Genomic DNA, 72,089 nt, shown 5'->3' with positions numbered 1-72,089 from the left:
TGAGAGAAATACCAGGTCCGTATGAGAGTCTCTTGAAAAAATAGAAGGAAATGAGTAGAAATAACACACTCCGTTACCAACTGTATCACAAATGTCACCAATGCATATGAATCATTGCAATCATAATAAACAATGTAGATCACGGAGACATATCCAGAGGGTGTATCTTAAAGTCTGTGCATAATATGCAAACCTCCTGAAATTGTACCCATATAAAATTATTTCCAAGATGTTCCAAACTGCTCTTTGGTAATAAATAATAACAAACAACAAGAATCACAGCACAGTTCGAGAGGTGATCTTTTGCCATATAACGGTCAGGAATACATGCTGTAGTTCACAAATAATGTTAATGTCAGCAGCAATTTATAAACCATCAGGTGTTAGGTCACTATCAACCCTCAATTGGGAAAAATATATTATAGTCGACTGGTTAGTTAATTGAATCATTTCAACATGATCCAGATAAAGATTACTGTTGTAAATAATCAAAAAATTCTTAGCAACCCTTTGCTCACATAGTGTGAAACATCGAACAATGGCTACGCTATATAGATTATATTTTGATCATCTGGAATGGCAGTAAGGACGAATTCCTGGAATTTATTATGACTCTCAATACTAAGTCTTTCAATCTGAAACTGACTTGGGAAATCAGTCATGACTGTATCAACTTTCTACATTTGAAAGTTATGAGGAATGACAATGGAGACATTGTCACCGACTTACACAGGAAAAAGACAGCAACAAACAGTTTTTTACATAATTCCAGCTGCCATTTTCCACCTACCATCTTGAATTTACCCAAAGGGGAGTTTCTTCGCCTCAGGCGTAATTGTTCTGATGACCAAAAATTTGAAGTACGAAGCCTAGAATTAAGTAATAGGCTATGTAAGAGAGGCTACAGTAATCAGCTTATTAAAATATCCAAGTATCTGGCTGTCAAGTCCACAAGGGAAACAATGGTTTTTCCTCAGATGAAAGCACCTAAAAACACAGATGAGATCAGATTGGTAGCCAATTACTGTAGAGAGTGGAGAGATTTGAAGAAAATCATTCAAACTCAATGGCCGATTTTATAAACAGACCCTGTACTGGGACAATATATAGGAACACAAGTTTCTATGAGTTGGAGAAGGGCTAGGAACCTTAAGGACCATCTGGTTCATAGCCATTTTGAACTAAACCCTAAAAAAATCTTTAAACTCACGGGTACATACCCGTGTGGAAGTTGTAAGGCTTGTTCCTATATTCTCAAAACCAATACGGTAAAAGATAGACATGATAATCCAATCAAAATCAGGAGCTTTCTGAATTGTAAAGCCATTGGAGTTGTATATTGCCTACAATGCGACTGTGGTCAAAGGTATGTTGGACTGACCACTAGGGCATTTAAACTTCGTATACTAGAACATGTTGGCAATATCAAAAATGCCCGTTCAGATCTCACCAAAATGAAGAAGATCACCTCAGTCGCAAGGCATTTCTTGACAAAACACAATGGGAACCCGCATACTGCAAAAGCATTTGGTCTTGAGAGAATTAATATGGGTATAAGAGGTGGGGATGTGGGAAACAGTCTCCTTAGAAAAGAGACAGAATGGATCTTCTGACTTGGGACACTAACTCCTAATGGACTTAATGAATACAACAGTTATAGTCCTTTCTTGATTTAATACTACAATGGACATAGATGATTTATCATATACATCATTACATATATATATATATATATTTTTTATTATCAAGGAATATTATTATTAAATAGACTAATATATCTCTAATTTTTTATGCCTTTTATCAGATTTTATTACTATGATCAAATAATATCACAGATGTAGAGTTTGTATGTACTCTCATTTTAGAATTATTACTAATTAGGGTAGTTTACCAACCAATTATATTAGTTTACACTTTTTTGTTTGATTTATAACATAGTGTTTCCCACTTATATATTATATTGTCATAATTTCATTAAATGTATTCTTCTATTATATATTTTTTTTCTATATTATATACTATTTTTTTTTATTATATACTATTTTCTCTTTATATCACGTTCTCTCTCTTCTTCATTTATAACACCATTTGCATCACTTAGAGCCATTACACACTCTATTTTAGTAGACTATACATTCGTGTCTTGAGTTTATATGTGCTCCCTTTCATTAATTCATCCTCACAAATTCACCCATATGGATTCTATATTTTTCCACATTTTCCTTTTGAGTCACTATATATATATATATATATGTTACAATATGATATATTTAAAGATTAGATTATTTATTTATATAAAATATACATTTAATCTGTCTCCCTATTTCCTATTTTATTTTGGGATGCAACAATATTTCCTTACTGTATATAGACATGCACATTTATTTTGTCCACTTGTTTGTTGATATTCATCATTCTAATGTTTGCATCAACATTTTCACAGATTCTATGTTTCCACATTCTCCTTTTTGAGTCACTATATATAGTCATTAAGATATATCTGAAGATTAAATTATATTAAATTATTTTCTTTATATTTTTTATATATATATACATTTAATTTGTCTCCCCTTCTTACTTTATTTTTGGATGCAGCAGTATTTCTTTACTGTATATAAACATACACTTTTATCGTGTCCATGTGCTAGTAGATATTTATCATTCATATATTTGTATGAACACTTTCAGTCTGCAATCACAGCTGCTGGAGATGATGCAGTGTGCATCAGCTGTCAGGCTTTGATAATTTGTGTCTCTCCCCACCTATTAGTCATGATCACGTAGCTAGGGATTTCCCCTCTCCTTAGGTCCTCTCACCTCTCCTCCCCTTCCTTACACAATAGGCTGAGATAGATGCCTATTACCCAACACAGCTCTCCAATTGGATACATGAGCGTACATAGACCGGGCACACTGAGAGACACAGAGAGCTGGGTCCCCCGTGATCAAGCCCCCGTGGCGAAACGAGCGTCGGCACGGATCTAGGGTGTTCTCGCTACTGCGCAGAGAGAGACACCCCACCACCAGGTTATGTACTCTATCCTAGCATATTCCCAACACTTTGCTTGTTTTTGCACTGCAGGATAGAGCATATGGTTATGATCAGGATTCACCCTTTCACTACCTATATGGCTAATTGCTCTCCTAGGTACAATAGGGTTTTGTTTTGAAATAGAAACTGCCATCCATTTTTCAATTTGAATTGTAGTATTAATGGGTTCAATAAGTCCCATTAATAATCAGGATTTATGATATATGTTTTCACTGCCATAGATTTGGTATGAAGATCAGGATTTATCTTGACACTATATGACTGCCATTCTTAGTGAACAGTGCTGTATAATTTATTATGTGCTTAGTTATTATCAGCTGATTTACACATCCTTATAGAACCATCAGTACTTATCTCTTCTTTCACTGTTTAATATATTGACCTTTTTCTCCCTGACATAGTTTCACACTGTGAGCAAAGGGTTGCTAAGAATTTTTTGATTATTGACAACAGTAATCTTTTTCTGGATCATGTTGAAATGATTCAATTAACTAACCAGTCGACTATAATATATTTTTCCCAATTGAGGGTTGATAGTGACCTAACACCTGATGGTTTATAAATTGCTGCTGACATTAACATTATTTGTGAACTACAGCATGTATTCCTGACCATTATATGGCAAAAGATCACCTCTCGAACTGTGCTGTGATTCTTGTTGTTTGTGATTATTTATTACCAAAGAGCAGTTTGGAACATCTTGGAAATAATTTTATATGGGTTCAATTTCAGGAGGTTTGCATACTATGCACAGACTTTAAGATACACCCTCTGGATATGTCTCTGTGATCTATATTGTTATTATGATTGCAATGATTCATATGCATTGGTGACATTTGTGATACAGTTGGTAACGAAGTGTGTTATTTCTACTCATTTCTTTCTATTTTTTCAAGAGGCTCTCATACCGACCTGATAATTCTCTCATTTGTAGTCCTATGCCTTTTGGGTATGACCACCAACAGCAGAAATTGGGGTTGATGACGGGAGCCTCTTCTTATTTGCTTTCTCGGGACTACTACACCAGCAGATCTCTCACTCCTCCTCCTCTACAATTGTGTATGAGACTGAGCAGCAGAGCCTGATTGTGGAATCTTTAGCCCTACTATTTTTATATCTCTGTTTACCGACATTTCCTATATATTGACCTGGAATTATACCATGTCACTAGAGTCTTTCACTTCTATGACTGTGATATATCTAATTATATGATCACTTTTGTTTGAGATTCATCGTCTCTAGTTGATTACAACTCTATCTCTACAGCATTCTGTATCTTCCCACAGGTCCTTATTTCAACCGATAAATTCACTCATTTTCGGTCCATTACCATGGGCATGACAGCAAATAGCAGTAATTTGGTGTGAAGACCAGGACCACTGTTGACTATTGTTCTCAGGGGTTACAATGCCAGGAGATCTCTCACTCCTCTTCCTTCACTTTTTAGTGTGAAAGGAGCAGCAGAGCCTGGAATTGAATCTGATATCCCCCACTTTCTATTTTCCATATTTCTATTTCTGCTATTAATAACCCTCCTTGGGAATCATTAGAGTACATTGTTACGTTATTATTCAATTGGATACAATTTTTTTCATTTCTATTGACCTGGTGTTTTTTACTTTATTTTATCAATACATGTTTCATGTTGTATTGTCTAGTATTTGTTGTTCAATATTTCGCCTACTTTTATCTGGGTTATTGCTAACCTGAGATTAATCTATTCACTCTTGTCAGATATTCATGTTATCTGTGTATCTTTTTATTGAATTGTCATAGATATAATAAAAGTTATGTTTTATTACTACCATTTGATTTAGTAGAGTGCACCCATATAGAGTATTTTGGTTTAAGTTCTCTATGAACCTGAACCTTTTGTTTTTCGGAATCCTATATTAAGTCTAGGTAGCACCACCACCCTGAAATATTTATGGTACTGAGATACCCAGATTGACATCAGAGGTGGCTTTAGCATCCTTACACTATATTATTACTTAGATAGATCTATCAAGGATCAGTGCAGTGAATTTTTCCTTTTTTCCTCTTTCCCCTTCCCTCATTTATGATAATCTGTAACATGACAGTTAGGACCTGAGTTCATCTGCCCCAAAGGATTGTCCTGTCTGTCTTGTGTAATTTGTTATTCACTTAGATGGAGGGGAGAAGGAGAAGAGAGGACGTAGCACAAGCACAACTCCTGAGGACCCATCCCCAGTTGCACTTCCTAAAGGGAAGTTATGTCCAATTATTTGCTGACATTAAGTTTACATTTCAGCATACTTACCATTAACATGTTTGTTTGTTTGTTTGTTTGTTTGAGATGTGCGAATCTGTACTGTACATTTACTGTACTCTTTTTTTTTTGCTTTGCTTTGCTCAAAGCTCTGAAACTGCCCATTTCCCCTTCTTCATGCAGCATGGATGCTCAAGGCTCAATGCAATATTGAGCATCTTGAATTAAATATCACAAAGTTTTATGTAATGTAGACTAAGCACATGTGATCTAGAAATGGCCAATGATATTTGCTTCACAAGAATTAGACCTTGCAGTTAGACATACATTTGCAGCAGAATTACAATGATCTGCAGTTAGTATGCCTTGAAAAATCCATAGAAAGGAAGACTTATAACGCCTGTTATATTATGCTTTAGAAAAAGTACAATTTATATGGTAATATTTAGTTCACACAGTAATAACTTGTGATCACGTATTCATATGGTTATATTCCGACTCTATCTTAGTTAACCACTTGCCTGGCATAGTTGCATTTTTCCAACCACACCACGCAATAATCCGATCAGTCAGATACAGAGTGGGCACAGCTGCAGGAAGAGAATCTTCCTGCAGCTGCCGCTCTCAGAGGGATCTTCCTTCCCTGCACCCTCTCCCCCAGTGTCTGCTGTGCTGCCGATCAGCACAACAGGGGATGACAAGAGATGCTGATTCTTTCATTATTACACAGGAAGATAAAAATAGACAGTCCCCAAAGTGCACAGAAATCTACAGATACCTTTGTGCTGATCTTTCATTTTGGCTCGAGGTTGCCTTTATCATTCTGTTCCACTGCACTTACATGCTGTATTACAACCATGTGTAACTATATTGTGAACCTACATGTCTTATGGACCCCACAGTGTTATTATGCAATTTATTAAACCTCAAGATAATACTTTTAGAGCAGTGGTTCTCAAACTCTGTCCTCAGGACCCCACACAGGTCACGTTTTCCAGGTCACCCAGCAGGTGCACATGTGTACTCATTACTCCCTGAGACATTTTAAAGATCCACAGGTGGAGCTAATTATTTCAATTGTGATTCTGTGAGGAGACACGGAAAACATGTACTGTTTGGGGTCCTGAGGAAAGAGTTTGAGAACCATTGTTTTAGAATTTAGAGCATCTCTTATGCAGTGAAGATCAGTGTTTCCCAAACTAATTCCTCAGGAAGCACTAACAGTGCATTTTTTCCATGTCTCCTCACAGAACAACAAGTGAAATAATTAACTCCACCTGTGGATCTTTTAAAACGTGTCAGTGAGTAATAACTACACCTGTGCACCAACTAGGAAATATGGAAACCATGCACTGTTATGGGGCATACACACTAGAGCAGTGGTTCTCAAACTCGGTCCTCAGGACCCCACACAGGTCACATTTTCCAGGTCACCCAGCAGGTGCACAGGTGTACTCATTACTCACTGACACGATTTAAAAGATCCACAGGTGGAGCTAATATCTCACTTCTGATTCTGTGAAGGGACTTGGAAAATATGCTCTGTTCGGGCTCCTGAGGACTGAGTTTGACAACCTGTGCATTAGACGATAAAAGTGAATGATAACAAGATTGTTCAACGATATATTGTACATATCGTCCAGTGTATATGCACCAAGCGACCAAAGATGCACGCTCCCATGGGACGTTAACGTTGTGTGCTGTCGTGCAAACAAGCAGTCCAATCTGACGATATATCATCAGAAAGTGCCTGTTCAGGGATGTGGCAGGATGACGTCACTGAACGATATAGTTAATGATATCGCTCAGTGTGTACACCCAATATTTTTCACCAAAATCGCTCAGCGCATCGTCTAGTGAGTATGAGCCTTTAGTGCTCCCTGAAGAATGTTTGGGAAACACTGGTGTAGACGTTCATAACCCTTATATTTGCATCACACATGCTGAGGCTGGCGTGCCACCAGATCACTGATTTCTGACTACCCACTCTTTAAAGTTCCCAGTAGTGCTTGAATTGGTCCCAACTAGGAATAGTTTCTATTATGAGTCATTGGGGCCTATGTATCAAAGCTTAATGAGAGAGAAAATTGTGAGATATAAATCCCTAACCAATCAACATCTAACTTACATTTTATAGGCTGTGTCTGATAAGTGACAGTTAGGAGCGGATTGGTTAATACTTTTCTCTCACAATTTTATCTCTCATCAAGCTTTGATACATAGGCCTCATTATCACCTATAACTTTCAGGGTGTAGTGAATCCTAAAAAGAGAGAATGTGAGAAACTGCTATGTTCTAATTAGAATGCAAGATAATTAAGGAGGCGTCTCTTGTATTAGGTGACCGTAGGCCTGTTTATATGAGGTAAACATGAGTAGCTGCTTTGATAATAGAGAATTTACAAATCTTGTGACATGAATATAAAACTCACCCTCAGGCAGAACCACCATGTTATTTGAAAACACACAGTAAACTGCCAGAGTCATTGATTAATTGTATTACAAGATACACTGTACATTCAGTATATACCTTTGGGAGTTGAGTAATTTGTAACAGAACAGTATACACAAACATTGTAAATATTATTTTGTAGATATTGACTTATCAGTGTGTGATGTGTTATTATTAAAATGGCAATATTTGTATATTTATTATAGTAAGTATTGCAATCTAGCTAAATCAGAATTATATTTATAAGGATACACAACTATGAATGTTATATACTGTATTTTTTATTATATGTTATTAGTAAATATTGCATTTTCGATCGCACCCATTAATAAATAAATGTCCCTCTACATATCATACAGACATATAGGGCTCTATTCAGCAATAGTGATGATGTTGCCCTGAATATTATTGGGTAACATCGTCGCAATTTTTTACCAATTATTACATTTTATGGGGCATATGTAAAAATGCTTGATGTGAGATAAAATTGTGAGATATATATCACCAACCAATCAGCTCCTAATTATCAATTTTTAAACACAGCCTGCAAAACATAAGTTAGAATCTGATTGGTTGGTCGTATATATCTCACAACAAGCTTTGATACATATACCGCTAAGTCTGCTATTCAGCAATTTTATATGCTGGGACAGTGGTTGCGTTAACACAATGTCCCTGCGATGTTACAGAAGGCATTGTATTCGGGATTCTGTTTCTGCGCACGCGCAGTCATGCGCTCGGGAATAGTCCCCGTCCCTGCTTTGCGGTGACCGCTGAGGGCAAGTCCAACTAGACCCTGTCGAAACTGTCCAAATTGATTGAAATGTGTACACAGGCTTTATACTAGTGTGTATACATTTATATTTATGTGCTTTTATATTTATAATGTATATATACATTTTAAATATAAAAGCACAAATATAAATGTATGCAGACTAATATAAAGCCTGTGTACACATTTCAATCAATATGGACAGATTTAACAGGCTGGAGTTGTACTTACCCTCGGCGATCACCGCAAAGCAGGGACGGAGACTGGGCGGAGTTTCAAGATCCAGCAGGGGCTTGTGGGAAGCTTTTCCTTAGTCCCTGCAGTTTCTGGGATAATTAAGGACTTTCATCATATAACGCCATTCTGAGATGTCGTTATATAAAGTAAATATTTTTCGAGTAATTTAAACGTTTTTTTGCTTTGCTGAATAGCAAAAAAGCATTAAAGCACTATAGAGATCAATGTCTGATCCCTACAAAATGGTACTCTGTGATATGGGAATTCAATTTAGAAGATAATTGCGTTATCTTCTCTATTATCCCATTGCTGAATAGGGGATTTACATAAAAAATGGGGAAATGCTGAATAGACCCCATATTATAGTAGGTATTGTAGACATTGGATATACAATAACACACATAACATGTATATTTCCCATCCAGCCACTTACACACAGATTCTAGTTATCCATATATGCTTAGACACACATCATAGGGACAATGATATTTATAGCAATAAAGATATAATGCATACTTAGGGCTTCTATAAAGGCAATATGTATCCTTATTAACATAACAATAATCACATACATAATATAAATCAGTTTAGCATATGGGGTAACCATACATTAACAAGTTTCCTTTCATCTGAACTCTGTTTCAGAAAGGTGTTAATGTATTTTGCTCATGTATGTGTGTGCGGAATCGGTACAGCGGAAGCCCGACAGCGCTGGAAATCCCGATTGTCCCTAAGGTAAGTATAAACTAACCTAACCTAACCCCCTAACCATCCTTAGGGGTGCCTATCCCTAACCTCCCCCCCCAAGTGCCTAACCCTAACTCCACCCTCCCCGCTGCCTAAACCTAAGTCCCCCGGGGGTTGCCTAACCCTAACCTCCGCCCAGCGGTGCCTAACCCTTCCTCCCCCTAGCCCAACCCTCCTGGGGGGGTGCCTAACCCTAAGTCCCCCCCGGGTGCCCTAAACCTAAACATCCCCCCCGTGGCTGTCCGCTCGCGGCGCCCGGCATCCCTTCGATCGGGATGCTGGGCGCTGGTCTCCTGGCGTCGGGGAAATGTCAGGCGTCTACATGTAGACACCCGGCATTTCACCTTCGCCTGGATATGACAGTCGGGATGCCGGCTGTCGGTATTAAGGTAGCCAGTTTCCCGATTGTATACTGTGTGTGCAGGGGCATAGGAAAGGCGGCTCCAGTGGAGAGCAAGCTCCAGGCGCCTAAAAGATTAGGGGGCGCCGGCGCGCCACAGCCTGACTCCAGCACTTGTCACCTGGTCGCCCGCAGTTGTGTCAGTGACAGCCTGAGCCGCGTTACAGGTTTCTTCCTCCCTCTTCGCTCCCGGCCCCTAGACATGCGTGTGATGAAAGTGGGTGGGGACTGCACTGCACAGGAGAGGAGAATGGAAAGAGGAGCTGCCTGGGACTCACCAACCCACCGTGGAGGATGCCATCCAGGAGGGGCAAGTGAACAGAACTGTACACTGCCGGGCTGACACTGGGGATGGGGAATAGGAAGTGCGGTGGCATGCACTGCAGTGAGCACAGGAGGCATGCTACTTCGTGGAGGGGGGAGATACAGATAGAGGCACAGAGAGGAGTAGGGGTACAGATAGAGGCAGAAGGGTGCACATATTAAGACACATAGAGGAATATGTGGTACAGACAGGCTGAAGAGGGTACAGTTAGAGGCACAGAAAGAATACGGGTTACAGACAGAGGCAGAAGGGGGTACAGATAGAGACACAGGGACAGAAGGGAGCACAGATAGAGGCACAGAAGAATAGAGGCCCTGATTCAGAGCCGGTTGCTCTGACAGAGAGCTCGCTCTGAATCAGGGCCGGTCTTTTTTTTTTCTTTTTTAGAACGGCCTCCTGGCCGCTTGCATAGCTGTGGGTGACCACCCACAGCTATAGCGAGCGGCCAGGAAGATGGTCGCGATGGTCAAGACCATCGCGACCATCGGGCTTGCGACGAGACCCTTGTGGTAGGTTATATTTGCTTTTTTTGCCAACACAATGTCTCATGTATACCCTGTGCCCATTACAGTCACACAGCTGTGGGAAATGCATTAACTCTCAGATTGCCAGTAATTTATTTCATTGGCATAGATGAGGGCACCCAGGATTATGCCATTAATCATACACCATGAAATCTGTATCAGTATGTGACCAATGCTGGGACTCACATTTTCTTTCTTTGCCTCTAACTCACTGTAACTATATAGAATGTTATATTTCTTATCTGAATCTTCCCTGCAGGTCGAATTAAAGGAGAAAAGTTGATTGACATCAGTATCGGATCCATCGTTCATCATATTTTTGTTATGAGTGAATTTTTTAAAGAGATCTCTATCTTAAAATTAAAAGAGTCCTGTATTATGGAACTCAACAAATGGGTGAACACCAGCACTGGGGCTTTTGATTGGACCCATGCATCTAAGATTGTTACTGAGCTGGAAGGTGTCAGGTAAAATGTGATTCTAAACATAAAAGAACATAAAAGATGAGACTATTTAAAAAATAATAACAAAAATGTAACTTAAAAAAAATGACTGTTTTAGTTTTAAATGGAGATCAGGGAGATAGACGACAATAGTGAATATTTCCTAGTTGGTGCCCAAGAACACCTGAAAGGCTAGGCAAGTCTGGAACCAGCTGCCGCCGGCATGCAACCCCCGTGCCGCCCACACTCCCCCCGTGACCGCCCACTTACTGTATAGCACGGACAGACCTCAGCACCAACCGGGAGCTATGTGCAGCGTGAGCGGACCTCTGTGCTATCTGGGAGAGATGCACAGCGCGAGTGGACCTAAATGCTAGCCTGGACAGACACCAGAGAGGTAACAAAGTGGTTTTTAAGGACAGGATAGTGACGATATCTAAGTGGGTTGGGTGAAGCAGACATGTGATCTATGGTCTCTGGATAGTCCTGTGACCTCACTGAGATTAGTAAGGAAGCTCGTTCTGGCTCCAAAGATGTTAGCAGCACCGGCAACCAGGGTCGGACTGGCCCACAGGGGTATAGGGGAAATCCCCGGTGGGCCCCAATGCCTGAGTCCCCCACCCCCTCCTCTAGGGGTGGAGTAGGCTCATCGATGAACTTGGGTGCTTGATTTGCTTCTATAGAAACTACACTAAGATTAGCCCTCCTGCCAATCAAAGTGGGTGGTGCTCACAAACCCCTGCCATCTCTTTTGGGCCCTGTTCTTTGTATGCCCTCTCTAATGGTTGGCCAAGTCCATCTGTTGTGGCTGGCCACACCCCCTCTGGTGGATGGTCACAACACATAAGCTTGGGCCCCTACCACTGCATTCCCTGGTGGGCCCTTCATGCCCCAGTCCGACACCGCCGGCAACCCCTGCAATAAATCTGCAGATGTATTGTCCAAATGTGAAAATATGATCAATAGCAAATGTCTGTTAGTGGGAAAATGTGTTTCCCCGATATGATCATCAGTTTCTTCAGAAGGCAAATGAATTGCTATTCGCAATCTGTACAAGGAAGAAAGTTCAACATACACGACAGCTGCTTACTATACCCTCAGGGCCATGGAGAGATATTTTTGTGGACCTTATTCCTGATCTACTGTCTTCAAATAGGTTTACCACCATCCTAGTGTTCGTTGACTGCTTTGGCCCATATTATGCCATCTACCAAATTAACCACCACATCGCAGATGCCTCACTTATTCATCATAAACATCTACTGACTTCATGGATGTCCTGATACCATCACTTCTGACTGATATTCCCATATCATCGCCTGGATATGACCCACAAACAATTTAGCAAACTGTAGGTAAATCAATCTCTGGAGCAAATCTTACATATCTTTAGTAATGGGCAACAGGAAACTTGGTCACATTTCCCACCATTAGCAGAGTTATAACAATGCTCAGCATTCTATAGTGTTGTTTAGATCATCTTTTATTAATTAGGGATATCATCCTCTAACTCTTCCCATGTCCGATTGTTCGGAAAATGTACCAGCAGTCCTAGAATTGCATGCTGCATCAAAGGAAACATCGAAGCTGAACACCAACATGAGGTACAGAAGGTGATTCCAGCATTTTCCTTGTTTGGATGCTTTCTCCAAATAGGTGTCCTGGAAAATGTGGGAGAGAAAGTACAATATAGTGCATACAGTAATGGTAATCAAATGATCAAGGAGAATATGTGTAACCTCAACCTTGATGAATAGGAAGCAAACATTGGACAAACTCACACCCTTGTCCTATGGTGGTTGCATAAGCAACGTGGAACACTATGGGGTACATTAACTAGGGTCGATTTTGGTCTATTTTAAAATGTTGCGCAATTTGCTATCTAGTTTGCAATTCAGAGATTTACGAGAGTCAAAACTGACCAAAAAAATGACTATAGAACAGTTTAGAACATCAGACAAACAATCGATACTTTCACATAGACGACATTACAAACTGGAGATTTACAAACGGTTGGTTTGTATAGCAACCAAAAACGATATTGCCATTTTGGACCGATTGGAATGACATATCGTTTAAAAAGTGCCCCCAAAAGCACAACCAGTCCTGGGCTTTGGAGAACCAGTACTGGTTGTGCTAAATAGCGACATAAGCACAACCAACACCATGCTATTCAGAGCCAGCCCTGGTTGCCAAAATACAGGGGACAACATAGGGGCCCCTTGTATTTTAGTTACCTTTGCTGTACTCCCCATTGACTTTAATGGTGGGAACCGCTCATTGGCTGAAAGGCGGAAGACTCGCCTCTCTCAGTCAATGAACGTTCAGAACTGGGATTTCTATAGTGAAATTCTGCTACTGAGCCATCATTCGGGTTGTACCATCCTTAGAGGACAGTACTAATGTCCACTGGTTCAGGTTTTTTGTTTTGCCAAACCCGTGGATGCCTACATGGAAAGAAGAGATCATGTTCCACAAATAGGAAGAGGTGGATAACCAATTATTTTTGCAGGAAACTATGGATTCCTCTTTGGAGAGGTGGACATGAATGGCTTCAGGGATACTAGGTGAGTATGTGAGATAGTGAGTGCGAGTGTACATGCGAGTGTGCATGTATGTTTTATTAAACTTTTACTTTTCAAGGTGTGTGTGTACTGACTTTTTTTATTTTACAGTGGAACTACAGGTACCAGCGGGTCTGTAATGCCCCACATTGCTGGTACTTGTGGTTCTCCAAGTACAAGCATGTTGGGGAGGCTTTCTGGGACCTGTAGTTCCACTGCAAAAGACAATAATTTTAACTCTTTCATTTACACCACACTACACTATCAACCTGGCACCCACCGCTTCAGGGGTGCCGAAAATAGCCCCGGGCTATCAGCCCAGGCCTGAAGTGCCCTGGGGAATGAGACCCCTTTAAATAGGGGGGTCCCCAACTCCCCAGGGATCCCCAGCCTTGGATGACTAGTGGTCAGGGGTAATGCTTTGGCCGGGGGATCTGGTGAAAGGGTTCCCCTGTCTGTGGCATTACCTCCTCGCTAGAAATAGCCGGGTGCTGGTTATGGATAATACAGGGGACCTCTATGCATTTTGTCCCCTGTATATCCACAACAAGGCCGGCTCAGAGCCCAATGCTTGTTGCGCTAAATACAGGGGACCCCTACATCATTTGTCCCCTGTATTTCGTACAACCAGTACTGTGTCTCCAAAGCCTTGAGCTGTTTGTGCTTTTTTGGGGGGTGGGGGGGGGGGGGGCGCATGCCATTATTTTTTTATATTTGCCCCTGTTTTACTTTATTTAACACAGAAGCACAGATGGATCAATGTGTCCGATTTTTACACACAGATACATGCACCCCGGGTCTCCCTGATCCATGCGTGCATCTGTGTCAGCCATGACATCGCTCATCAGGCATACACATGGAATGATGTGTGACATATCGTGAAAGATAGGTCAGTGATCTTTCTGCATGTTGAAGAAATCACCGACCAACGACCACCTAGAGCGCATCGGCATCGTTATTGTACCTACACACGGCACTTTTTAAATTATATGTCATTCCAATCGGTCAAAAACGGCAATATCATTTTCAAAAATTGTACTGTCTGTGTGGTCTTTAACTGTAAAACAGGAGCTAATGTCATGACCGATAATGTAGGGGGAGAAAGGTATTTTTAATTTAAAGACAAATATCTAATGGGTCTTTTCAAGCTAACTTATACCCCTTTCACACTGCCAGCAATTACCCGGGTTAGTGCACGTGAACATGTAGCAACCCGAGTTATTGCTCAGTGTGATAGGACCAGGTTGAAATAACCCAGCATTTAATCCCAGGTAACGAGCAGGTAACACGTGTTCAACCCGGCTTGCGGTGCAATGTGAACGGGTAACCTGGGTCGATTCGGAAGAGCCGGCACTTGGAGGTAATCTCATCTCCAAGCGCTGGCTCAGCAAGTGATAACAGTGATGTCATGGACGTGGAAATTATCCGGGTCGGGCAACCAGTATGAAAGGGATCTCACCCAGGAAGAACCCGTGTTCAAAATTCTGGGTGGGATCTAGGAGAGCGGTGTAAAAGGGGTATAAGATGGAGTGTAGAGGGTTAGTCATAATCATAAACAAAATACTGTTAATTCAATATACATTGTAGCGTTGTAGCATTATCACCTGGTTAGGTCAAATATTTACTTATCATAATAATTGTCATAAGATCTCTGCACATAGTCAGCTGTGTATAATGAGAGTAAATAACTATAGGATTCTTCTGTATATAAAGAGAACAGCCATATATATTACTATAAGGCTACAAATACAGATCAGAGACTCATCCCGTCCTGTGTGACAGAAGACAAGAGAATGGAAGCCAGACCCAAGTTGAAGCATTATCATGTGCATGGGATGGATTCCAGGGAGCACCTTAAATGTTATTTTGATTCAGAAAGTGCATTCAGAGATGAGACAGTGGTGTTTATTATGGAGAAGCTGCACAACGCATTAGTGACAGGTGTGTATTCAGGATAAATTGCTGCTTTAGCTATATAATATGGTTATTCTGAGCACCAGAAGAATTAAATGGGTGACCTTATAGTGTACAGACAGGGGTGTAGTGTGGGCAGAACCGGTGGAGCTCATGCACAGGTGCTGGCTACGGCAGGGGACACTAAGGGCGGTGGATCAGCAGTGTTTTGTTTTTTTTTAAACATTTAATAAATAGACTGACATAATTGCCTGGAATGTAATTAATTTACCTCTGCACGGAATGGCGGCGGTCAAACATTGTCACCGGAATCCCGACATCATTTGAGATGCTGATACTGGAATACTGACAGCTGGCATACCGAACGTAAGTATAGTAAGCCAGGTTAGCTTTTACCCACAGGTTATGTTTAGGCACCATTGTAGGCTGCGGACAGGGGGGGGTTAGGGTTAGGCTCAACTGGGGGGAGGGGTTAGGGTTAGGCACTAAAGGGGGAGGGTTAGGTGTAAGCACTAAACAAGAGAGTTATGGTTAGGGTGCACGGGGAGGTTAAATACTGAGCATCGGGATGCCGCTGTCTGTGACGGCCAGCATCCAAACTGCCAGTCTCCCATACCCAACCCATTTCCCAGTCCCCTGGTCCCAAATGGAACTGCAGATGCAGAGAAATAAAGCTGGCACTGTGCTCAGGGCCACGGAAGCTCACACTCTGCCAATGGTCTGACACTGCACCACTGGAGGAGTCCAGTAACCAGCCACACGGATGCAACACTGAGGAAAGGAAGACATAAAGGAGTGGAGCAGAGCTGGTAAGAGCTGTAGAAAAGACAGAATAAGGAGACTGGGCGGAGAGGGAGAGGTAGGTGTGTGTGTGGGATTCGGTGTGATACAGCGCCAGCCTGACATGAAAGGAAATCCCGATCGTCTAGAAGGTAAGTATATACTACCCTAACTCTACCCCCTAACCCTAACCCTCCTTTAGGGGTGCATAACCCTAAAACCCCCTTCTAAGTGCCTAAACCTAACCCCCCCTTTCCCCGCCACCTAAACCTAGGTCCCCCGGGGGGGTGCCTAACCCTAACCTTCCCCCGGGGGTGCCTAACCCTCCCTCCCCCTAGCCTAAACCTAACATCCCGATTGGAATGCCGGGCGCCGGTCTCCCGGCGTAGGTTAGTTAACCCTCGCTGGGATTCTGTAGTCTAGATGCCAGCGGTCGGCATTATGACAGCCGGCATCATAAACGTATACCTGTGTGTGTGTAGTAGGGTTTGAATTTTTCATGCGGGACAAACGCGGACCTTCTCGCACATTTAAAGGTCCGATTTTGTCCACAACTCACCAAATCTGATAACTTGCGAGCATGAGTTTGCAGGCTATCTTGTATTTTGTATAGTCTTTCTTGCGGAGGAAGGGCATTTACTCATACCCTTCCTCCGTGCGAACGACCGAGACCCACGTGAGGTTTGTCATTACAGGAACCACCAGCCAATCAGCGTGCACCTTCGTAGGAGCTGCACGCTGATTGGCTCTTAGCAGTCAGCCTGTATGTCACACTTTTCCCCATAGACTTGATTGGTGGGAAAGCGCCATTGAAGTCTATGGTGGAAACCACTACATTGCTGCCTATTATGGGAACCGCAAGGTTAATAGAGGTGGCGCCGACTGATTGGCTGCTGGCTCCTGTAATGACAGTACTCACGTGGGTCCCGGTCATTCATGTGGAGGAAGGGTATGTGTAATCCCTTTCTGACCTGGTTTCTGGTGTGCTTTTTTCTTGTTTTTAACCCCATGAATGCCTACTTGGAACTAAGAGGATATAATCTACACTAGGAGTTGGTGAGTATTAAGTTTTTTTTTACAGGTGTTGTGGATTCTACTGGACAAGTGGATGTGAATGACTACAGGGATTCTAGATAAGTATGTGTGAATGTTTGCTTTAATAATAATGTGAGTGTGAATGTTTGCTTTAATAAAAAGCTTGGTCTTGGTTCTTAAAATACAGGGGACCACTATGCATTTTCCCCTCTATATTTTAAGAACCAGGACAGGCTCAACAGAGCCCGGGGCTGGTTATGCTTGTAGTGGGGGAGGGACACACATTACAGTTTACTTTTTTTTTTTACACACAGAAACATGCATGGATTTCACGGATCAGTGCATCTTTCTGTGTTAATCGGACCTGCTGAGGATAGACTCAGTAGCCTGAAACCGGTCTGTTTTCTCTCAAGTTTTCAGGCAGTGATAGTGTACATTGCCCAACTTGTATGCTCACAATGGCAAAACATCTGGATGCGGGTTTTGCCATTGTGAGTTGCATGGGGTTTGAGAAACATGCAAGTTTGCATGTTCACCCACCCTAGCAGACCAAGGGACATACACTAACCACCCACCCCCACCCACAAGCACATAAACTATCCTCCCTACCATCCCAGTGCCAGGCACATACACTATCCATCCTGTCCTCTCATCCCCAGGAGCCTACACTAGCCACCCTACCCCCAGGCCCATACATTATCCAACCTATAACCCTCGATCCAGGGACAAACACTACTTACCCAACCCTCAGACCCTGAAACATATAGTACCCCCATCCCTTATGTCCAGGTCATACATTAAAACTCCCTGTCCCCCTTTCCCCCGAAAACCTTCATGGCTTCTATATGGTTTTGTATTGATCATGTTCTATTTTAATTTATAAATACAATGCATTGTGTTTGCTTGTTTGAGAATATAATTAAATTAAAAAAATTACTCCATAATAGGTGCTGCCCATCCTGTACACTAGCTGCATATCACCCCCATGTGCTGGCTATGCCTAGTCCCCAGACACACCTCTGTACTGCAGGATGGGGGGTGCCATAGCATGTACCTGCTATGGGCACCAGAGGCATTTCTAGAGAGGAGGGGGCCCATGTGCAATCTCCGACACGGGCCCCCTCCTCTCTGCCCGGCAGCCGGCTGCGCACTGAGTTGTGCGCGGCCAGCGCTGGAGTTATAGACTCTGGGCACTAGAGTGTGCCCAGAGTCTATAGTGTCTGCACAGGTCACCGGGAAAATGGCCGCCGAGGCCATTTTCCCTGTACGGCGCATGCGCAAACGATGGGAAAATGGCCACTGCAGCCATTTTCCAGTCGTATTACAGTGCCAGACGCTCGCACCGACGTGGGACTCCAGAGAGGTAAGTAATATTATGGGTGCAGGGTGTGCGGTGCGGGGCCCCCCTGGACCCAGGGGCCCGTGTTCCCCACACACCCTGCACCCATTATAGATACACCCCTGATGGGCACCTCAGCTCCACATTACACCTCTGTATACAGGATATAATGGGAACAGGAGACACTTTCCCTGCTCACAGAGAGATGTCAGCTACAGACGTCACTTTCATCCATGGTGCTATGGAATAGAATTAACCCACCAAACGTTATACACACAGCACAGAAATGGCGACAGACTCGGGAATCATAGACATATCTTCCTTATGCATCACAGAAAATTGAGGAATAATATATAATGTTTGGGTGCAGTATATAGATATAAAACATGTGACACAGATGCTATTTTTTTTATATTTGCTTTTATTGCCAACACAGTGTCTCATATATACCATGTGTCCATTACAGTCACACAGCTGTGGGAAATGTATTAACTCGCAAATTCCCAATAATATATTTCATTGGCATAGATGAAGGCACCCAGTATTATGCCATGACACATAAATCATGAGATCCGTTCCAGTATGTGCCCAATACTGGGACTCACATTATCTTTCTTTGCCATTAACTCATTGTAACTTTATAGAATGTTGAATTTCTTCTTATCTGATTCCTCTTTGCAGGTCGTATTAAAGGAGAAACTATGATTGACATCAGTATCGGATCCATGGTTCATCATCTTTTTGTTATAAGTGAATTTTTTAAAGAAATCACTATATTAAAATTAAAAGAGTCCTGTATTATGGAACTCAACAAATGGGTGAACACCCGTACTGGGGCTTTCGACTGGACTCATGCATCTAAGATTGTTACCGAGCTGGGAGGCATCAGGTAAAATGTGATTCTAAACATACAGTAAAAGAACATAAAGATTGAGTCAATTTTAATAAAAATAATAAACAAAAATGTAAATTAAATGTAAGTGGAACATACATTTCGGCACTGACACTTGAACCTGCTGTATTATATAATGTAATGGTGTTATTATTTTAGTGTGGAAGAACAGAAAAAGGAAGAAAAGTTGAAGGAAACCATTAAATGCATTGTGCAATTTGACTTCAGCAAAGAAAACCTCACGGATCCGGTGGTGTTACCACAAGCCGACTGTATACTCACGGCGGTGGTGCTGGATGCAGTTTGTCAGGACCAACAAGACTTCATCAAAAACCTGAGGAAGATGTCAAAGCTGCTTAAGCCTGGGGGATACTTTATTATAATTGGGTGCCTAAATATGACATATTACACTGTTGGTAATGATAGGCTACATGCATTGACTTATGATGACATATTTGTAAGAAAGACCCTCACTGATGAAGGATTTGAAATTGGTTCCTGTGAGTTACTTGATAGAAAAGTAGAGACTGATATAATAGATTACAAGCAATTGATGGTCCTCACTGCTGTCAAAGGGGGTTGGGTATGCGATTCCAGCACAAACAATGCTGGCGGTCAGAACCCCGGCTCCAAAGTCACGATGGTGGAAATTCTGATGCATACAGGTAAGTAATCTAACCCTTCCCGTAATCCTACCCTAACCCACCATTCCCGCAGCCTAGCCATAACCCTCCCCCCACAGCCTAACAATAACCCTCCCCTCCTGCAACCTAACCATAACCCTCCCCCTAATGCCTAACCCTAAACCCAAAAACCGACTGTTGGGATCACAGCCGCCGGGATTCTGGATACTGTTGAGGGTTTTGGAAGGAAACATATAAGATATTTATTGTTGCCATCTTTCTCCCATTCAACCCCAATGACACTGACACTTACTTACATATGGGAATGTTTAGTAAGAAATGACACTGATATGTCTTTTCTTATCTTAAGTATCAGACCACAAATGTTTCATAGCCAGCCTATAGTCAGTACACAGCTAGCAGGGACAAGGGTTAGGTAAAGTGACATCCAATGACAGGATGAATGGTCTGGCATAAGAGCAGGCAATAGAAACAGGCAGGGAAAAAGCAAGCATGTACAGTAATACAAAAGCAAGTCCATTGTTCAGGACATAAAAACGGTAATAACATGGTATAAGCAAAACTGGTTCAGATAAAAGCCAGGTTATCATGTGATAATAATCAAGCAATCAAGAAGGATGCCAGAAAGTCAGAAGCTGATGTTTATTCAAAGTTTCCGGAGTTTGCGCAAGGCCAAGTTCACAAAACAATCACCTAGCACTGACTGTTAGGTGAGATCTCACTAAAAGTGCTGGTTAATTGGTAGCAAATGTGCAGACCATTTCAAACAATGCTAGGAGCTGGATACGCATCTCACCCTACAGACAATGTCTCCAAACACATGAAAGCTATATCAACCAGCTAACTTGCTGTAGTAATACATATTTTAAGTTAACCCTAAGGACATCCAGTTGGTACAGGATCCTAGATGGCAGTGGCGTAAAAATGGCCCCAGCAGAGCTTTCAGTGGCTTGGGGACCATTGCTATGCCACTGCAACTGTGAACACTGGCCTCTGAAGTGATCAGGTGACGTCATGATGTCACCCACATTGTGAGGAGCCTGCGCGGCCTCACCCTTTGGATCAAGTTAGATTCAGTCAGCGCACACTGATCAGGATTAAAGCTCCGGGACTTTATCAGTCGGCATCCCGGCAGTCGGCCAATCCTTTGTCAGAGGTCACATCCCAGGAGGAAGAGACCTCTGACAAAGCCGTGATAGGGCGACACAATATGTGATGGACAACATCTGGATATCACAGGAGTCAACTGCATTTGGGGCGAATGAGTATTGCCCAAAAATCACACAGCAGCCCTGCCTATCTCTTTTGCCCCTCTACTGTACTTACCTCCTTGGAGCCGGTAATTAAAAGTGAAATGTGCAACAATATCACTTTATTAATTAAATGCATTGCTGTTTTTCATGAAACATTTTTATTAAATGATCTTTCATTTTTTGGTGTTAGCCATATTTATTTATTTTTCTTCAAAAATTTAAGTAGCTCTTCGGGAGGTTTAATTTTTCTCGAGTAGCTCACATCCCAATTAAGGTTGGTGACCACTGATATACATATATAATTTATATTCTATAGCTCCACCCCCAGTAACTTCACGCACAGTGCCAAAACCTATTTTCCCGAAAATAGCCCTGTTAATAACATTCTTGAAATGCAGAGTCCGTAACTCAGTTTCAATATGTAAGCATTATGAATGTATCAATAGCGCTTGTCATTGTATCCAGGATACAGATTTCTTTATTACAATACGCAAAGGAAAACTGTAGAATAAGACCTAGATAATTACTCAATTCTACATGTGCTGCATCTGTAATTTCCATGCACATTGCTCATATATCAATTAATAAAAAAATAGAAATATTTATATAAAAAAGGGGTATATGATATATATATATATATCACCAAAATAGAATACTTTATTGTGCACTGTATAGTTATTCCACTGATGTAGTCATAAATATTTATTTGCTATGAAATGTAGACTATGAAGTTTATTGCATAATAAATGTACAATAAAGTACTTAAATTGCCTCATGGTGTTTTTCTGTAGGATCCACTTGGGAAAGATGTTGGACTTCTTAGTTGTGTAATAAAATAGATCAATACAATATATGTCAATAGAAAAAAATATAAATAAAATATATAGATATGAAAATATAAAAATATAGAAAATATGTATTTAGAAATAAATATAAAATATTTAGGGTCGTATTCAATTAGACGATTTTTGAGACGACCAAATCTTCTTAAATGGTTAAATGTAGTTGTTCCATAGAAACATAAAAACAGAAAAATATATAGAATATTGTATTAGAAAATAATATAAATCAAAAGATCTGTCAGCAAGACCTCAGAAAAGAAACCGGAGAGACCCTTCACACAGTAGTCCTCATGTGACAGGCAGGAATCTTAACACCCCACACAGTGTCTTGCTAAGGTAACAAATGCTCACATGATTGTTACCTGTGAACAATGTGAATGAATCACTTCAAGGTTTCTTTACCCAGACACATATATGATGACAGAACATGGGATGCTCACATAGAGGCTGACTTGAAACTGGTATGATGAAAACTTATAAAGGTTTCTTTTCTTCTTAAATCATAAGTGATACCAATAGGCTCCCAAAAATAGGAAAGAAACTGAATATTGGGCCTGATTCAGACCCGCTCGCAAGCGGGTCGATGGTGGCCCAGTGCGCACACACAAGCCCCGGAGCGAGCGCAAAAAGCACTTGCTCCGGGACTCAATACAAAAGTGGCGGCTGTCGATGTTGATCGACAGCTCGCCCCATTTTGTAGGCATGGCGGTGGGGTTGACTTCACAAACGGAGGCGTTCCCATGCGAACACCTGCCGTTTGTGGGCAGCCCCACTGACATCACCAGTGATGTCATTGGGAGAGCTTCCAGCTCTATTTGAGCCAGAAGCTGTCTGGGGCTTGCGGCCATGAGACCCTACCACAAGGGTCTCATCGCAAGCCCGATGGTCGCGATGGTCTTGACCATCGCGACCATCATCATGGCCGCTCACTATAGCTGTGGGTGGTCACCCACAACTGTGCGAGCGGCAAGGAGGCCACTCCTAAAATAACCAGAGGCGTTCGCAAAAAGCGAGCGCTCGCTTTTTGCGAACGCCTCTGAATCAGGCCTATAGTGTAGTATGTCTTAACAAAAATGTAATAAACATTAAGAACAAATATAAACTTAAAAAGTGGGGATTAGCCTTCATACCAGATAGATGGTAAACAGCGTTCACATTGGTATGCATTCAAAGTGGGGGAAAAAGACACCCGGTGGTGCGCTATTAACCATCTATCTGCTCCTTCAGAACATAGGGGCATATTTATAAATTATCAGGTTTTAGACCCAAGAATTATCTTATTGCAACTTATCACAGCAATAAGAAATTAAAGATCACAGGGATGTACCATTGATCATTTGGGTTCCAATTGAAGCCCATCCCTTTGTTGTGTAAAATTAAAGTGATCAATAATTACTTTCTCCTTTGGGTGACTGTCATGGTACTGCCCGTGCGCGGTTAGCAGACCACCCTTTTGAGTATGTGCGGTCAGCAGGCCATGCAAATGTGAGCAGCTATTGCCGTTGAGGGATTATACAGGGATTTACCAGGGATTTACTCCTGATAAACTTTGAAATAGGTAGCCCATAAGTTACAATGGTAAATGCTGTCTAAAGATGGTGTTACAGTAGCTACCGGGGGCAAGCTCATAGATCTCAGTAATAGCAGCCCCCATACAAACCTATGAGAGCTGCTATTGTGCTCAAAAACTGGGGACTGCAAAAGACCCCCCTCCCGATACATTCAGGGGATACTTAAAATTTTCAGATATCACCTGAAACCTGTGTTTTCTGGGGGATATCCTGCAAATTTAATTTCATAGTATGAAAATAGGCCCCATAGTGAGCATCAGTGATCACCCTGCAGAGTTACTGCCCTACTAACTTTCCTGGTCTTGTCTGAATCTGGAGATACACTTCCCTACCTCAGTATGTCACCTGACCTTCATCCCTTACCTGCTCCATTGATGCGTTGCCTTGAATAACAACTTCTATACAGAGGAAACATGTCAGGACCTGGACTGTCAGACTACGGTTGAGGTCCCGGGCGACTGTGCTCCACGTGTCCAGATTCAGGTGTCCTCTCTGGTATGCCCGCTCTCCACGCAGCCATGCACGGCATCAGACGCGTGAAGTCATCTAAACACTGCCTGAATATCTAAACGTCCACTCCTGCAGGTGCGGGTTTTTTGCCATTCAATTAGGTGCGTGATTTTTTTTTTTCATGCCGGGAGGTTTTTATTCACGCACCTCCAGAGCAAGCGTGATTTTTCCTAAAAACATTATTTTTAGGAAAAAATAGTGGGACTTGCTCTGGCACCCCCGCGGCACCCCCGCCTTAGAACTAATTAAGCAATTGGAAGTTTCCAATTAGCTCAATTAGTCCTTAATTAGTGACTGTGTGTGTGCATGAGTGTGTATGTGTGTCCCCCCCAGTGTTAGTGTGGCCCCTCAGAATGGGCGCTGGGAGAACTACATTTCCCAGCAGCCCTTGCCCCTCCCACCAGCCCCTGGAGCCCAATGAGCATATTCTCAGTTTTGTGCTATACTAATTAACTCCAGACAACCTCACAAGAGATAACCTGTATGAGAAATGTATGGATGATGGATGCTCTAAGAGCAATATATCACTATGTTATCTGATCTGTTTCTAGAATAATGTATGTGGAAGTATTCCAAATTGGCACCCTGATAATTATATGAGAGATACAGTAAGTGCTTTTGGAATTCCCAAACAATCAATATGGATATAGTCCGTATTTGCACTGTGAGAACTACTGTATATGATAAATAAGTGCTCTTTGAATGAATATTATAAGTAGGGTTTGTGAAAGAGTGAATACTGAAATAAATCAATCACTTTGATCTCTGAAACCTGGCTCAAGAAACTTTGATACTGTATATTGACATACGGGGATTGCAACATTGAGTGCAATTCTCCTTATAGTGGATACAAAACGTAACAAGGGCACATCATAATAAGACTGAGAAATAGCATGTTGGAGAGCAAGATCAGTATTATTTGTGTGATTTTTTTATTCACAAAAAAAAAATTGTTTAGACGCATGACTGCTTTTAATATTTCATTGGAGTTGCATATTATTTTATTGAAATTAATAAAAGTTATGTTTTAATATGATTTTTCTAGTGCGCCAGCAAAGAGACATTCTATCTTCTTTTCACCATGCTTAAATGTCAATTTGAATCTGATTGGTTGCTATTGGCAACATCTAAACTTCCAAAAACTCTCACGTTAGTAAATATACCTCAAAGACGCAGCTACTGTGCTTACTGCATCCATCTCTAAGTCAGGCCCAATATTTCAAAACATAATACACAGCAAATGCTACTAACTACTAAATCATATTAAATGTCATTTATTACATAGTGTAATAATGTTTATAAAAACGTTCCCAGCACCTATTGTACTAAAATATTAAGTAATTGCAAAAAATAATACATCAAAGCAGCGGCTGGAAGTTTGCAAGGACACAGGTATTGCAACATGAATATTTTCACACTGGAATTTCTCACAGAAAATCCTTACAGATATCCTGGACTTTTACCTCTGAACAATTTGTCTTAAGGTTGCCATCTGTCTAGGTTTGCTCTGGACAGCCTAGAAATTAGGACATCTGTCCGCTGTACGGAGCTTTAACAATCCCAGACAGATTTACTAAGAATCATGTTTTGGTCAAGTTTAAAGACGATTGGAATCATTGGAATTTGTGAGAGTTTTTTAAGATCAAAGACTCAAATTTACTAAGAATCGTGTTTGACAGAATCATGATTTCCAATGGTGTTTGCAAGAGCATTTGTCTTTTCTCCCCCATGTTGAAACTATCTGAACACTCCCGAACATGAAGCCTGCACAGATCAGTGAAATCCATGCAGGTTTCTGTGTGTATAAAAATATAAAAAAAAACATGGTGTGGGGTCCCCCAAAGCATAACCAGCACCGGGCTTTTTGAACTGGTCCTGGTTCAGCAAAAACGAGGGAAAAAAATTATGAGGGGTTCCCATATTTCTTTCTACAAGCACCAGGCTCTTATTAGCAGGGGTGTAATGGCACAGCCATGGGTCACACTTGACTGGATCCCCCTGGCAAAGCATTAACCCCCACTAATTATTCAGTACACGCCAATAATGGGATTCCCCCTCTCCAGGTAACCCCAAGCCAGGGCTGAAGGTGGGTGTGGGGTTGATAGTTGTAAAGAATAGATTTAAAGTGTCTTTTACATTAGGACTACAAGTCCCAGCGAGCCTGCTCCACATGCTGGTACTTGAAGAAACACAAATACCAGCATGCAGGGAATTAAGGGCCCGCCAGTGCCTATAGTCCCCCTGTAAAAGAAATATAAAAATAAAGATAGTACACGCACACTGTACAAAAGTAAAAAATTTAATACATACTGTATCACAACCGGATTAGGGGTCCCTCTCCTGGGGTAGATGGACTCCCTCTTCACACACACAGCAGCCAGAAAAATAGTACACCAGTCTGGGGTCTCGTACCAGCTGGTCGGTACCAGTCTTTATTGTGCAAAAAGGAAAACAAAACATAAAAGTAAACGCTAGCCCGTCTGGGCGCTAACTAGACAAGCGGTTCCCTCTCTATAGAAATAGTGGGGCCTACTGCCTCCACCATCAACACAAGCGTATGCACAAGACTTTACAGGTTGTTTTCACCAAGTGTCTCTGAGCCAGCCAGTCTGCTTGCTCTCCCAGGTATGAGACACTAGCTTACAATCAGACACAGCCTATATTAGCCAGTTCCAGGTGCAGACCCTAATGAGCCTGCTAACAGACCAAGAAGGTCAAAACCTGGAGTGGCCTGTGGATGGAGCCCTCCCTCTCCTCACATCCACACCCCCAAGACCCAAACCAGCTTTTCAAAAAGCCGACACTCAAATCTGCTTCACTGCAGACTTTTCTCCTGGGGGTTTTTAGAACACATAGGTCAAAAACCTAGGACAAATGTATCTACCACTGACCACTTTACCAGTGTTCCTATCACAATACTCACACTATACTCAGTGAATCCCATTATATGGTTACAAAAAATAAACATACTCACCTAACCCTTGCTGCAGATCCGTCGTCTTCTCCAGTATCATCCCTGGGCCATTAAAAATAACAAATCATGGTCTCGAGCTATAACAGACACAGAAGAGCTGTGTGTATTGTGATAGAAGCACTGGAGAAGTGTGGAATGGCTTCTATGTATGTCCTAGGTTCCTGTCATATGTGTTCTGAAACCCCCAGTAGAAGTCTGTTTGGGAAAAACAGACTAGAAATGTCGGCTTTAGAGAAAAGCCGGTTTGGGTCCTGGGGGTGTGGATGTGAGGAGAGGGAGGGCTCCATCCACAGGACACTCCAGGTTTTGGGCCTCTCAGCCTGGTAACAGGCTCATTAGGGCTTGCAGCTGGAAATGGCTAATATAAGCTGGGTTTGTTTGTGGCTGAGTGTCTCACACCTGGGAGAGCAGGCAGACTAGACTGTTCAGAAACACTTGGTGATAATCCTTGTAAGTACTGTGCACGTGTTTTGTTGATGGTGAGGGCAATAGGCCCTACCATTATTATAGCGAGGGAATCTGCTGTGTAGCTAGTGCCCAGCCTTGCTAGGACTTATGTTTATGTTTTGTTTATGTTTATATTCATTTGGCACAGTAAAGACTGGCGCCGGCCAGTTTGTATGAGAACTCCTGACTTGTATCCTGTTTCTATGGCTGCTGTGTGTGAAAAGTGGGAGTCCATCTACCCCAGGAGAGGGAGCCCTATCCCGACTGTGTTACAGTACACACACACACAGCTCATCTCCACAAGTGACAGGACCAATGAGGTTCCCTGCACTTACAGAGCTGCCAGCCAACCAGCGGCCACTACTATAGTAACCGGCCAGGTCGCTGATTGGTCTGTCTGTTAGCCAGCTTGATGCTCACATAGAAGTGTGTTTGAAAAGTGTGTTTTGACCCGAGTTTAGTGTTTTTATGGACGTGTTTAAAAACACGATTCTTGATAAATTTCTGGGAATTATTGTTTCTTCTGGAAAGTACTTCCGAGCTTGGCCGATGGTGTATTTAGTTCTATTGGGGTTTTCTTACCAGGGCCATAGCTAGGGTAGTGCGGCCGGTGCCATCGCGCAGGGCACCACTGGTCAGGGGGCGCTGTTTGGGCCTTTCAAATTTCTGTTTATTATCATTCTTGCTTGTAGCTTCCTTTTATTTCATCCCCAGCATCTCCTGGCCTCTCCTATCTCTTCCCTGGCCCTTCCCCATGAGGCCATGGCCCTCTCTCAGGTGCACTATATTATGTCCCTATTTATCTCCAGCATCTCCTGGCCTCTCCTATCTTTTCCCTGGCCCTTCCCCATGAAGCCATGGCCCTCTCTCAGGTGCACTATATTATGTCCCTATTTATCCCCAGCATCTCCTTGCCTCTCCTATCTCTTTCCTGGCCCTTGCCCATGAAGCCATGGCCCTCTCTCAGGTGCACTATATTATGTATAATAATCAGGATTTGTGATATATGTTTTCACTGCCATAGATTTGTTATGAAGATCAGGATTTATCTTGACACTATATGACTGCCATTCTTAGTGAACAGTGCTGTAAAATTTATTCTGTGCTTATTTATTATCAGCTGATTTACACATCCTTATAGAACCATCAGTATTTATCTCTTCTTTCACTGTTTAATATATTCACCTTTTTCTCCCTGACATAGTTTAACACTATGTGAGCAAAGGGTTGCTAAGAATTTTTTGATTGTTGACAACAGTAATGTTTTTCTGGATCATGTTGAAACGATTCAATTAACTAACCAGTCGACTATAATATATTTTTCCCAATTGAGGGTTGATAGTGACCTAACACCTGATGGTTTATAAATTGCTGCTGACATTAACATTATTTGTGAACAACAGCATGTATTCCTGACTGTTATATGGCAAAAGATCACCTCTCGAACTGTGCTGTGATTCTTGTTGTTTGTTATTATTTATTACCAAAGAGCAGATTTTAACATCTTGGAAATAATTTTATATGGGTACAATTTCAGGAGGTTTGCATATTATGCACAGACTTTAAGATACACCCTCTGGATATGTCTCCGTGATCTATATTGTTATTATGATTGCAATGATTCATATGCATGGGTGACATTGTGATACAGTAGGTAACGGAGTGTGTTATTTCTACTCATTTCTTTCTATTTTTTCAAGAGGCTCTCATTCCGACCTGATAATCCTCTCATTTGTTGTCCTATGCCTTTTGGGTATGACCACCAACAGCAGAAATTGGAGTTGATGACGGGAACCTCTTCTTATTTGCTTTCTCTGTACTACTACACCAGCAGATCTCTCACTCCTCCTCCTCTACAATTGTGTATGAGACTGAGCAGCAGAGCCTGATTGTGGAATCTTTAGCCCCTACTATTTTTATATCTCTGTTTACCGACATTTCCTATCTATTGACCTGGAATTATACCATGTCACTAGAGCCTTTCACTTCTATGACTGTGATATATCTAGTTATACGATCACTTGTTTGAAATTCATCATCTCTAGTTGATTACATCTCTATCTCTACAGCACTCTGTATCTTCCCACAGGTCCTTATTTCAACTGATAAATTCACTCATTTGCGGTCCAATACCATGGGCATGACAGCAAATAGCAGTAATTTGGTGTGAAGACCAGGAACACTGTTGACTATTGTTCTCAGGGGTTACAATGCCAGGAGATCTCTCACTCCTCTTCCTCCACTTTTTAGTGTGAAAGGAGCAGCAGAGCCTGGAATTGAATTTGATATCCCCCACTTTCTATTTTCCATTTTTCAATTTCTGCTATTAATAACCGTCCTTGGGAATCATTAGAGTACATTGTTACGTTATTATTCAATTGAATACAATTTATTTCATTTCTATTGACCTGGTGTTTTTTACTTTATTTTATCAATACATGTTTCATGTTGTATTGTCTAGTATTTGTTGTTCTATATTTTGCCTACTTTTATCTGGGTTATTGCTAACCTGAGATTAATAAATTCACTCTTTTCACTACTCTTGTCAGATATTCTTGTTATCTGTGTAAGTCTTTTTATTGAATTGTCATAGATATAATAAAAGTTATGTTTTATTACTACCATTTGAATTAGTAGAGTGCACCCATATAGAGTCTTTTGGTTTAAGTTCTCTATGAACCTGAACCTTTTGTTTTTCGGAATCCTATATTAAGTCTAGGTAGCACCACCACCCTGAAATATTTATGGTACTGAGATACCCAGATTGACATCAGAGGTGGCTTTAGCATCCTTACACTATATTATTACTTAGATAGATCTATCCAGGATCAGTGCGGTGAATTTTTCCTTTTTTCCTCTTTCCCCTTCCCTCATTTATGATAATCTGTAACATGACAGTTAGGACCTGAGTTCATCTGCCCCAAAGGATTGTCCTGTCTGTCTTGTGTAATTTGTTATTCACTTAGATGGAGGGGAGAAGGAGAAGAGAGGACGTAGCACAATCACAACCCCTGAGGACCCATCCCCAGTTGCACTTCCTAAAGGGAAGTTATGTCCAATTATTTGCAGACATTAAGTTTACATTTCAGCATACTTACCATTAACATGTTTGTTTGTTTGAGATGTGCGCATCTGTACTGTACATTTACTGAACAATTTTTTTTTTTGCTTTGCTCAAAGCTCTGAAACAGCCCATTTTCCCTTCTTCGCGCAGCATGGATGCTCAAGGCTCAATGCAATATTGAGCATCTTGAATTAAATATCACACAGTTTTATGTAATGTAGACTAAGCACATGTGATCTAGAAATGGCCAATGATATTTGCTTCACAAGAATTAGACCTTGCAGTTAGACATACATTTGCAGCAGAATTACGATGATCTGCAGTTAGTACGCCTTGAAAAATCCATAGAAAGGAAGACATATAACGCCTGTTATATTATGCTTTAGAAAAAGTACAATTTATAAGTAATATTTATTTCACACAGTAATAACTTGTGATCACGTATTCATATGGTTTTATTCCGACTCTATCTTAGTTAACCACTTGCCTGGCATAGTTGCATTTTTCCAACCAAACCACACAATAATCCGATCAGTGGGGGCGGCTGCAGGAAGAGAATCTTCCTGCAGCTGCCGCTCTCAGAGGGATCTTCCTTCCCTGCACCCTCTCCCCCAGTGTCTGCTGTGCTGCCGATCAGCACAACAGGAGATGACAAGAGATGCTGATTCTTTCATTATTACACAGGAAGATAAAAATAGACAGTCCCCAAAGTGCACAGAAATCTACAGATACCTTTGTGCTGATCTTTCATTTTGGCTCGAGGTTCCCTGTATCATTCTGTTCCACTGCACTTACTTGCTGTATTACAACCATGTGTAACTATATTGTGAACCTACATGTCTTATGGACCCCACAGTGTTATTATGCAATTTATTAAACCTCAATATAATACTTTTAGAGCAGTGGTTCTCAAACTCTGTCCTCAGGACCCCACACAGGTCACGTTTTCCAGGTCACCCAGCAGGTGCACAGGTGTACTCATTACTCCCTGACACATTTTAAAAGATCCACAGGTGGAGCTAATTATTTCACTTGTGATTCTGTGAGGAGACACGGGAAAACATGTACTGTTTGGGGTCCTGAGGAAAGAATTTGAGAACCTTTGTTTTAGAGCATCTCTTATGTAGTGAAGATCAGTGTTTCCCAAACTAATTACTCAGGAAGTACTAACAGTGCTTGTTTTCCATGTCTCCTCACAGAACAACAATTGAAATAATTAACTCCACCTGTGGATTTTTTAAAACGTGTCAGTGAGTAATAACTACACCTGTGCACCAACTAGGAAATATGGAAACCATGCACTGTTATGGGGCATACACACTAGAGCAGTGGTTCTCAAACTCGGTCCTCGGTCCCCACACAGGTCACATTTTCCAGGTCACCCAGCAGGTGCACAGGTGTACTCATTACTCACTGACACATTTTAAAAGATCCACAGGTGGAGCTAATATCTCACTTCTGATTCTGTGAAGGGACTTGGAAAATATGCTCTGCTCGGGCTCCAGAGGACCGAATTTGACAACCTGTGAATTAGACGATAAAAGTGAACGATAACAAGATTGTTCAACGATATATTGTACATATCGTCCAGTGTATATGCACCAAGCAACCAACGATGCACGCTCCCACGGGACGTTAACGATATTTGCTGTCGTGCAAACAAGCAGTCCAATATGACGATATATCGTCAGAAAGAGCCTGTTCAGGGATGTGGCAGGATGATGTCACTGAACGATATAGTTAATGATATCGTTCAGTGTGTACACCCAATATTTTTCACCAAAATCGCTCAGCGCATCGTCTAGTGAGTATGAGCCTTTAGTGCTCCCTGAGGAATGTTTGGGAAACACTGGTGTAGACGTTCATAACCCTTATATTTGCATCACACATGCTGAGGCTGGCGTGCCACCAAATCACTGGTTTCTGACTACCCACTCTTTAAAGTTCCCAGTAGTGCTTGAATTGGTCCCAACTAGGAATAGTTTCTATTATGAGTCATTGGGGCCTATGTATCAAAGCTTAATGAGAGAGAAAATTGTGAGATATAAATCCCTAACCAATCAACATGTAACTTACATTTTATAGGCTGTGTCTGATAAGTGACAGTTAGGAGCGGATTGGTTAATACTTTTCTCTCACAATTTTATCTCTCATCAAGCTTTGATACATAGGCATCATTATCACCTATAACTTTCAGGGTGTAGTGAATCCTAAAAAGAGAGAATGTGAGAAACTGCTATGTTCTAATTAGAATGCAAGATAATTAAGGAGGCGTCTCTTGTATTAGGTGACCGTAGGCCTGTTTATATGAGGTAAACATGAGTAGCTGCTTTGATAATAGAGAATTTACAAATCTTGTGACATGAATATAAAACTCACCCTCAGGCAGAACCACCATGTTATTTGAAAACACACAGTAAACTGCCAGAGTCATTGATTAATTGTATTACAAGATACACTGTACATTCAGTATATACCTTTGGGAGTTGAGTCATTTGTAACAGAACAGTATACACAAACATTGTAAATATTATTTTGTAGATATTGACTTATCAGTGTGTGATGTGTTATTATTAAAATGGCAATATTTGTATATTTATTATAGTAAGTATTGCAATCTAGCTAAATCAGAATTATATTTATAAGGATACACAACTATGAATGTTGTATACTGTATTTTTTTATTATATGTTATTAGTAAATATTGCATTTTTGATCGCACCCATTAATAAATAAATATCCCTCTACATATCATAGACATATAGGGCTCTATTCAGCAATAGTGACGATGTTGCCCTGAATATTATTGGGTAACATCGTCGCAATTTTTTACCAATTATTACATTTTATGGGGCATATGTAAAAATGCTTGATGTGAGATAAAATTGTGAGATATATATCACCAACCAATCAGCTCCTAATTATAAATTTTTAAACACAGCCTGCAAAACATAAGTTAGAATCTGATTGGTTGGTCGTATATATCTCACAACAAGCTTTGATACATATACCGCTAAGTCTGCTATTCAGCAATTTTATATGCTGGGACAGTGGTTGCGTTAACACAATGTCCCTGCGATGTTACAGAAGGCATTGTATTCGGGATTCTGTTTCTGCGCACGCGCAGTCATGCGCTCGGGAATAGTCCCCGTCCCTGCTTTGCGGTGACCGCTGAGGGCAAGTCCAACTAGACCCTGTCGAAACTGTCCAAATTGATTGAAATGTGTACACAGGCTTTATACTAGTGTGTATACATTTATATTTATGTGCTTTTATATTTATAATGTATATATACATTTTAAATATAAAAGCACAAATATAAATGTATGCAGACTAATATAAAGCCTGTGTACACATTTCAATCAATATGGACAGATTTAACAGGCTGGAGTTGTACTTACCCTCGGCGATCACCGCAAAGCAGGGACGGAGACTGGGAGGAGTTTCAAGATCCAGCAGGGGCTTGTGGGAAGCTTTTCCTTAGTCCCTGCAGTTTCTGGGATAATTAAGGACTTTCGTCATATAACGCCATTCTTAGATGTCGTTATATAAAGTAAATATTTTTAGCATGATTTAAACGTTTTTTTGCTTTGCTGAATAGCAAAAAGCATTAAAGCACTATAGAGATCAATGTCTGATCCCTACAAAATGGTACTCTGCGATATGGGAATTCAATTTAGAAGACAATTGCGTTATCTTATCCCATTGCTGAATAGGGGATTTACATAAAAAATGCAGAAATGATAGTTTCCGCATTTCGTATGTAAAAAAAAAAAAAAAAATCATTGCTGAAAAGACCCCATATTATAGTAGGTATTGTAGACATTGGATATACAATCACACACATAACATGTATATTTCCCATCCAGCCACTTACACACAGATTCCAGTTATCCATATATGCTTAGACACACATCATAGGGACAATGATATTTATAGCAATAAAGATATTATGCGTACTTAGGGCTTCCATAAAGGCAATATGTATCCTTATTAACATAACAATAATCACATACATAATATAAATCAGTTTAGCATATGGGGTAACCATACATTAACAAGTTTCCTTTCATCTGAACTCTGTTTCAGAAAGGTGTTAATGTATTTTGCTCATGTATGTGTGTGGAATCGGTACAGAGGAAGCCCGACAGCGCTGGAAATCCCGATCGTCCCTAAGGTAAGTGTAAACTAACCTAACCTAACCCCCTAACCCTCCTTAGGCGTGCCAAACCCTAACCTCCCCCCCAAGTGCCTAACCCTAACTCCCCCCTCCCCGCTGCCTAAACCTAAGTCCCCCAGGGGGTGCCTAACCCTAACCTCCCCCCAGCAGTGCCTAACCCTTCCTCCCCCTAGCCCAACCCTCCTGGGGGGGTGCCTAACCCTAAGTCCCCCCGGGTGCCCTAAACCGAAACATCCCCCCTGTGGCTGTCCGCTCGCGGCCCCCAGCATCCCTTCGATCAGGATGCCGGGCGCCGGTCTCCCGGCATCGGGAAATGTCAGGCGTCTACATGTAGACGCCCGGCATTTCACCCTCGTCAGGAAATGACAGTCGGGATGCCGGCTGTCGGTATTAAGGTAGCCGGTTTCCCGATTGTATACCGTGTGTGCAGGGGCGTAGGAAGGGCGGCTCCAGTGGAGAGCAAGCTCCAGGTGCCTAAAAGATTAGGGGGCGCTGGCGTGCCACAGCCTGACTCCAGCACTTGTCACCTGGTCGCCCGCAGTTGTGTCAGTGACAGCCTGAGCCGCGTTACAGGTTTCTTCCTCCCTCTTCGCTCCCGGCCCCTAGACATGCGTGTGACAAAAGTGGGCGGGGACTGCACTGCACAGGAGAGGAGAATGGAAAGAGGAGCTGCCTGGGACTCACCGACCCACCCTGGAGGGTGCCATCCAGGAGGGGCAAGTGAACAGAACTGTACACTGCCGGGCTGACACTGGGGATGGGGAATAGGAAGTGCGGTGGCATGCACTGCAGTGAGCGCAGGAGGCACGCTACTTCTTGGAGGGCGGAGATACAGATAGAGGCACAGAGAGGAGTAGGGGTACAGATAGAGGCAGAAGGGTGGACATATAAAGACACAGAGAGGAATATGTGGTACGGACAGGCTGAAGAGGGTACAGTTAGAGGCACAGAAAGAATACGGGGTACAGACAGAAGCAGAAGGGGGTACAGATAGAGACACAGGGACAGAAGGGAGCACAGATAGAGGCACAGAAGAATAGAGGCCCTGATTCAGAGCCGGTCGCTCTGACAGAGCGCTCGCTCTGAATCAGGGCCGGTCTTTTTTTTTTCTTTTTTAGAACGGCCTCCTGGCCGCTTGCATAGTTGTGGGTGACCACCCACAGCTATAGCGAGCGGCCAGGAAGATGGTCGCGATGGTCAAGACCATCGCGACCATCGGGCTTGCGACGAGACCCTTGTGGTAGGTTATATTTGCTTTTTTTGCCAACACAATGTCTCATGTATACCATGTGCCCATTACAGTCACACAGCTGTGGGAAATGCATTAACTCTCAGATTGCCAGTAATTTATTTCATTGGCATAGATGAGGGCACCCAGGATTTTGCCATTAATCATACACCATGAAATCTGTATCAGTATGTGACCAATGCTGGGACTCACATTTTCTTTCTTTGCCTCTAACTGACTGTAACTATATAGAATGTTACATTTCTTATCTGAATCTTCCCTGCAGGTCGAATTAAAGGAGAAACTTTGATTGACATCAGTATCGGATCCATCGTTCATCATCTTTTTGTTATGAGTGAATTTTTTAAAGAGATCACTATACTAAAAATAAAAGAGTCCTGTATTATGGAACTCAACAAATGGGTGAACACCAGCACTGGGGCTTTTGATTGGACCCATGCATCTAAGATTGTTACTGAGCTGGAAGGTATCAGGGAAAATGTGATTCTAAACATAAAAGAACATAAAAGATGAGACTATTTAAAAAATAATAACAAAAATGTAACTTAAAAAAAATGACTGTTTTAGTTTTAAATGGAGATCAGGGAGATAGACGACAATAGTGAATATTTCCTAGTTGGCGGCTGGTATTCCTCCTGATTCAAGAGTTCCAGTTGTGCGTGTTATTTTCTTTTTGTTTGTTTGGTTTGTTTTGTGGTATAAAAAAACTGAAGTGAAACACACAATTCTGCAATGACCCTTGAACCTGCTATATTATATAATGTAATTGGTGTTATTATTTTAGTTAGGAAGAACAGGAAAAGGAAGAAAAGTTGAAGGAAACAATTAAACGTATTGTGCAATTTGACTTCAGCAAAGAAAACTTCACGGATCCGGTGATGTTACCACAAGCCGACTGTATAGTCACTGCGTGGTTGCTGGATGTGGTTTGTCAGGACCAACAAGATTTTATCAAAATCCTGAGGAAAATGTCAAAGCTGCTTAAACCTGGGGGATACTTTATTATAATTGGGTGCCTAAATATCACATATTACACTGCTGGTAATGATAGGCTACATGCATTTACTTATGATGACATGTTTGTAAAAAAGACCCTCACCGATGAAGGATTTGAAATCAGTTCCTGTGAGTTACTTGATAGTAAAGTAGAGACTGATATAATAGATTATAAGCAATTGATGGTCCTCACTGCTGTCAAAGGGGGTTGGGTATGCGATCCCAGCACACACAATGCTGGCGGACAGAATCCCAGTGCTGGAGTCACGACAGTGGAAATTCCAATGCATACAGGTAAGTAATTTAACACTTCCCATAACCCTACCCCTAATTTAACCCTCCCCTCCTGCAACCTAACTCTAACCCTCCCCTCCCACAGCCTAACCCTAACCCTCCCTCCCACAGCCTAACCCTAACCCTCCCATCCTGCAGCCTAACCCTAACCCTCCCCTCCTGCAGCCTAACCCTAACCCTCCCCTCCTGCAGCCTAACCCTAACCCTCCCCTCCTGCAGCCTACCCTAACCCTCCCCTCCTGCAGCCTACCCTAACCCTCCCCTCCTGCAACCTAATCCTAACCCTTCTCTCCTGCAGCCTAATCCTAACCCTGCCTGTCTGCAGCCTAACCCTAACCATTCCTTCCTGCAGCCTAACCCTCCTACCCTGCAGCCTAACCCTAACCCTCCCCTCCTGCAGCCTAACCCTAACCCTTCCCTCCTGCTGCCTAACCCTAACCCTCCTACCCTGCAGCCTAACCCTAACCCTCCCCTCCTGCAGCCTAACCCTCCCCTCCTGCAGCCTAACCCTAACCGTCCCCTCCTGCAGCCTAACCCTCTCCCTAATGCCTGACCACTAACCCTAAAACCCACTGTTGGGATTGCAGTTGCCAGAATTATGACTCCTTTCAGGATTCCGGCACTGGGATTCTGGGCACCGGCACTGTGTGCTCCGGGATACCAACTACATGCCGTCAAAGGGAATACTTAGGTTGTTGGAGTTGTGGCCATTGGCTGGAGGGATGATTTCTTCAAAAGCTTCCTAATAACTACTGATCTACCTTAGTTATTATTACCTTCTATAGCTCTCAGCCATTTACTAAATCTTACATACTGAACAGCTCTTAACATGTGACATATATAAACTTTTTAGTTAAGTAATTTTCAGTAAATGTTAATTGTATTTTTCCTCATGCTTCTAATAATCCAAAATTATAAAAAAAATTACTAAAACGGTTTGATTTTGTGTTTTTTATTCAAGCAAGGAGTATATACTGGGTAGAGGTTCTGCTACTATAATAAAAAGGTGCCAGCCAGGTTCGTATCTCACTGGTCTATGTACAGATGTGTCCTGCTACATCTTTGCTGCGTACACAGAAAATCGCACCATGCATGGCGCGAGGCATGCGCCCACGAGTAGATTTGCGCACTGCATTCGCACCCACGACTCCATAGGATTGCATGGTGTGATCGCAGTGCGTGCCATAGCGTACCGTAACGCATGCTGCTGCGGGTGATTGCTTGGCACGATGCGTGCGCACATAGTACGATCGGCAAGGATGTAAGAGGACACATCTATAGTAGTTAAAATGGACTAGTCTAGTGACACAAGCTCCAGGTAGGACTAATATTCTATAGCAGGATTTTGGTAGAATAATTAACTGTTTTGGGAGAAAAAAAACATATCTATACCCTCCCACTGTTTTGCTTTCTCTGACTATACTGTATCAGGGTGAGATGAGGAAACATTTGGACTGAAAAATATTATTTGTTTTTGTGTTTTGTGTAATTAGTCCTACTGCTAACTTATTTGACCAGTGTGTTTTATTTTTGTCAGTACCTCTCAATAGCTATATTATTATTGTATTTTAAATAGTAGGCTTTTATGGACATCTATTGGCCTCTCTTTATAATTGCAATGTCAGTTTCCACAGAAATAGATCTTTGCATTTCTCCTGTTCGTAAGTACCCTAACCCTCTCCTCTCCCCCTTCTAACCCTAACCCTCCCTTATTGGTGTCTAACCCTAAGACTCTCGGGGTGGTGCCTAACCCTAAGTCCCCCCTGTGGTTCCTAAGCCTAATCCCCCCCCCCCGTGGTTAAGTGTTACCTTCATTCGGGATGGAGGCTTGTCAGGATTTCAGCATCTGGAACTTAAATGTAGATTATTTGTCATACACTTTTTTCCAGCATTTATGTTATATTTACTGAACAGTGTTAAAATTGCTTATGTAACACACCTTTCACCTCTAAAGGGACTTTAGGTTCCCAATTACTTTAGTGTCTAGAATGTACCCATCATTAACATCCCATTAAGTCATACTTACCTACTCCCCCGAAAAGGTCGGAAGCCTCCTGAAAATCGTGTGGCACCCAAGTACACCCGAAAGGCTAGGCAAGTCTCCTGGAACCAGCCGCCGCCGGCCTGCAACCCCCGTACCACCCACACCCCCCCCCCCCCCCCGTGACCACCCATTTACTGTATAGCACGGACAGACCTCAGCACCAACCAGGAGCAATGTGCAGCATGAGCGGACCTCTGTGCTATCTGGGAGAGATGCACAGCGCGAGTGGACCTAAATGCTAGCCTGGACAGGCACCAGGGAGGTAAGAAAATGGTTTTTAAGGACAGGAGAGTGACGATATCTAAGTGGGTTGGGAGAAGTGGTCATGTGATCTATGGTCTCTGGATAGTCCTGTGACCTCACTGAGCCTAGTAAGGAAGCTCGTTCTGGCTACAAAGATGTTAGCAGCACCGGCAACCCCTGCAATAAATCTGCAGATGTATTGTCCAAATGTGAAAATATGATCAATAGCAAATGTCTGTTAGTGGGAAAATGTGTTTCCCCGATATGATCATCAGTTTCTTCAGAAGGCAAATGAATTGCTATTCGCAATCTGTACAAGGAAGAAAGTTCAACATACACGACAGCTGCTTACTATACCCTCAGGGCCATGGAGAGATATTTTTGTGGACCTTATTCCTGATCTACTGTCTTCAAATAGGTTTACCACCATCCTAGTGTTCGTTGACTGCTTTGGCCCATATTATGCCATCGACCAAATTAACCACCACATCACAGATGCCTCACTTATTCATCATAAACATCTACTGACTTCATGGATGTCCTGATACCATCACTTCTGACTGGGATTCCCATATCATCGCCTGGATATGACCCACAAACAAATGAGCAAACTGTGTGGTTAAATCAATTTCTGGAGCAAATCTTACACATCTTTAGTAATGGGCAACAGGAAAATTGGTCACATTTCCCACCATTAGCAGAGTTATAACAATGCTCAGCATTCTTTAATGTTGTTTAGTTCATCTTTTATTAATTAGGGATATCATCCTCCAACTCTTCCCATGTCCGATTGTTTGGAAAATGTTCCAGCAGTCCTAGAATTGCATGCTGCATCAAAGGAAACATCGAAGCTGAACACCAACATGAGGTACAGAAGGTGGTTCCAGGATTTTCCTTGTTTGGATGCTTTCTCCAAATAGGTGTCCTGGAAAATGTGGGAGAGAAAGTGCAATATAGTGCATACAGTAATGGTAATGAAATGATCTAGGAGATTATGTGTAACCTCAACCTTGATGAATAGGAAGCAAACATTGGACAAACTCACACCCTTGTCCTATGGTGCTTGCATAAGCAATGTGGAACACTAGGGGGTACATTAACTAGGGTCGATTTTGGTCTATTTTAAAATGTTGCGCAATTTGCTATCTAGTTTGCAATTCAGAGATTTACGAGAGTCAAAACTGACCAAAAAATGACTTTAGAACATCGGACAAACAATCGATACTTTCACATAGACGACATTACAAACTGGAGATTTACAAATGGTTGGTTTGTATATCAACCAAAAACGATATTGCCATTTTCGACCGATTGGAATGACATATCGTTTAAAAAGTGCCCCCAATAGCACAACCAGCCTTGGGCTTTGGAGAACCAGTACTGGTTGTGCTAAATAGCGACATAAGCACAACCAACACCCTGCTATTCAGAGCCAGCCCTGGTTTCCAAAATACAGGGGACAACATAGGGGGCCCTTGTATTTTAGTTACCTTTGCAGTTCTCCCCATTGACTTTAATGGTGGGAACCGCTCATTGGCTGAGAGGCGGAAGACTCGCCTCTATCAGTCAATGAACGTTCAGAACTGGGATTTCTATAGTAAAATTCTGCCACTGAGTCATCATTCGGGTAGTACCATCCTTAGAGGACAGTACTAATGTCCACTGGTTCAGATTTTTGTTTTGACAAGCCCGTGGATGCCTACATGGACAGAAGAGATCATGCTCCACAAATAGGAAGAGGTGGATAACGAATTATTTTTGCAGGAAACTATGGATTCCTCTTTGGAGAGGTGGACATGAATGGCTTCAGGGATACTAGGTGAGTATGTGAGATAGTGAGTGCGAGTGTACATGCGAGTGTGCAAGTATGTTTTATTAAACTTTTACTTTTCAAGGTGTGTGTACTGACTTTTTTTATTTTACAGTGGAACTACAGGTACCAGCGTGTCTGTAATGCCCCACATTGCTGGTACTTGTGGTTCTCCAAGTACAAGCCTGTTGGGGAGGCTTTCTGGGACCTGTAGTTCCACTGCAAAAGACAATAATTTTAACTCTTTCATTTACACCACACTACACTATCAACCTGGCACCCACCGCTTCAGGGGTGCCGAAAATAGCCCCGGGCTATCAGCACAGGCCTGAGGTGCCCTGGGGAAGGAGACCCCTTTATTATAGGGGGGTCCCCAACTCCCCAGGGATCCCCAGCCTGGGAGGACTAGTGGTCAGGGGTAATGCTTTGGCCGGGGGATCTGGTGAAAGGGTTCCCTTGTCTGTGGCATTACCTACTCACTAGAAATAGCCGGGTGCTGGTTATGGATAATACAGGGGACCTCTATGCATTTTGTCCCCTGTATATATCCACAACAAGGCCGGCTCAGAGCCCAATGCTTGTTGCGCTAAATACAGGGGACCCCTACATCATTTGTCCCCTGTATTTTGCACAACCAGTACTGTGTCTCCAAAGCCTTGAGCTGTTTGTGCATTTTTTTGGGGTGGGGGGGGGCATGCCATTATTTTTTTATATTTGCCCCTGTTTTACTTTATTTAACACAGAAGCACAGATGGATCAATGTGTCCGATTTTTACACACTGATACATGCACCCCGGGTCTCCCTGATCCATGCGTGCATCTGTGTCAGCCATGACATCGCTCATCAGGCATACACATGGAATGATGTGTGACATATCGTGAAAGATAGGTCAGTGATCTTTCTGCATGTTGAAGAAATCACCGACCAACGACCACCTAGAGCGCATCGGCATCGTTATTGTACCTACACACGGCACTTTTTAAATTATATGTCATTCCAATCGGTCAAAAACGGCAATATCATTTTCAAAAATTGTACTGTCTGTGTGGTCTTTAACTGTAAAACAGGAGCTAATGTCATGACCGATAATGTAGGGGGAGAAAGGTATTTTTAATTTAAAGACAAATATCTAATGGGTCTTTTCAAGCTAACTTATACCCCTTTCACACTGCCAGCAATTACCCGGGTTAGTGCACGTGAACATGTAGCAACCCGAGTTATTGCTCAGTGTGATAGGACCAGGTTGAAATAACCCAGCATTTAATCCCAGGTAACGAGCAGGTAACACGTGTTCAACCCGGCTTGCGGTGCAATGTGAACGGGTAACCTGGGTCGATTCGGAAGAGCCGGCACTTGGAGGTAATCTCATCTCCAAGCGCTGGCTCAGCAAGTGATAACAGTGATGTCATGGACGTGGAAATTATCCGGGTCAGGCCACCAGTATGAAAGGGATCTCACCCAGGAAGAACCCGTGTTCAAAATTCTGGGTGGGATCTAGGAGAGCGGTGTAAAAGGGGTATAAGATGGAGTGTAGAGGGTTAGTCATAATCATAAACAAAATACTGTTAATTCAATATACATTGTAGCGTTGTAGCATTATCACCTGGTTAGGTCAAATATTTACTTATCATAATAATTGTCATAAGATCTCTGCACATAGTCAGCTGTGTATAATGAGAGTAAATAACTATAGGATTCTTCTGTATATAAAGAGAACAGCCATATATATTACTATAAGGCTACAAATACAGATCAGAGACTCATCCCGTCCTGTGTGACAGAAGACAAGAGAATGGAAGCCAGACCCAAGTTGAAGCATTATCATGTGCATGGGATGGATTCCAGGGAGCACCTTAAATGTTATTTTGATTCAGAAAGTGCATTCAGAGATGAGACAGTGGTGTTTATTATGGAGAAGCTGCACAACGCATTAGTGACAGGTGTGTATTCAGGATAAATTGCTGCTTTAGCTATATAATATGGTTATTCTGAGCACCAGAAAAATTAAATGGGTGACCTTATAGTGTACAGACAGGGGTGTAGTGTGGGCAGAACCGGTGGAGCTCATGCACAGGTGCTGGCTACGGCAGGGGACACTAAGGGCGGTGGATCAGCAGTGTTTTGTTTTTTTTTAAACATTTAATAAATAGACTGACATAATTGCCTGGAATGTAATTAATTTACCTCTGCACGGAATGGCGGCGGTCAAACATTGTCACCGGAATCCCGACATCATTTGAGATGCTGATACTGGAATACTGACAGCTGGCATACCGAACGTAAGTATAGTAAGCCAGGTTAGCTTTTACCCACAGGTTATGTTTAGGCACCGTTGTAGGCTGCGGACAGGGGGGGGTTAGGGTTAGGCTCAACTGGGGGGAGGGGTTAGGGTTAGGCACTAAAGGGGGAGGGTTAGGTGTAAGCACTAAACAAGAGAGTTATGGTTAGGGTGCACGGGGAGGTTAAATACTGAGCATCGGGATGCCGCTGTCTGTGACGGCCAGCATCCAAACTGCCAGTCTCCCATACCCAACCCATTTCCCAGTCCCCTGGTCCCAAATGGAACTGCAGATGCAGAGAAATAAAGCTGGCACTGTGCTCAGGGCCACGGAAGCTCACACTCTGCCAATGGTCTGACACTGCACCACTGGAGGAGTCCAGTAACCAGCCACACGGATGCAACACTGAGGAAAGGAAGACATCAAGGAGTGGAGCAGAGCTGGTAAGAGCTGTAGAAAAGACAGAATAAGGAGACTGGGCGGAGAGGGAGAGGTAGGTGTGTGTGTGGGATTCGGTGTGATACAGCGCCAGCCTGACATGAAAGGAAATCCCGATCGTCTAGAAGGTAAGTATATACTACCCAAACTCTACCCCCTAACCCTAACCCTCCTTTAGGGGTGCATAACCCTAAAACCCCCTTCTAAGTGCCTAAACCTAACCCCCCCTTTCCCCGCCACCTAAACCTAGGTCCCCCGGGGGGGTGCCTAACCCTAACCTTCCCCCGGGGGTGCCTAACCCTCCCTCCCCCTAGCCTAAACCTAACATCCCGATTGGGATGCCGGGTGCCGGTCTCCCGGCGTAGGTTAGTTAACCCTCGCTGGGATTCTGTAGTCTAGATGCCAGCGGTCGGCATTATGACAGCCGGCATCATAAACGTATACCTGTGTGTGTGTGTGTAGTAGGGTTTGAATTTTTCATGCGGGACAAACGCGGACCTTCTCGCACATTTTAAGGTCCGATTTTGTCCACAACTCACCAAATCTGATAGCCTGCGAACTCATGCTCGCAAGTTATCTTGTATTTTGTATAGTCTTTCTTGCGGAGGAAGGGCATTTACTCATACCCTTCCTCCGTGCGAACGACCGAGACCCATGTGAGGTTTGTCATTACAGGAACCACCAGCCAATCAGCGTGCACCTTCGTAGGAGCTGCACGCTGATTGGCTCTTAGCAGTCAGCCTGTATGTCACACTTTTCCCCATAGACTTGATTGGTGGGAAAGCGCCATTGAAGTCTATGGTGGAAACCACTACATTGCTGCCTATTATGGGAACCGCAAGGTTAATAGAGGTGGCGCCGACTGATTGGCTGCTGGCTCCTGTAATGACAGTACTCACGTGGGTCCCGGTCATTCATGTGGAGGAAGGGTATGTGTAATCCCTTTCTGACCTGGTTTCTGGTGTGCTTTTTTCTTGTTTTTAACCCCATGAATGCCTACTTGGAACTAAGAGGATATAATCTACACTAGGAGTTGGTGAGTATTAATTTTTTTTTTACAGGTGTTGTGGATTCTACTGGACAAGTGGATGTGAATGACTACAGGGATTCTAGATAAGTATGTGTGAATGTTTGCTTTAATAATAATGTGAGTGTGAATGTTTGCTTTAATAAAAAGCTTGGTCTTGGTTCTTAAAATACAGGGGACCACTATGCATTTTCCCCTCTATATTTTAAGAACCAGGACAGGCTCAACAGAGCCCGGGGCTGGTTATGCTTGTAGTGGGGGAGGGACACACATTACAGTTTACTTTTTTTTTTTTACACACAGAAACATTCATGGATTTCACGGATCAGTGCATCTTTCTGTGTTAATCGGACCTGCTGAGGATAGACTCAGTAGCCTGAAACAGGTCTGTTTTCTCTCAAGTTTTCAGGCAGTGATAGTGTACATTGCCCAACTTGTATGCTCACAATGGCAAAACATCTGGATGCGGGTTTTGCCATTGTGAGTTGCATGGGGTTTGAGAAACATGCAAGTTTGCATGTTCACCCACCCTAGCAGACCAAGGGACATACACTAACCACCCACCCCCACAAGCACATAAACTATCCTCCCTACCATCCCAGTGCCAGGCACATACACTACCCGTCCTGTCCTCTCATCCCCAGGAGCCTACACTAGCCACCCTACCCCCAGGCCCATACATTATCCAACCTATAACCCTCGATCCAGGGACAAACACTACTTACCCAACCCTCAGACCCTGAAACATATAGTACCCCCATCCCTTATGTCCAGGTCATACATTAAAACTCCCTGTCCCCCTTTCCCCCGAAAACCTTCATGGCTTCTATATGGTTTTGTATTGATCATGTTCTATTTTAATTTATAAATACAATGCATTGTGTTTGCTTGTTTGAGAATATAATTAAATTAAAAAAATTACTCCATAATAGGTGCTGCCCATCCTGTACACTAGCTGCATATCACCCCCATGTGCTGGCTATGCCTAGTCCCCAGACACACCTCTGTACTGCAGGATGGGGGGTGCCATAGCATGTACCTGCTATGGGCACCAGAGGCATTTCTAGAGAGGAGGGGGCCCGTGTGCAATCTCCGACACGGGCCCCCTCCTCTCTGCCCGGCGGCCGGCTGCGCACTGAGTTGTGCGTGGCCAGCGCTGGAGTTATAGACTCTGGGCACTAGAGTGTGCCCAGAGTCTATAGTGTCTGCACAGGTCACCGGGAAAATGGCCGCCGAGGCCATTTTCCCTGTACGGCGCATGCGCAAACGATGGGAAAATGGCCACTGCAGCCATTTTCCAGTCGTATTACAGTGCCAGACGCTCGCACCGACGTGGGACTCCAGAGAGGTAAGTAATATTATGGGTGCAGGGTGTGCGGTGCGGGGCCCCCCTGGACCCAGGGGCCTGTGTTCCCCACACACCCTGCACCCATTATAGATACACCCCTGATGGGCACCTCAGCTCCACATTACACCTCTGTATACAGGATATAATGGGAACAGGAGACACTTTCCCTGCTCACAGAGAGATGTCAGCTACAGACGTCACTTTCATCCATGGTGCTATGGAATAGAATTAACCCACCAAACGTTATACACACAGCACAGAAATGGCGACAGACTCGGGAATCATAGACATATCTTCCTTATGCATCACAGAAAATTGAGGAATAATATATAATGTTTGGGTGCAGTATATAGATATAAAACATGTGACACAGATGCTATTTTTTTTATATTTGCTTTTATTGCCAACACAGTGTCTCATATATACCATGTGTCCATTACAGTCACACAGCTGTGGGAAATGTATTAACTCGCAAATTCCCAATAATATATTTCATTGGCATAGATGAAGGCACCCAGTATTATGCCATGACACATAAATCATGAGATCCGTTCCAGTATGTGCCCAATACTGGGACTCACATTATCTTTCTTTGCCATTAACTCATTGTAACTTTATAGAATGTTGAATTTCTTCTTATCTGATTCCTCTTTGCAGGTCGTATTAAAGGAGAAACTATGATTGACATCAGTATCGGATCCATGGTTCATCATCTTTTTGTTATAAGTGAATTTTTTAAAGAAATCACTATATTAAAATTAAAAGAGTCCTGTATTATGGAACTCAACAAATGGGTGAACACCCGCACTGGGGCTTTCGATTGGACTCATGCATCTAAGATTGTTACCGAGCTGGGAGGCATCAGGTAAAATGTGATTCTAAACATACAGTAAAAGAACATAAAGATTGAGTCAATTTTAATAAAAATAATAAACAAAAATGTAAATTAAATGTAATAAAAAATGACTGTTTTAGTTTTAAATGGAGATCAGAGAGTTAGAGGACAATAGTGAATATTTCCTAGTTGGTGGCCGGTATTCCTCCTGATTCAACCGTTCCAGTTGTGCATGTTATTTTCTTTTCGTTTTTGGTTTTTTTTTGTGTGGCTGAGGTATAAAAAAAAACTGAAGTGGAACATACAATTCGGCACTGACACTTGAACCTGCTGTATTATATAATGTAATGGTGTTATTATTTTAGTGTGGAAGAACAGAAAAAGGAAGAAAAGTTGAAGGAAACCATTAAATGCATTGTGCAATTTGACTTCAGCAAAGAAAACCTCACGGATCCGGTGGTGTTACCACAAGCCGACTGTATACTCACGGCGGTGGTGCTGGATGCGGTTTGTCAGGACCAACAAGACTTCATCAAAAACCTAAGGAAGATGTCAAAGCTGCTTAAGCCTGGGGGATACTTTATTATAATTGGGTGCCTAAATATGACATATTACACTGTTGGTAATGATAGGCTACATGCATTGACTTATGATGACATATTTGTAAGAAAGACCCTCACTGATGAAGGATTTGAAATTGGTTCCTGTGAGTTACTTGATAGAAAAGTAGAGACTGATATAATAGATTACAAGCAATTGATGGTCCTCACTGCTGTCAAAGGGGGTTGGGTATGCGATTCCAGCACAAACAATGCTGGCGGTCAGAACCCCGGCGCCAAAGTCACGATGGTGGAAATTCCGATGCATACAGGTAAGTAATCTAACCCTTCCCGTAATCCTACCCTAACCCACCATTACCGCAGCCTAACCATAACCCTTCCCCCACAGCCTAACAATAACCCTCCCCTCCTGCAACCTAACCATAACCCTCCCCCCCACAGCCTAACAATAACCCTCCCCTCCTGCATCCTAACCATAACCCTCTCCCCCACAGCCTAACAATAACCCTCCCCCCACAGCCTAACTCCCCCTAATGCCTAACCCTAAACCTGAAAACCGACTGTTCGGATCACAGCCGCCGGGATTCTGGATACTGTTGAGGGTTTTGGAAGGAAACATAAGATATTTATTGTTGCCATCTTTCTCCCATTCAACCCAAATGACACTGACACTTACTTACATATGGGAATGTTTAGTAAGAAATGACACTGATATATCTTTTCTTATCTTAAGTATCAGACCACAAATGTTTCATAGCCAGTCTATAGTCAGTACACAGCTAGCAGGGACAAGGGTTAGGTAAAGTGACATCCAATGACAGGCTGAATGGTCTGGCATAAGTTCAGGCAATAGAAACAGGCAGGTAAAAAAGCAAGCATGTACAGTAATACAAAAGCAAGTCCATTGTTCAGGACATAACAACGGTAATAACATGGTATAAGCAAAGCTGATTCAGATAAAAGCCAGGTTAGCATGTGATAATAATCAAGCAATCAAGAAGGAAGCCAGAAAGTCAGAAGCCGATGTTTATTCAAAGTTTCCGGAGTTTGCGCAAGGCCAAGTTCACAGAACAATCACCTAGCACTGACTGTTAGGTGAGATCTCACTAAAAGTGCTGGTTAATTGGTAGCAAATGTGCAGACCATTTCAAACAATGCTAGGAGCTGGATACGCATCTCACCCTACAGACAATGTCTCCAAACACATGAAAGCTATATCAACCAGCTAACTTGCTGTAGTAATACAAATTTTAAGTTAACCCTAAGGACATCCAGTTGGTACAGGATCCTAGATGGCAGTGGCGTAAAAATGGCCCCAGCAGAGCTCTCGGTGGCTTGGGGACCATTGCTATGCCACTGCAACTGTGAACACTGGCCTCTGAAGTGATCAGGTGACGTCATGATGTCACCCACATTGTGAGGAGCCTGCGCGGCCTCACCTTTTGGATCAAGTTAGATTCAGTCAGTGCACACTGATCAGGATTCCAGCTCCGGGACTTTGTCAGTCGGCATCCCGGCAGTCGGTCAATCCTTTGTCAGAGGTCACATCCCAGGAGGAAGAGACCTCTGACAAAGCCGTGGGTGGAGCGACGGGGAAGCGCATCAGGTGATTGTGATAGGGCGACACAATATGTGATGGACAACATCTGGATATCACAGGAGTCAACTGCATTTGGGGCGAATGAGTCCTGCCCAAAAATCACACAGCAGCCCTGCCTATCTCTTTTGCTCCTCTACTCTACTTACCTCCTTGGAGCCGGTAATTAAAAGTGAAATGTGCAACACTATCACTGTATTAATTAAATGCATTGCTGTTTTTCATGAAACATTTTTATTAAATGATCTTTCATTTTTCGGTGTTAGCCATATTTATTTATTTTTCTTCAAAAATTTAAGTAGCTCTTCGGGAGGTTTAATTTTTCTCGAGTAGCTCACATCCCAATTAAGGTTGGTGACCACTGATATACATATATAATTTATAATTTATTTTTTATATAGCGCCACACCGAGTAACTTCACGCACAGTGCCAAAACCTATTTTTCCCGGAAATGGCCATGTTAATAACATTCTTGAAATGCAGAGTCCGTAACTCAGTTTCAATATGTAAGCATTATGAATGTATCAATAGGGCTTGTCATTGTATCCAGGATACAGATTTCTTTATTACAATACGCAAAGGAAAACTGTAGAGTAAGACCTAGATAATTACTCAATTCTACATGTGCTGCATCTGTAATTTCCATGCACATTGCTCATATATCAATTAATAAAAAAATAGAAATATTTATATAAAAAAGGGTATATGATTGATTATATATATATATATATAGCACCAAAATAATATGAGATATGGTAAGAACTTACCCTTGTTATCTCTATTTCTACGAAGTCCATAGGGTTCCACAGGATACCTTGGGGTATAGGTGTGACGTCAGTCGCAGGGCACCAAAGAGTTAAGCTTTCAGCCTCCCAGGATGCACTAGGTCCCCCTCCTATACCCCGCCCCCGGGCCAAGGCACCTCAGTTAGTTACCAAGCCATAGGCCGGAGGAGGAGAAGGAAGAGAGAGAACAAAGATCTGGACACATACAAGAATCACATTCTCACCAGAGGGAGACAGAAAACCGGTGACCAGAGCAAAGCCCATCTGCAGCACAGGTGCGACAGGGCGGGAGTCCTGTGGAACCCTATGGACTTCGTAGAAATAGAGATAACAAGGGTAAGTTCTTACCATATCTCATATTTTCTACTTCAGGGTCCATAGGGTATCCACAGGATACCTTGGGGATGTCCCAAAGCAGTATCCTTTAAGGGTGGGGACGCTCCTGTGCAGAAAGGAGAATCCGCCGCCCGAAGGAAGCATCCTGAGAGGCGAAGGTGTCAAACCTGTAATACCTCACGAAGGTATGGACAGAAGACCACGTAGCAGCCTTGCAGATCTGAACTGCCGAGGCACCACGTTGAGCTGCCCACGAAGGACCCACAGACCTAGTGGAATGAGCCTTCAGAGAAGGAGGGACCGGTAGGCCTTCATGAAGATAAGCTTCAGAAATAGCCATACGGATCCAGGCTGCCAAAGTTTGCTTTGAAGCAGGCCAACCCTTTTTACGGAAGCCATAGAGGACAAACAAAGCGTCCGACTTCCTAAACGAAGAAGTGCGGTCAACATAAGTCCTTAAGGCCCGCACAACATCCAAAGAGGCCTCACCCACGGAAAGACCCGGTGAGTTAAAGGCCGGAACAACTATTTCCTCGTTAACATGAAACTGGGAAACAACTTTGGGAAGAAACTCGGGCCGAGTGCGGAGCACTGCCCTGTTCCCATAAAAAACCAAGAAAGGGGGTCTACAAGAAAGAGCCCCTAACTCAGAAACACGTCTGGCCGAAGCAATGGCCAGAAGGAAAACAGTCTTAGCTGTTAGCCATTTAAGATCCACTGAGCCCAGTGGTTCAAACGGCGGTCCTTGGAGAGCCCTCAGGACCACAGCCAAATCCCAAGGCGTCACAGGTGGAACAAAGGGCGGCTGAATGCGGAGAACACCCTGCATAAAGGTGCGCACATCCGGGATTGTAGCAATCCTACGGTGAAACCAGACAGATAGGGCCGAAACCTGTACCTTCAAAGAAGCAAGGCGAAGCCCATGATCTAGTCCCGCTTGCAGGAAGGCGAGAATCCGAGACAGACGAAACTCCCGCGGTGCATAACCTCTCGGTCGACACCACTGGAAGAACGTATGCCACACGCGATGGTATATCCTCGCGGAAGACGGTTTCCGAGCTCGTAACATGGTACGCACCACAGAGCTGGAAAACCCCCGGGACCTCAGCATGGCCGTCTCAACAGCCACGCCGTCAAAGACAGCCGAGTCAGGTCCGGGTGAAGGCAAGGACCCTGAGACAGAAGGTCCGGTCGTAGCGGCAACCGCAGAGGAATGTCCACGGACAGACCCTGAAGGTCTGAGAACCAGTGCCGTCTGGGCCACGCGGGAGCTATCAACAGGAGCGTCCCTCCTTCCTGTTTGAATTTCCGGATTACCCGTGGAAGAAGGGAGACCGGAGGGAACAGGTATGCGAACCGGAACGTCCACCGGACGGACAGAGCATCCACCAGAGACGCCCCTTCGTCTCTTGTGCGAGACCCGTACACCGGCAACTTGTTGTTGTGCCGGGACGCCATGAGGTCGATTTCTGGAAGACCCCACCTGTCCACCAGTAGTTGAAAAACGTCCGGGTGCAGGGACCATTCCCCCGGATGAACGTCCTGGCGACTTAGAAAGTCCGCCTCCCAATTTAGCACTCCCGGGATGAAGACCGCTGATATGGCCGGAAGATTGCGCTCCGCCCAAACCAGGATCCGAGAGACCTCTACGAGAGCCGCCCGACTGCGAGTTCCTCCTTGCCTGTTTATGTAGGCCACGGTGGTAGCGTTGTCCGACTGGACCTGCACCGGGCGACCCTGGAGAAACCGCTGTGCCTGCTGGAGAGCATTGAAGACCGCACGGAGTTCCAAGATATTTATTGGAAGCTCCGCTTCTGTCGGCGTCCACCTGCCCTGGAACAAGTGTGGACCCGAAACTGCTCCCCAGCCCCGAAGACTGGCGTCCGTTGTCAACAGGACCCAATTTGGAACCCAGAACGGACGTCCCTTGTTGAGGTGGGTCGTCTGTAACCACCACGCAAGGGACAGGCGAACCTCCTGGGTGAGCACAATCATCTGGGACTTCAAAGACTGAGTCAGCCCGTTCCACTTGGACAGGATCAGGTGCTGCAGAGGTCTGGAGTGAAACTGGGCGTATTCCACCATGTCGAACACCGACACCATGGAGCCCAGTAACCTCATCGCCGAGTGTAAGGACACCCGGCGGCTGTGCAGGCAACTGCGCACCCTTGACTGTAAAGCAGAGATCTTGTCCTCCGTCACGAAGATCCTTTGCTGTCCCGAGTCCAATAAGGCTCCAAGATGCAGAATCCTCCGAGACGGGATTAGAGTGGACTTCTGCCAGTTGATTAGCCAGCCGTGCCGTTGCAGCAGTGCAATGGTCAGGTCCAAGTGGCGTAACAGGAGCTCTGGAGATCCTGCCACCAATAACAGGTCGTCCAAATACGGCAACATGCGGACTCCCTGCAGCCGCAGAGAAGCCGCCATGACCGCCATCACCTTGGTGAAAACACGTGGTGCTGTTGCCAGGCCAAAAGGTAACGCCCGAAACTGGAAGTGGTCGCTGCGGATTGCAAACCTGAGGAACTGTTGATGGCGCCAAAGAATAGGGACATGCAGGTAAGCGTCCTGTATGTCCAATGACACCAAGTAGTCCCCAGGTTCCAGCGCCAGAATGATGGACCGTAGGGTCTCCATCCGAAACTTCGGGACCCGCAAAGACTTGTTGAGTGCTTTGAGGTTGAGAATCGGACGATATGACCCATTGGGTTTCTGTACCAAAAATAGATTTGAATAGAAACCCTGGCCCCTCTGGGAGAATGGAACCGCCACTATAACTCCAGCCTGGAGCATAGTGTGCAATACCTTCCGCAGCTCCGTAGCCTTGTTCCGGTCTGATGGGAGACCTGTGGTGAAGAAGCGAGCCGGGGGTCTGTGCCGGAAGGAGAGGGCGTATCCGTGGGAAACCACCTCCAGAACCCAAGTGTCTGTCGTAGTGGTCGACCAACACTGGGCGAACTGTAGCAGGCGGCCTCCCACCCTGGGATCCCCCAAAGGGAGGCCCGGACCGTCAGGCCGCAGGCTTGTCATCTGGCTTGGGGGCCGGACGTCTGGTACTCCATGCCTGCTTCCGGGGCTTGACCGATTTCTTAGGGCCAGCCTGTCGAGGAAACGACTGTGGTTTGGGCCTGCCCTGGGCCCTAGATGACCGAAAGGACGATGGTCCCGAACCAGAAGGAGCAGCGGCCGACGGGAGACAAGCAGATTTGGCTGCCGCCAGCGTGGCCACAATCTTATCCAGATCCGGACCGAAGAGAACTTCTCCGGTAAACGGCAACGCTTCCAGACCTTTCTTGGAATCTGCGTCCGCCTTCCAGGATCGCAGCCACAAGGTGCGACGAGCAGCTACCGCTGCTGAAGAAATTCTAGACACCAGAGTACTAATGTCTAGAGCCGCCTCGTTGATGTAGGTGGCCGAATCACGGAGATTGCCAATCAACTCCGCCTGTTTGGCCGGACAGTCGGATTCAAAAGAAGCCTCTAATGAATCCGCCCAGCGCTCCATCGCTCTGGCAACCCAGCAAATGGCCATAGCCGGCCGTGCTGCCCCCCCTGCAAGGGAATAAGCGGACTTCAGGCAGATTTCTACCTTGCGGTCCGTAGCATCCTTAAGGGAGGACATGGATGGCATCGGCAATGTGGCACTACGGACAAGATGGGTCACGTGAGAATCCACCTGTGGAGGGGATTCCCACTTAGCAAAATAATTATCCGCGAACGGATAAGCCACCGCCAGGCGTCTCTGCGGCTGGTATCTTTTGCCAGGTTGTTTCCACGCCTCCTCTAAATGGTCCACCAACTGATCCGAAAGAGGAAAGACTGTGGCATCGCCCTTCACATCTTTGAAAAAGGCATACTTAGATTTAGCCGCTGGGGGAACTTCGTCCTCAATCACCAAGGCTGTGCGGACCGCCCGAATAAGTCCAGGAATATATACTTTGGACTTAGCATCAGCGTCCTTAGTATGGAGAGGTTCCTGATCGTAAGGATCAAGAATCTCCCCATCATCAGACGTCCCTTCGTCATCCTCATAAGGAGCGGACAGAGACGCCACCGGCCTTTTATGAGGCCGCATCACAGACTCCCCTTGCAACACATCCGACAAGTGCTGTACAGAACTCGTCAGGGAGTTAACCCACGCTGGCTCCTGAGAACCCGGGAGCGGGGAAATAGGGAGACTGTGGGGTACCACCAATTGTCGTGGGAACCCCTGCATGGGTGACGACACCACAGACTGCTGGGACAAACCCCTCGGAGTAAACGCGGGCTGCGGTGCTAACTGGCCCACTAAAGGTGTTAACGCCTGAGCGAAACAAGCCCAGGGCGGCTCCTGTACCGGTGCTGTAACCGTAATAGGCCGCGCCATGGACAAACACTGCCGGCAAAGGCCCTCCGCGCTACCCTCCCCCTCCGCTAACGGTACTTTGCACGTGGTACACTGTAGCCGGAGGGGAAAATCACTTTCAGACATGATGGCACCACGTATGTGACCTCTCTCACCAATTAAGTATTAAATAGGCGAGAGACCACCCTGCAGCACCGCACCGCAAGGGCTTTAGCAGAAGAACAGGGACAGTAATAAAGCTGACAGTTTAGAGAAGAAAAGTTACAGGCAGCAGCGCTAGCACAGTCACATACAATGCAGAGAAATAACAATTCCTGCACTAACAGCGCTGATCACTCAACTACACAGACACAGGGCCTGGTAGGACACAGCGCTGCATACACAGACCTGACCACAGCGGAGGAGAGGTATGCGGGGGGACCCAGACCATGATGCTTCCGTCCAGCGCTTCCAGCAGCGTTCACCATGCATTCTGGAGAAGATGGCCGCCGAGGAGCAGAGAGGAGGCTGGCCTGGGGGAGGAGCGCTGCCACAGGACCAGTCGGCAGCATGCAGAGAGGGCTGTGTGCAGCGGGGGAGGCGCCGGCTGTGAGACAGGGAAGGCGCGCTCCCCTGGCATGCATTTAACCCCTGGGACGCCGCAGCGCTACCGCTCTGCTGCGGTCCGCTGTCCCAGGGGGTAGTGGAAGCGCAGGTTGGTCGCCTGGCTCCACGCTGCAGCCAGTCCCCAGGGAGCCCCCTGCCTGGGGACTTAGGACCATGTGATCAGCGGGGACCCACCGCGGGACCCCGCTGCTTACCTCTGTCCCCCTTGAATCCGGCCATGGTCCGGAGCATCTGGGGTCACCGCTAGCTGTGACCCCAGACGCCCACCAGCATCCCCGGATCAGTACCGGCGTTCTGGTACCGGCGGGGTGTAGGGAAGACAGCATGGACGTCAGGACTGACTGTCCATGCTGTTCATCCAGATGTGCAGCCACAGCTGCATGAAGAATAAGCTTCAGGGGCTCTTCTAGCCCCCACTCCAACAGGTGCACCCGACTCCGGCCGGGCACCAAACTAAACTGAGGTGCCTTGGCCCGGGGGCGGGGTATAGGAGGGGGACCTAGTGCATCCTGGGAGGCTGAAAGCTTAACTCTTTGGTGCCCTGCGACTGACGTCACACCTATACCCCAAGGTATCCTGTGGATACCCTATGGACCCTGAAGTAGAAAGAATACTTTATTGTGCACTGTATAGTTATTCCACTGATGTAGTCATAAATATTTATTTGCTATGAAAAGTAGACTATGAAGTTTATTAAATATTAAATGTACAATAAAATACTTAAATTGCCTCATGGTGTTTTTCTGTAGGATCCACTTGGGAAAGATGTTGGACTTCTTAGTTGTGTAATAAAATAGATCAATACAATATATGTCAATAGAAAAAAATATATATAAAATATATAGATATGAAAATTTAAAAATATAGAAAATATGTATTTAGATATAAATATTAAATATTTAGGGTCGTATTTGATTAGACGATTTTTGGGACGACCAAATCTTCTTAAATGGTTAAAAGAGGTTGTTCCATAGAAACATAAAAACAGAAAAATATATAGAATATTGTAATAGAAAATAATCTAAATCAAATGATCTGTCAGCAAGACCTCAGAAAAGGAAACCGGAGAGACCCTTCACACAGTAGTCCTCATGTGACAGGCAGGAATCTTAACACCCCACAGTGTCTTGCTAAGGTAACAAATGCTCACATGATTGTTACCTGTGAACAATGTGAATGAATCACTTCAAGGTTTCTTTACCCAGACACATATATGATGACAGAACATGGGATGCTCACATAGAGGCTGACTTGAAACTGGTATGATGAAAACTTATAAAGGTTTCTTTTCTTCTTAAATCATAAGTGATACCAATAGGCTCCCAAAAATAGGAAAGAAACTGAATATTGGGCCTGATTCAGACCCGCTCACAAGCGGGTCGATGGTGGCCCAGTGCGCACGCATGAGCCCTGGAGCGAGCGCAAAAAGCACTTGCTCCGGGACCCACTACAAAAGGGGCGGCTGTCGATGTTGATCGACAGCTCGCCCCATTTTGTAGGCATGGCGGTGGGGTTGGCTTCACAAACGGAGGCGTTCCCATGCGAACACCTGCCGTTTGTGGGCGGTCCCACTGACATCACTGGTGATGTCTCTATTTGAGCCAGACGCTGTCTGGGGCTTGCAGCCATGAGACCCTACCACAAGGGTCTCATCGCAAGCCCGATGGTCGCGATGGTCTTGACCATTGCGACCATCATCATGGCCGCTCACTATAGCTGTGGGTGGTCACCCACAACTGTGCAAGCAGCCAGGAGGCCACTCCTAAAATAACCAGAGGCGTTCGCAAAAAGCGAATGCTCGCTTTTTGCGAACGCCTCTGAATCAGGCCCATAGTGTAGTATGTCTTAACAAAAATGTAATAAACATTAAGAACAAATATAAACATAAAAAGTGGGGATTAGCCTTCATACCAGATAGATGGTAAACAGCGTTCACATTGGTATGCATTCAAAGTGGGGGAAAAAAGACACCCGGTGGTGCGCTATTAACCATCTATCTGCTCCTTCAGAACATAGGGGCATATTTATAAATTATCAGGTTTTAGACCCAAGAATTATCTTATTGCAACTTATCACAGCAATAAGAAATTAAAGATCACAGGGATGTACCATTGATCATTTGGGTTCCAATTGAAGCCCATCCCTTTGTTGTGTAAAATTAAAGTGATCAATAATTACTTTCTCCTTTGGGTGACTGTCATGGTACTGCGCGTGCGCGGTTAGCAGCCCACCCTTTTGAGTATGTACGGTCAGCAGGCCACGCAAGTGTGAGCAGCTATTGCCGTGGAGGGATTATACAGGGATTTACCAGGGATTTACTCCTGATAAACTTTGAAATAGGTAGCCCATAAGTTACAATGGTAAATGTTGTCTAAAGATGGTGTTACAGTAGCTACCGGGGGCAAGCTCATAGATCTCATTAATAGCAGCCCCCATACAAACCTATGAGAGCTGCTATTGTGCTCACAAACTGGGGACTGCAAAAGACCCCCCCCCTCCCGATACATTGAGGGGATACTTAAAATTTTCAGATATCACCTGAAACCTGTGTTTTCTGGGGGATATCCTGCAAATTTAATTTCATAGTATGAAAATAGGCCCCATAGTGAGCCTCAGTGATCACCCTGCAGAGTTACTGCCCTACTAACTTTTCTGGTCTTGTCTCGATCTGGAGATACACTTCCCTACCTCAGTATGTCACCTGACCTTCATCCCTTACCGGCTACCTCCATTGATGCGTTGCCTTGAATAACAACTTCTATACAGAGGAAACATGTCAGGACCTGGACTGTCAGACTACGGCTGAGGTCCCGGGCGACTGTGCTCCACGTGTTCAGATTCAGGTGTCCTCTCTGGTATGCCCACTCTCCATGCAGCCATGCATGGCATCAGACGCGTGAAGTCATCTAAACACTGCCTGAATATCTAAACGTCCACTCCTGCACGTGTGGGTTTTTTGCTATTCAATTAGGTGCGTGATTTTTTTTTTTCACGCCGGGAGGTTTTTATTCATGCACCTCCAGAGCAAGCGTGATATTTCCTAAAAACTTTATTTTTAAGAAAAATCCGAGGGACTTGCTCTGGCACCCCGGCGGCACCCCCGCCTTAGAACTAATTAAGCAATTGGAAATTTCCAATTAGCTTAAATAGTCCTTAATTAGTGACTGTGTGTGTGCATGAGTGTGTTAATGTGGCCCCCCAGAATGGGCGCTGGGAGAACTACATCTCCCAGCAGCCCTTGCCCCTCCCACCAGCCCCTGGAGCCCAATGAGCATATTCTCAGTTTTGTGCTATACTAATTAACTCCAGACAACCTCACAAGAGATAACCTGTATAAGAAATGTATGGATGCTCTAAGAGCAATATATCACTATGTTATCTGATCTGTTTCTAGAATAATGTATGTGGAAGTATTCCAAATTGGCACCCTGATAATTATATGAGAGATACAGTAAGTGCTTTTGGAATTCCCAAACAATCAATATGGATATAGTCCGTATTTGCACTGTGATAACTACTGTATATGATAAATAAGTGCTCTTTGAATTAATATTATAAGTAGGGTTTGTGAGAGAGTGAATACTGAAATAAATCAATCACCTTGATCTCTGAAACCTGGCTCAAGAAACTTTGATACTGTATATTGACATACGGGGATTGCAACATTGAGTGCAATTCTCCTTATAGTGGATACAAAACGTAACAAGGGCACATCATAATAAGACTGAGAAATAGCACGTTGGAGAGCAAGATCAGTATTATTTGTGTGATTTTTTTATTCACCAAAAAAAAAATTGTTTAGACGCATGACTGCTTTTAATATTTCACTGGAGAGGCATATTATTTTATTGAAATTAATAAAAGTTATGTTTTAATATGATTTTTCTAGTGCGCCAGCAAAGAGACATTCTATCTTCTTTTCACCATGCTTAAATGTCAATTTGAATCTGATTGGTTGCTATTGGCAACATCTAAACTTCCAAAAACTCTCACGTTAGTAAATATACCTCAAAGACTCAGCTACTGTGCTTACTGCATCCATCTCTAAATCAGGCCCAATATTTCAAAACATAATACACAGCAAATGCTACTAACTACTAAATCATATTAAATGTCATTTATTACATAGTGTAATAATGTTTATAAAAACGTTCCCAGCACCTATTGTACTAAAATATTAAGTAATTGCAAAAAATAATACATCAAAGCAGCGGCTGGAAGTTTGCAAGGACACAGGTATTGCAACATGAATATTTTCACACTGGAATTTCTCACAGAAAATCCTTACAGATATCCTGGACTTTTACCTCTGAACAATTTGTCTTAAGGTTGCCATCTGTCTAGGATTGCTCTGGACAGCCTAGAAATTAGGACATCTGTCCGCTGTACGGAGCTTTAACAATCCCAGACAGATTTACTAAGAATCATGTTTTGGTCAAGTTTAAAGACGATTGGAATCATTGGAATTTGTGAGAGTTTTTTAAGATCAAAGACTCAAATTTACTAAGAATCGTGTTTCACAGAATCATGATTTCCAATGGTGTTTGCAAGTGCATTTGTCTTTTCTCCCCCATGTTGAAACTATCTGAACACTCCCGAACATGAAGCCTGCACAGATCAGTGAAATCCATGCAGGTTTCTGTGTGTATAAAAATATAAAAAAAAAACATGGTGTGGGGTCCCCCAAAGCATAACCAGCACCGGGCTTTTTGAACTGGTCCTGGTTCAGCAAAAACGAGGGAAAAAAATTATGAGGGGTTCCCATATTTCTTTCTACAAGCACCAGGCTCTTATTAGCAGGGGTGTAATGGCACAGCCATGGGTCACACTTGACTGGATCCCCCTGGCAAAGCATTAACCCCCACTAATTATTCAGCACACGCCAATAATGGGATTCCCCCTCTCCAGGTAACCCCAAGCCAGGGCTGAAGGTGGGTGTGGGGTTGATAGTTGTAAAGAATAGATTTAAAGTGTCTTTTACATTAGGACTACAAGTCCCAGCGAGCCTGCTCCACATGCTGGTACTTGAAGAAACACAAATACCAGCATGCAGGGAATTAAGGGCCCGCCAGTGCCTATAGTCCCCCTGTAAAAGAAATATAAAAATAAAGATAGTACACGCACACTGTACAAAAGTAAAAAATTTAATACATACTGTATCACGACCGGATTAGGGGTCCCTCTCCTGGGGTAGATGGACTCCCTCTTCACACACACAGCAGCCGGAAAAATAGTACACCAGTCTGGGGTCTCGTACCAGCTGGTCGGTACCAGTCTTTATTGTGCAAAAAGGAAAACAAAACATAAAAGTAAACGCTAGCCCGTCTGGGCGCTAACTAGACAAGAGGTTCCCTCGCTACAGAAATAGTGGGGCCTACTGCCTCCACCATCAACACAAGCACATGCACAAGACTTTACAGGTTGTTTTCCCCAAGTGTCTCTGAGCCAGCCAGTCTGCTTGCTCTCCCAGGTATGAGACACTAGCTTACAATCAGACACAGCCTATATTAGCCAGTTCCAGGTGCAGACCCTAATGAGCCTGCTAACAGACCAAGAAGGTCAAAACCTGGAGTGGCCTGTGGATGGAGCCCTCCCTCTCCTCACATCCACACCCCCAAGACCCAAACCAGCTTTTCAAAAAGCCGACACTCAAATCTGCTTCACTGCAGACTTTTCTCCTGGGGGTTTTTAGAACACATAGGTCAAAAACCTAGGACAAATGTATCTACCACTGACCACTTTACCAGTGTTCCTATCACAATACCTACACTATACTCAGTGAATCCCATTATATGGTTACAAAAAATAAACATACTCACCTAACCCTTGCTGCAGATCCGTCGTCTTCTCCAGTATCATCCCTGGGCCATTAAAAATAACAAATCATGGTCTCGAGCTATAACAGACACAGAAGAGCTGTGTGTATTGTGATAGAAGCACTGGAGAAGTGTGGAATGGCTTCTATGTATGTCCTAGGTTCCTGTCATATGTGTTCGGAAACCCCCAGTAGAAGTCTGTTTGGGAAAAACAGACTAGAAATGTCGGCTTTAGAGAAAAGCCGGTTTGGGTCCTGGGGGTGTGGATGTGAGGAGAGGGAGGGCTCCATCCACAGGACACTCCAGGTTTTGGGCCTCTCAGCCTGGTAACAGGCTCATTAGGGCTTGCAGCTGGAAATGGCTAATATAAGCTGGGTTTGTTTGTGGCTGAGTGTCTCACACCTGGGAGAGCAGGCAGACTAGACTGTTCAGAAACACTTGGTGATAATCCTTGTAAGTACTGTGCACGTGTTTTGTTGATGGTGAGGGCAATAGGCCCTACCATTATTATAGAGAGGGAATCTGCTGTGTAGCTAGTGCCCAGCCTTGCTAGGACTTATGTTTATGTTTTGTTTATGTTTATATTCATTTGGCACAGTAAATACTGGCGCCGGCCAGTTTGTATGAGAACTCCTGACTTGTATCCTGTTTCTATGGCTGCTGTGTGTGAAAAGTGGGAGTCCATCTACCCCAGGAGAGGGAGCCCTATCCCGACTGTGTTACAGTACACACACACAGCTCATCTCCACAAGTGACAGGACCAATGAGGTTCCCTGCACTTACAGAGCTGCCAGCCAACCAGTGGCCACTACTATAGTAACAGGCCAGGTCGCTGATTGGTCTGTCTGTTAGCCAGCTTGATGCTCACATAGAAGTGTGTTTGAAAAGTGTGTTTTGACCCGAGTTTAGTGTTTTTATGGACGTGTTTAAAAACACGATTCTTGATAAATTTCTGGGAATTATTGTTTCTTCTGGAAAGTACTTCCGAGCTTGGCCGATGGTGTATTTAGTTCTATTGGGGTTTTCTTACCAGGGCCATAGCTAGGGTAGTGCGGCCGGTGCCATCGCACAGGGCACCACTGGTCAGGGGGCGCTGTTTGGGCCTTTCAAATTTCTGTTTATTATCATTCTTGCTTGTAGCTTCCTTTTATTTCATCCCCAGCATCTCCTGGCCTCTCCTATCTCTTCCCTGGCCCTTCCCCATGAGGCCATGGCCCTCTCTCAGGTGCACTATATTATGTCCCTATTTATCTCCAGCATCTCCTGGCCTCTCCTATCTTTTCCCTGGCCCTTCCCCATGAAGCCATGGCCCTCTCTCAGGTGCACTATATTATGTCCCTATTTATCCCCAGCATCTCCTGGCCTCTCCTATCTCTACCCTGGCCCTTCAGCATGAGGCCATGTCCCTCTCTCAGGTGCATTAAATTATGTCCCTATTTATCTCCAGCATCTCCTTGCCTCTCCTATCTCTTTCCTGGCCCTTGCCCATGAAGCCATGGCCCTCTCTCAGGTGCACTATATTATGTATAATAATCAGGATTTGTGATATATGTTTTCACTGCCATAGATTTGTTATGAAGATCAGGATTTATCTTGACACTATATGACTGCCATTCTTAGTGAACAGTGCTGTAAAATTTATTATGTGCTTATTTATTATCAGCTGATTTACACATCCTTATAGAACCATCAGTATTTATCTCTTCTTTCACTGTTTAATATATTCACCTTTTTCTCCCTGACATAGTTTAACACTATGTGAGCAAAGGGTTGCTAAGAATTTTTTGATTGTTGACAACAGTAATGTTTTTCTGGATCATGTTGAAACGATTCAATTAACTAACCAGTCGACTATAATATATTTTTCCCAATTGAGGGTTGATAGTGACCTAACACCTGATGGTTTATAAATTGCTGCTGACATTAACATTATTTGTGAACAACAGCATGTATTCCTGACTGTTATATGGCAAAAGATCACCTCTCGAACTGTGCTGTGATTCTTGTTGTTTGTTATTATTTATTACCAAAGAGCAGATTTTAACATCTTGGAAATAATTTTATATGGGTACAATTTCAGGAGGTTTGCATATTATGCACAGACTTTAAGATACACCCTCTGGATATGTCTGCGTGATCTATATTGTTATTATGATTGCAATGATTCATATGCATTGGTGACATTTGTGATACAGTTGGTAACGGAGTGTGTTATTTCTACTCATTTCTTTCTATTTTTTCAAGAGGCTCTCATTCCGACCTGATAATCCTCTCATTTGTTGTCCTATGCCTTTTGGGTATGACCACCAACAGCAGAAATTGGGGTTGATGACGGGAACCTCTTCTTATTTGCTTTCTCTGTACTACTACACCAGCAGATCTCTCACTCCTCCTCCTCTACAATTGTGTATGAGACTGAGCAGCAGAGCCTGATTGTGGAATCTTTAGCCCCTACTATTTTTATATCTCTGTTTACCGACATTTCCTATCTATTGACCTGGAATTATACCATGTCACTAGAGCCTTTCACTTCTATGACTGTGATATATCTAGTTATACGATCACTTATGTTTGAAATTCATCATCTCTAGTTGATTACAACTCTATCTCTACAGCACTCTGTATCTTCCTAGAGGTCCTTATTTCAACCGATAAATTCACTCATTTGCGGTCCAATACCATGGGCATGACAGCAAATAGCAGTAATTTGGTGTGAAGACCAGGAACACTGTTGACTATTGTTCTCAGGGGTTACAATGCCAGGAGATCTCTCACTCCTCTTCCTCCACTTTTTAGTGTGAAAGGAGCAGCAGAGTCTGGAATTGAATTTGATATCCCCCACTTTCTATTTTCCATTTTTCAATTTCTGCTATTAATAACCGTCCTTGGGAATCATTAGAGTACATTGTTACGTTATTATTCAATTGAATACAATTTATTTCATTTCTATTGACCTGGTGTTTTTTACTTTATTTTATCAATACATGTTTCATGTTGTATTGTCTAGTATTTGTTGTTCTATATTTCGCCTACTTTTATCTGGGTTATTCCTATCCTGAGATTAATCTATTCACTCTTTTCACTACTCTTGTCAGATATTCTTGTTATCTGTGTAAGTCTTTTTATTGAATTGTCATAGATATAATAAGAGTTATGTTTTATTACTACCATTTGAATTAGTAGAGTGCACCCATATAGAGTCTTTTGGTTTAAGTTCTCTATGAACCTGAACCTTTTGTTTTTCGGAATCCTATATTAAGTCTAGGTAGCACCACCACCCTGAAATATTTATGGTACTGAGATACCCAGATTGACATCAGAGGTGGCTTTAGCATCCTTACACTATATTATTACTTAGATAGATCTATCCAGGATCAGTGCGGAGAATTTTTCCTTTTTTCCTCTTTCCCCTTCCCTCATTTATGATAATCTGTAACATGACAGTTAGGACCTGAGTTCATCTGCCCCAAAGGATTGTCCTGTCTGTCTTGTGTAATTTGTTATTCACTTAGATGGAGGGGAGAAGGAGAAGAGAGGACGTAGCACAATCACAACCCCTGAGGACCCATTCCCAGTTGCACTTCCTAAAGGGAAGTTGTGTCCAATTATTTGCTGACATTAAGTTTACATTTCAGCATACTTACCATTAACATGTTTGTTTGTTTGAGATGTGTGCATCTGTACTGTACATTTACTGTACAATTTTTTTTTTTGCTTTGCTCAAAGCTCTGAAACAGCCCATTTTCCCTTCTTCGTGCAGCATGGATGCTCAAGGCTCAATGCAATATTGAGCATCTTGAATTAAATATCACACAGTTTTATGTAATGTAGACTAAGCACATGTGATCTAGAAATGGCCAATGATATTTGCTTCACAAGAATTAGACCTTGCAGTTAGACATACATTTGCAGCAGAATTACGATGATCTGCAGTTAGTACGCCTTGAAAAATCCATAGAAAGGAAGACATATAACGCCTGTTATATTATGCTTTAGAAAAAGTACAATTTATAAGTAATATTTATTTCACACAGTAATAACTTGTGATCACGTATTCATAGAGTCGGAATAAAACCATATCTTAGTTAACCACTTGCCTGGCATAGTTGCATTTTTCCAACCAAACCACACAATAATCCGATCAGTCAGATACACAGTGGGGGCGGCTGCAGGAAGAGAATCTTCCTGCAGCTGCCGCTCTCAGAGGGATCTTCCTTCCCTGCACCCTCTCCCCCAGTGTCTGCTGTGCTGCCGATCAGCACAACAGGAGATGACAAGAGATGCTGATTCTTTCATTATTACACAGGAAGATAAAAATAGACAGTCCCCAAAGTGCACAGAAATCTACAGATACCTTTGTGCTGATCTTTCATTTTGACTCGAGGTTCCCTGTATCATTCTGTTCCACTGCACTTACTTGCTGTATTACAACCATGTGTAACTATATTGTGAACCTACATGTCTTATGGACCCCACAGTGTTATTATGCAATTTATTAAACCTCAATATAATACTTTTAGAGCAGTGGTTCTCAAACTCTGTCCTCAGAACCCCACACAGGTCACGTTTTCCAGGTCCCCCAGCAGGTGCACAGGTGTACTCATTACTCCCTGACACATTTTAAAAGATCCACAGGTGGAGCTAATTATTTCACTTGTGATTCTGTGAGGAGACACGGGAAACATGTACTGTTTGGGGTCCTGAGGAAAGAATTTGAGAACCTTTGTTTTAGAGCATCTCTTATGTAGTGAAGATCAGTGTTTCCCAAACTAATTACTCAGGAAGTACTAACAGTGCTTGTTTTCCATGTCTCCTCACAGAACAACAAGTGAAATAATTAGCTCCACCTGTGGATTTTTTAAAACGTGTCAGTGAGTAATAACTACACCTGTGCACCAACTAGGAAATATGGAAACCATGCACTGTTATGGGGCATACACACTAGAGCAGTGGTTCTCAAACTCGGTCCGCAGGACCCCACACAGGTCACATTTTCCAGGTCACCCAGCAGGTGCACAGGTGTACTCATTACTCACTGACACATTTTAAAAGATCCACAGGTGGAGCTAATATCTCACTTCTGATTCTGTGAAGGGACTTGGAAAATATGCTCTGCTCGGGCTCCAGAGGACCGAATTTGACAACCTGTGAATTAGACGATAAAAGTGAACGATAACAAGATTGTTCAACGATATATTGTACATATCGTCCAGTGTATATGCACCAAGCAACCAACGATGCACGCTCCCACGGGACGTTAACGATATTTGCTGTCGTGCAAACAAGCAGTCCAATATGACGATATATCGTCAGAAAGAGCCTGTTCAGGGATGTGGCAGGATGATGTCACTGAACGATATTGGTAATGATATCGTTCAGTGTGTACACCCAATATTTTTCACCAAAATCGCTCAGCGCATCGTCTAGTGAGTATGAGCCTTTAGTGCTCCCTGAGGAATGTTTGGGAAACACTGGTGTAGACGTTCATAACCCTTATATTTGCATCACACATGCTGAGGCTGGCGTGCCACCAAATCACTGATTTCTGACTACCCACTCTTTAAAGTTCCCAGTAGTGCTTGAATTGGTCCCAACTAGGAATAGTTTCTATTATGAGTCATTGGGGCCTATGTATCAAAGCTTAATGAGAGAGAAAATTGTGAGATATAAATCACCAACCAATCAACATGTAACTTACATTTTATAGGCTGTGTCTGATAAGTGACAGTTAGGAGCGGATTGGTTAATACTTTTCTCTCACAATTTTATCTCTCATCAAGCTTTGATACATAGGCATCATTATCACCTATAACTTTCAGGGTGTAGTGAATCCTAAAAAGAGAGAATGTGAGAAACTACTATGTTATAATTATGGAGGCGTCTCTTGTATTAGGTGACCGTAGGCCTGTTTATATGAGGTAAACATGAGTAGCTGCTTTGATAATAGAGAATTTACAAATCTTGTGACATGAATATAAAACTCACCCTCAGGCAGAACCATATTATTTGAAAACACACAGTAAACTGCCAGAGTCATTAATTCATTGTATTACAAGATACACTGTACATTCAGTATATACCTTTGGGAGTTGAGTAATTTGGAACAGAACAGTATACACAAACATTGTAAATATTATTTTGTAGATATTGACTTATCAGTGTGTGATGTGTTATTATTAAAATGGCAATATTTGTATATTTATTATAGTAAGTATTGCAATCTAGCTAAATCAGAATTATATTTATAAGGATACACAACTATGAATGTTGTATACTGTATTTTTTTATTATATGTTATTAGTAAATATTGCATTTTTGATCGCACCCATTAATAAATAAATATCCCTCTACATATCATAGACATATAGGGCTCTATTCAGCAATAGTGACGATGTTGCCCTGAATATTATTGGGTAACATCGTCGCAATTTTTTACCAATTATTACATTTTATGGGGCATATGTAAAAATGCTTGATGTGAGATAAAATTGTGAGATATATATCACCAACCAATCAGCTCCTAATTATCAATTTTTAAACACAGCCTGCAAAACATAAGTTAGAATCTGATTGGTTGGTCGTATATATCTCACAACAAGCTTTGATACATATACCGCTAAGTCTGCTATTCAGCAATTTTATATGCTGGGACAGTGGTTGCGTTAACACAATGTCCCTGCGATGTTACAGAAGGCATTGTATTCGGGATTCTGTTTCTGCGCACGCGCAGTCATGCGCTCGGGAATAGTCCCTGTCCCTGCTTTGCGGTGACCGCTGAGGGCAAGTCCAACTAGACCCTGTCGAAACTGTCCATATTGATTGAAATGTGTACACAGGCTTTATACTAGTGTGTATACATTTATATTTATGTGCTTTTATATTTATAATGTATATATACATTTTAAATATAAAAGCACAAATATAAATGTATGCAGACTAATATAAAGCCTGTGTACACATTTCAATCAATATGGACAGATTTAACAGGCTGGAGTTGTACTTACCCTCGGCGATCACCGGAAAGCAGGGACGGGGACTGGGAGGAGTTTCAAGATCCAGCAGGGGCTTGTGGGAAGCTTTTCCTTAGTCCCTGCAGTTTCTGGGATAATTAAGGACTTTCGTCATATAACGCCATTCTTAGATGTCGTTATATAAAGTAAATATTTTTAGCATGATTTAAACGTTTTTTTGCTTTGCTGAATAGCAAAAAGCATTAAAGCACTATAGAGATCAATGTCTGATCCCTACAAAATGGTACTCTGCGATATGGGAATTCAATTTAGAAGACAATTGCGTTATCTTATCCCATTGCTGAATAGGGGATTTACATAAAAAATGCAGAAATGATAGTTTCCGCATTTCGTATGTAAAAAAAAAAAAAAAAATCATTGCTGAAAAGACCCCATATTATAGTAGGTATTGTAGACATTGGATATACAATCACACACATAACATGTATATTTCCCATCCAGCCACTTACACACAGATTCCAGTTATCCATATATGCTTAGACACACATCATAGGGACAATGATATTTATAGCAATAAAGATATTATGCGTACTTAGGGCTTCCATAAAGGCAATATGTATCCTTATTAACATAACAATAATCACATACATAATATAAATCAGTTTAGCATATGGGGTAACCATACATTAACAAGTTTCCTTTCATCTGAACTCTGTTTCAGAAAGGTGTTAATGTATTTTGCTCATGTATGTGTGTGGAATCGGTACAGAGGAAGCCCGACAGCGCTGGAAATCCCGATCGTCCCTAAGGTAAGTGTAAACTAACCTAACCTAACCCCCTAACCCTCCTTAGGCGTGCCAAACCCTAACCTCCCCCCCAAGTGCCTAACCCTAACTCCCCCCTCCCCGCTGCCTAAACCTAAGTCCCCCAGGGGGTGCCTAACCCTAACCTCCCCCCAGCAGTGCCTAACCCTTCCTCCCCCTAGCCCAACCCTCCTGGGGGGGTGCCTAACCCTAAGTCCCCCCGGGTGCCCTAAACCGAAACATCCCCCCTGTGGCTGTCCGCTCGCGGCCCCCAGCATCCCTTCGATCAGGATGCCGGGCGCCGGTCTCCCGGCATCGGGAAATGTCAGGCGTCTACATGTAGACGCCCGGCATTTCACCCTCGTCAGGAAATGACAGTCGGGATGCCGGCTGTCGGTATTAAGGTAGCCGGTTTCCCGATTGTATACCGTGTGTGCAGGGGCGTAGGAAGGGCGGCTCCAGTGGAGAGCAAGCTCCAGGTGCCTAAAAGATTAGGGGGCGCTGGCGTGCCACAGCCTGACTCCAGCACTTGTCACCTGGTCGCCCGCAGTTGTGTCAGTGACAGCCTGAGCCGCGTTACAGGTTTCTTCCTCCCTCTTCGCTCCCGGCCCCTAGACATGCGTGTGACAAAAGTGGGCGGGGACTGCACTGCACAGGAGAGGAGAATGGAAAGAGGAGCTGCCTGGGACTCACCGACCCACCCTGGAGGGTGCCATCCAGGAGGGGCAAGTGAACAGAACTGTACACTGCCGGGCTGACACTGGGGATGGGGAATAGGAAGTGCGGTGGCATGCACTGCAGTGAGCGCAGGAGGCACGCTACTTCTTGGAGGGCGGAGATACAGATAGAGGCACAGAGAGGAGTAGGGGTACAGATAGAGGCAGAAGGGTGGACATATAAAGACACAGAGAGGAATATGTGGTACGGACAGGCTGAAGAGGGTACAGTTAGAGGCACAGAAAGAATACGGGGTACAGACAGAAGCAGAAGGGGGTACAGATAGAGACACAGGGACAGAAGGGAGCACAGATAGAGGCACAGAAGAATAGAGGCCCTGATTCAGAGCCGGTCGCTCTGACAGAGCGCTCGCTCTGAATCAGGGCCGGTCTTTTTTTTTTCTTTTTTAGAACGGCCTCCTGGCCGCTTGCATAGTTGTGGGTGACCACCCACAGCTATAGCGAGCGGCCAGGAAGATGGTCGCGATGGTCAAGACCATCGCGACCATCGGGCTTGCGACGAGACCCTTGTGGTAGGTTATATTTGCTTTTTTTGCCAACACAATGTCTCATGTATACCATGTGCCCATTACAGTCACACAGCTGTGGGAAATGCATTAACTCTCAGATTGCCAGTAATTTATTTCATTGGCATAGATGAGGGCACCCAGGATTTTGCCATTAATCATACACCATGAAATCTGTATCAGTATGTGACCAATGCTGGGACTCACATTTTCTTTCTTTGCCTCTAACTGACTGTAACTATATAGAATGTTACATTTCTTATCTGAATCTTCCCTGCAGGTCGAATTAAAGGAGAAACTTTGATTGACATCAGTATCGGATCCATCGTTCATCATCTTTTTGTTATGAGTGAATTTTTTAAAGAGATCACTATACTAAAAATAAAAGAGTCCTGTATTATGGAACTCAACAAATGGGTGAACACCAGCACTGGGGCTTTTGATTGGACCCATGCATCTAAGATTGTTACTGAGCTGGAAGGTATCAGGGAAAATGTGATTCTAAACATAAAAGAACATAAAAGATGAGACTATTTAAAAAATAATAACAAAAATGTAACTTAAAAAAAATGACTGTTTTAGTTTTAAATGGAGATCAGGGAGATAGACGACAATAGTGAATATTTCCTAGTTGGCGGCTGGTATTCCTCCTGATTCAAGAGTTCCAGTTGTGCGTGTTATTTTCTTTTTGTTTGTTTGGTTTGTTTTGTGGTATAAAAAAACTGAAGTGAAACACACAATTCTGCAATGACCCTTGAACCTGCTATATTATATAATGTAATTGGTGTTATTATTTTAGTTAGGAAGAACAGGAAAAGGAAGAAAAGTTGAAGGAAACAATTAAACGTATTGTGCAATTTGACTTCAGCAAAGAAAACTTCACGGATCCGGTGATGTTACCACAAGCCGACTGTATAGTCACTGCGTGGTTGCTGGATGTGGTTTGTCAGGACCAACAAGATTTTATCAAAATCCTGAGGAAAATGTCAAAGCTGCTTAAACCTGGGGGATACTTTATTATAATTGGGTGCCTAAATATCACATATTACACTGCTGGTAATGATAGGCTACATGCATTTACTTATGATGACATGTTTGTAAAAAAGACCCTCACCGATGAAGGATTTGAAATCAGTTCCTGTGAGTTACTTGATAGTAAAGTAGAGACTGATATAATAGATTATAAGCAATTGATGGTCCTCACTGCTGTCAAAGGGGGTTGGGTATGCGATCCCAGCACACACAATGCTGGCGGACAGAATCCCAGTGCTG

General features: G+C 43.3%; 2 protein-coding genes across 2 annotated transcripts; both read left to right on the top strand.

The window, feature by feature from the left end:
* The first annotated feature begins 15,538 nt into the window (after positions 1–15,538).
* LOC148477228 (nicotinamide N-methyltransferase-like) lies at positions 15,539–36,952 on the top strand. The gene is made up of 4 exons (XM_088457042.1): positions 15,539–15,686; positions 19,495–19,702; positions 19,865–20,370; positions 36,705–36,952. The coding sequence occupies exons 1-4, from the start codon at positions 15,539–15,541 to the stop codon at positions 36,950–36,952; spliced, it is 1,110 nt and encodes a 369-aa protein (XP_088313168.1).
* Positions 36,953–43,619: 6,667 nt separating this feature from the next.
* LOC148477227 (nicotinamide N-methyltransferase-like) lies at positions 43,620–71,345 on the top strand. Its single transcript, XM_088457041.1, has 4 exons — positions 43,620–43,767; positions 47,577–47,784; positions 48,120–48,625; positions 71,098–71,345. Exons 1-4 carry the CDS (start codon positions 43,620–43,622, stop codon positions 71,343–71,345), a joined length of 1,110 nt encoding a protein of 369 aa, XP_088313167.1.
* Positions 71,346–72,089: the final 744 nt, after the last annotated feature.

The sequence above is a fragment of the Taudactylus pleione genome, unplaced genomic scaffold (genome assembly GCF_031769625.1).
Source record: "Taudactylus pleione unplaced genomic scaffold, aTauple2 ptg000734l, whole genome shotgun sequence".
Lineage (NCBI taxonomy): Eukaryota > Metazoa > Chordata > Amphibia > Anura > Myobatrachidae > Taudactylus > Taudactylus pleione.
Note: the sequence above shows the minus strand (reverse complement) of the source record. Positions and strands in the feature narration are given on the sequence as shown.

What these genes read in the sequence shown, in the direction of transcription:
- LOC148477228 (XM_088457042.1), top strand. Translation starts at nt 15,539, where the DNA reads ATGGAAGCCAGACCCAAGTTGAAGCATTATCATGTGCATGGGATGGAT. An exon ending in ACCGAGCTGGGAGGCATCAG is followed by an intron (nt 19,703 to 19,864) that starts GTAAAATGTGAT and finishes TTATTATTTTAG; the next exon opens with TGTGGAAGAACAGAAAAAGG. An exon ending in GGAAATTCTGATGCATACAG is followed by an intron (nt 20,371 to 36,704) that starts GTAAGTAATCTA and finishes TCTTCCCTGCAG; the next exon opens with GTCGAATTAAAGGAGAAACT.
- LOC148477227 (XM_088457041.1), top strand. Translation starts at nt 43,620, where the DNA reads ATGGAAGCCAGACCCAAGTTGAAGCATTATCATGTGCATGGGATGGAT. An exon ending in GCACAACGCATTAGTGACAG is followed by an intron (nt 43,768 to 47,576) that starts GTGTGTATTCAG and finishes TCCTCTTTGCAG; the next exon opens with GTCGTATTAAAGGAGAAACT. An exon ending in ACCGAGCTGGGAGGCATCAG is followed by an intron (nt 47,785 to 48,119) that starts GTAAAATGTGAT and finishes TTATTATTTTAG; the next exon opens with TGTGGAAGAACAGAAAAAGG.